At 38.7% G+C, this 72,089-nt stretch overlaps 1 protein-coding gene and 1 long non-coding RNA gene across 2 annotated transcripts; one reads left to right on the top strand and one right to left on the bottom strand.

Annotated features, from left to right (window-relative positions):
• Nucleotides 1–29,646: 29,646 nt before the first annotated feature.
• On the bottom strand, nucleotides 29,647–35,316 carry LOC132063229 (uncharacterized). Its single transcript, XR_009416353.1, has 2 exons — nucleotides 35,254–35,316; nucleotides 29,647–29,870 (listed from the first exon to the last, which is right to left on the bottom strand). It is a non-coding gene; the product is annotated as an uncharacterized LOC132063229 (long non-coding RNA).
• A 14,343-nt stretch (nucleotides 35,317–49,659) lies between these two features.
• On the top strand, nucleotides 49,660–53,090 carry LOC132063228 (cytokinin dehydrogenase 6-like). Its single transcript, XM_059455689.1, has 5 exons — nucleotides 49,660–51,073; nucleotides 51,459–51,586; nucleotides 51,683–51,943; nucleotides 52,022–52,284; nucleotides 52,381–53,090. Exons 1-5 carry the CDS (start codon nucleotides 50,455–50,457, stop codon nucleotides 52,700–52,702), a joined length of 1,593 nt encoding a protein of 530 aa, XP_059311672.1. The 5' UTR covers nucleotides 49,660–50,454; the 3' UTR covers nucleotides 52,703–53,090.
• The last annotated feature ends 18,999 nt before the right edge of the window (nucleotides 53,091–72,089 follow it).

Below are 72,089 nucleotides of genomic sequence, written 5' to 3'. Positions count from 1 at the left end.
GGTTACAAGCCTAGGTAAGAAGCCTCTCATTCATCAAGTCCGTCTAAGTAGATAAATAAGAAAGCGAATACAATTCAATCAGCAGGTCATCCAAACAAGGAACCAATGAGATGATATGATATGCAAATGCTGTGCAATGCAAGGCCTTTCCATCACCAGTACACACACATTAAAATACTATGAATTGTGACCCATAGGAGACTCGCGAGGTCCATATACCACCCGAAATCATTTTCCTTCGGGTTCCAAATCATCATACTCAGCCCGTCCATATAAAACATGAATATGACATGCACAACATAAGCAATCAAGCTAAGCAATAACGACCCAATCATTAGCTCTTTTCCACTTTTAAACGAGTATTTAGGAGTGATGAGAACCCATAATCATAAACAAAATAAATGGCATAGAAGCAACAAACAAGGGACCTCATGTCCCAATCGTAATCACAAATCAATCTATGCTACCAACTAGTGCCCAAACTATGGCATTCAGACCAGGCTATACAATAGAATTACACAAATACCCATATCATAGCACCGGTACCCAATACAAGTGCTCATCACCTCACAAGTATCGAGACCCTCTAGTTAGACTATTACTTCCTCTTTATTAGTCTATATTAAACCAACTACGACGCTTTAAATAAGGTTAAGTAAGGTCTCAACTTGCCTGATTTGATGTCCGAAGCTCAAGCAATCACCACACGGCCTTCCCCTTCTTCAAAGACACTGAAAAATCCCAAACTGTTCATGTTATATCCCGTATTTTTGTACATGGGCATATTTTAAGCTAATCGCGACAAGTTAAGGACAAAACTATTTTGGGATACGAGGTAGAGACTTTTAACCTCCGGTTTTGTTTTAATGCACAAGTTGCTTATAAATTTTAATTGGTATGGAAATATTAATGGAGATTAGGGATTAATTAACCATGATTAGATTATTAAGTGGGATTAAGATTTAATTACTTCACTAATTAGCCATTAGTGGCCGTGTGGCCCCCACCCGTGACATGGCCAAGTGTGATTGGCCCAAGCCATGAGTGGGACACATGTCCAGCCCATGGACATCCTATATATAGTAAATTGATGACTCATTCATCAACCATCCACTTCATTTATTCATTCACAACTTGAGAGATTAAGAGATAGAAAGAGAGAAGCTCTCGGCCATGGCTGGCCGAGTTTGAGCTTGTGAGCTTTGATCAAAAAAATAATTTTCTTAAAGAAATCAACCCTTTGGAAGGTGTATAACAATGTGGAATTGATCCTAGGTAGCAAGAACAAGTATTAATTCAAGGCACAAATTCTAGCCAAGTTGAGAAGTCAAGTGATTAAGGTAAGGTTTAATCTTCTCTTACATGTATTAAGGGTGGTTTGAGCATGTTGTAATGTGTAGATACGGATGAAATTTATGGAACTACGTATGTTGGTGTTGAAGCCGTGTAGGGACTGTTTTGTGTAGAAATGGTGGATAAATTTTACTTAGTATTTGGTTGTTGTTGTTATTCTTGTTGAACTTGAAAGATTATATGTTGTATTGCGTGTTGGTTGGGATATTTTGGAGTGTTGTACGGGCTGTCCGGAGTGTTCTCAAGTCATGTTTGAATAGTCTCGGGTTGATACTTGAATGTATGATTAGTGATGTTGGCTTGGTTGTATGTGGTTAGTTTGAATATAAGCGAAACATCGTCTAATTATCTAGAAAGGAATTATTAACGTTAGGATACGTTTTGAATCTCTCCGTAGTTTAATCGTAGTTCTTGACGTCTTAATATAGGTTGAGACACTATTCGCGCGTATACGTGTTGTGTCGCGAGTAAACGCTAAAGGTATGTAAAGCCTATCCCTTCTTTCTTTAGGCATGTCCTAGATGTAAGTATGAAACGATATGAGCTTTGGGGTAACTCTATTCATAAGTTCCGAGCATGTTTATGATTCTTATTCACTTCTTGATATTAGAATTCTTAATGTAGTCGAGCTACTGCCCTCGAGTCTTCTATATGATTGGATGGTAAGTGATATATAAAAGTTCCTGTTCTTAAAAGATTCTGTAACGAATAATGTCCTTAACTCTCATAAGCTATCTCGTATTAATTTGATACATGTGTATAATCCCTGAGGCTTTTATTTGATATAGTTCATAATGACATTCAAAGGGTACTGGGTATGACTGTCATCCTGATACTCGAGCGTTGATTTGTCTACTTATCTATTGAGTCCTAAAAGATGATTTATATGCATATGGTTGCTCACTACTCGCTCGTGCATACCGTTGTTACATCTTTCACCGAGTCCCGGCCGGGTATGTTATCGTGCACGCTCACTGCATTGTTCATCGTGTCCCTCATTAGAGGGTCGAGTACGATATATATATGTTATAGTGTTACGCTGTGTTATGGTGTTATGCTGTGTTATGGTGTTATGCTGTGATACGGAGTTATGCCGTGCTACGGAGTTATGCTGTGTTTTGGAGTATGCTGTGTTATGGTGCCAAAGACGGGGTGGTGACCATGTTCACCGAGTCCCATAATGGGCCAGATATGATATATGTGATATTGACATGCATGATTTGTGTTTCAAAAGCAAGCATTTTGGTATCCCGGTTATGTACTCGTTTCGTACTTCTTATTTCGGTTATAATCCCGTTTACCGTATTTCATGCTTTATATACTCGCACACATCTCGCATCGACCCCCTTTTTTGGGGGCTGCGTTTCATGCCCGCAGCGTACGCTCGCTTTGGTGATCCGCCACCTAGGATATTTATTCTCGCTATCTTGGAGTGCTCCCTTGTTCCGGAGCCTATATTTTTTGTACAGATCCTTTTTTTGTATATATGTGTTTATCCAGGGGTACGGCGGGGCCCTGTCCCGTCATATGATACTGTTGTTACTCTTAGAGGTCTGTAGACATATGTGTGGGTTGTATATAGTTACTGTTAAGTTGTGTCTGTATGACTTATGTTTTGGGGGCGTTCCCATTCGTAGTGGCAGCCTTGTCGGCTTGCGTATATATATACATGTTTTGGAAGTTGTGTGATATGGTAGCCTTGTCGGCTCATGTGTGGCTGGGACGTTCCCCTATATTATGATAGCCTTGCCGGCTTATGTGCGATGTTATCTGTTGAAAGTTGTAACTCCTCAGAGACAAAGTTGCTATGATACGTATGTATATGCTGCGACCGAGGCGACGTCTTGCCTTTTGTATATAAGTTCTTATCATGCTAGTTGTGTGGATCGATTATAGTAACGAGCGTATACAAGTGTCCTCGGCACTAGTCACGGCCTACGGGGTTGGGTCGTGACAGTTCAAATACGTAATCTACATAAGTATATGAGTCCGTAGACACCAATATTGCTAGGATAATAATTCATGTCCAAAAAGTCACTATAAAGCCAATTGTGATCCCGAAGGTCTAAACTGTAATTCTGTTGCAAAATCGGGTTCAATCTGGTCAAAATAGTAATCTACAAGGCGAAACGAGTACAATGATACCTATATTGCTATACTTTAGTTCAGAATCCAAAAACAAACCGATAAAGGTAACCCCGAGCCCCTAAGCACAAAACTGGAATTTTATTTGAAAATTGGTTTATCCATAACTTATATAGTATAGATCAAGAAAATCACCTAATTCCATCCATGAATCGATCCCCAAATCGAGATTTTTCATTCTTTTATCCTTAGCGCTCAACATCCCAACTTATACAACCCAAACCCGAATAAAAATGATAACCAATGGAAATAATCATAGGGAAACACAAAAATAAAGGTTGGACACTTACCCCCTCATTAAGACGAGAACAACACTGCAAAAAGGATATCGAACAGAGCTCTAGAACTCAAGATATGATGAAAATACCAAATGGACGAAGTCTGAATTTTAACACAGGGATCTTCGCATTTGCAACCGGATTTTCGCATTTTCGACCACCCCAAAAACTAGCAATTTCTCCGACACCAAAATGACCATAACTCCCTCATACGATGTCCAAATTCGATGATTTTTTTTCTATGGTTCCGTAATCACGATACAGATCTAATGGTTCAATTGAAACAAAAATCAAAGCAAATTTCTCAATATGGTACCCTTTATGGCTAAAGAAACGATGCCAAAACTTCAAACACGAGCGCGACAAAATCCAATTCCATTTGAAACTCATAGGAATCTAACCAAAACCTAGGGACAGGTCCAAAATCACCATACAAACTTGTTGCAACTTTCAAAAATTCACACAGGGTCGTATTGACCCGATATTAACCGTGGTCAACTCAAAATCATCTCAAAAGCTAATTTGTCAACCAACCACCTATGTCACACCCGAGCCTCTCGGGAACCAAACCAATGACTAAACTAAGTCATAATCAGATTCTGGACCTAATGGAATTGATGAAACTTCAAAGAAAATTGTAACAACCTGTTTGGTCATTAAAGTGCTTTTGAACCATTTAACCCTATTGACCTCTTCCCAAGCCCTGTTAGTACGATTTTGACTAGTGGGGATGGGTGGCACAATTCCTGAGGTAATCGAGCAAATTTTATGATGACTTATGAGAAAAGAAACCATAAAGTGAAAAATGGTTGACCGGTAGTTGACCATTGGGTAAACGAACACTTTTAAAAAATCCATCGATTTCGAGAGGTTCGGAGGGTCAACTATGAGTTGGTGGGATGCTCAATTTGGTTCCCAAGGCACTCGCGAGCATTTTGTTTTATTGGTTGGAAAGTTAGTTTTGGCCTTTGGGTGTTGACCCGGTCAAATAGATCTCCGATGGAAATTCCTAGACTATGTATATGTAATCATGTCTGGTTTACATCTAGGGGGGCGGGGGGTCCTCGGGTGATTGTCGATTTTGGAAAGAACTAGGTGAAAAATCAAAAAGTTTCTTGTGTCTGGTGTCTCCCCCCAACGAGACTAGGTGCGCCCCGGCGGACCCGCCTCGACGAGTCATGGTCCGCGGGCATGAAAAAAGAGGATTCCTTGGAAGTCCACTGGAGTGGATGCGCTATAGAGGACGCATACTACTGGAGCGGATGCGCGGCAGCGAACTTATTCCGCTGCAGCGGACATCATTGATTCAGAAAGTCATTAAATGCTAAGTTTAACCCTTTATTTCCCATTTCCCAAATTACTTCTCCTAAGAGTCTGGGAATTTGAAGTGTTTTGAGTGGATTTTTATTGGGTAAGTCTCTCTAACCTTGTTATCAATTTATTTACCTTTCCTACGATTGAATCAATGGAGGAAATCTAGAAAAACTAGTGGAAGAAAATGAGTCTTAACCTTTACTTTGTTATTTTAATTTTAGTATTCAAATATGAGATTCATTGATGGATTTGACTAATCTTAGTATGAAATTTGATTAATTAGCAACAAATAGGTTTGAATTTTTCATTCTAGTTGAGAATTTGAATATGGAAAAAGCTAGGGTTTACGCCTAGTTTGGGGGTTTTCCTTTGAATGATGAAATTGATCAATAATTCGGCTATATTAGCAATTGGAGAGTAGAATTGAACTTCTAGAATGCTGGGTTACTAATTTTATCTTTGAAATACCCTTTTCACCCTTATGGGCCAGTTTCCCTCTTTTACTTAGTTGATTTTGATTCAAATGGATGTATAGCAATATGGGCACCGTTGTTTCTTGTTTCTAACTTAGAATTCAATAATGCCTAGAATTTGAGTATTCAGAGGTTCTTCGAAAGGACAAGGCTGAAATCTGATTGTTCGTGACACCAGCTCGGCAGCGAGGTAGGTTTGGCATACCTTTCGGTTAGACTTCAGTTCACGAAGCATATTTAGAAGTTAGTTATTAATGGAGAAAGCATGTTAAGCCTTCAGGTATGAAGTTGGGATGAATATTCTTCGGTAGGTATTGTTGATGACTTGTGGGCTTGTAGCCTTGTTTATTGTGATTTGGCTTATTACCATGTGTGTGTGTTGGGCTTGTTGCTTAATTGCTATGTTGTGGTTGCTATACGTTCGTCTCTCACTTACCTGGTCTTTTATTATTGATAAAGAACGGGATTTAGTATTGAAATTGTGATATGTGCTAATGTAGATGCACGATTGAGATTGGATTATGATTTACACTTGAGATTGATATCATGCATATCATTCATACACATTCTACATGATTCATTGATATGAACTGTGATTTGATATTAATAATGATAAGAGGGAAAGTGAAACATCTGAGGCTTCATATTATGGTGTTTGCTACATACATATTTCATATGGCGTCTCCAACATATATATTTATTGGGGTTACCTATGTGGTCCGAAGGAAAATTGTTTTGCACGTGGCATTACACAGATTGAATAACCTTTTTATTGGTAGTTGATTTATGGATGTTGTTATGTTTATTCACCCTCATGATTATTGTTGAATTTGACATTCATGCATGCACTTCATCCTGAATTTCTCATGATACCATGATATGGTTCGACTGGAGAAATAAAGAAGGAAAGTCATCTCTGGGTTGTGTGAGGAGTGACTATGGAAATATTTGACATAGTAGCCATCTCTGGGCCGTGTGCGAAATGGCTAGTGATGTGGAAGCCACCTCTAGGTTATGTGCGGAGTAGCTGGTGCTGTAGAAGTCATCTCTAGGCTGTATGCGGAGTGACTGGTACATAGAATTCGTGGGTTCCCCATGGGTCATGACTATCGAGATATGGAGGTTTCCATCTATAGCTTGTGTGTACGGTATAAGACAGTTGGCCAATGCATTGCATTGCATTGCACGTGCATTCATATTACATCCACTCATATTTCTGATTCTAGTTGTTCAAATTATTATATTGCATGGTGCGTTTCAGTATTGATTCCTTGCTTGATGATTCATTTGAGATGCTACTTGCTTGTTAATCACTTACCTACATAATTGATGGATTCGAGGACTAGAGGTTTTTGTGTAAGCTATGACTGTAGACTACGGAGATCTAATGTGGTTCACATTACTGCAAGTCTTACGTGGATGTTCTTAGTGACTGTATTTGACTACTTATATGTGTATCTTTCAGTTTCTTTCTTTTACATATGTTATCTAATTATTTGTTGTTTATACTGATGCTACCTAGCTGCATTATTTGCTTAGTGCAACCTTTTTGCATTCTTTTGAGAGTGCCTTCATTGATTCGAGTTTCGAGGTAAGTTCGATCAATTAGAGTTTCTAGGGTGAGCCATATTCCGATCCGTTAACTGGAGATTCTCCTATCCCTCTGTCCTTATTTCCATTCTAAGGCAGATGTTTTATTTTCTAACTTGTATTTTCTAGACAGATGTACTTAGTTGCTCTTGTACTATTCAAACCAGATTCCTTGGGTAGTTTTTGTAATTTTCCATGATTATCTATTTATCATTTGATACTACTTACTTTAATATTTACTTATTATGTTGATTTGGATATTGAGTAAAGGACGGGTTCGCCTACCTGGTGGGAAAGGGTAGGTGCCCACGCAATTTGTGTTTTGGGTCGTGATAAGTTGGTATTAGAGCCACAGGTTACCTGGTCTATAAGTACAAGACCATGTCTAGTAGAGTCTTGCGGATTGCTACAATGAGCTCCGTACTTATCTGCGAAAGGCTATAGGATATTTAGGAAATTTCCAATTCTTTTATTCCTTTGTGCTACTTCATTCAAATTGGTATCTAGTCGATTCAAATTGGTATCTAAATTTCTTTGTCTTATTCTCTCACGGATGGTGGGAACTCATCCTTAAAATTCTTATGTGAATGGTTTGTCTATGACGTGTTGTGGTATGGTACGAGGTGTTTCATCCCAATTTGGATGCGTGACCAAGTTCAGTTTCTAGCTATGGCTTGAGGATTCAATTGTGTTAGATCGTGGTTAAGAATCATTTATTTTGGGATTTTCCTGAGAAATGGGAGAGATGGTATAGAGAGTCACCTGATCTCTATGTTTTTAGCATTGGGTTGGTCGAAAGTCGCAGAAGTGCATTTATGGCTTAACAAGAATGATTTGTTTGAAGTATGATTGGTTTGCGAAAAGTTTCAACAGCTTCAAAGTATTATGATGGTTTTCTTGGCACGGGTGTACCATTGGCAGGTCGATGATTCAGCAGTCACAGTGTATTAGATGTTGATATATGGGGATGAGAGTAAGCTTGGTAAGGATCATCGAATTTGCCAAGAGGATAGTAACCGCGTGTAATAAAGAAGAGAAGTTGAGAATAAGGACATGAAGGATGGCTTTTATGGAAAACATGTAGCGAAGTAAGATCTCTTAGGGTATAGTGGTAAGAGTACTTTTTTTGTTATGAAATAGAAGTTTAAGGAAAAGGATTTGGATAGATCAATCTCCGCTATTAGGAAGAGAACAATTGGAATCTAACGTGCTCGTTAGGATATGGTTGCAGTTTTTATGACAGCGGATTTTGTATTCGATCGTGAACAGTTAAGTTGGGCTTCAACATGGCAATATGATAGTAGTGGAGTAAGAACTAGTGGTTTGTGGGTTCTTTCAGGAAATTGGTTATCGGTTCTAGATCAAAAAGCAAGGTGACTTATGATGGGTGGAGACTTAAGATGTTGGGCAGCTGTGGTTCTGGTCCTTCAGTAAAAGGTGTGTTCGCCGGGTCTTCGTGCTTAGAGGAATGGTAAGGGGATCGTGAAATCAAGAGCTAGTTGATTTGAGAGTTATGTTGCGGTCATGCATGGTAGAATAGACATAAGGGTTCAGTATTGAATTGATATGTTGGGTTCTGGCCGTAGGACAATGGGAGCCAGTGTTTGATTAATAAAAATGACTCTATTGTTAGACAAGTGCGAAGTTATAGTACTCAAGGAGATATCGGGTGTTGCGTCTACTCTTAGAAAAGGGGTGTGAGTATTGTATCGATTGTGTCTGTTTCGACTAGTTCCTACTATTGCTAGTTTTATGACTCTATGGAATTGATCGAATGAGGGGGATAATCGCACGATTTGTTAGAGGTGTTCCATTTTGATAAGTAAGACAAGACGTAATTCTTCGCGGGCGTGTAGCGTTAAGGGAATTTGACTAAGGGCATCTGGTAGAGATAGATGTGGACATTAGTAGGACTGTGTATGTGATACGCTGGATTTAGAAATTAATCAGTTCTAGAGTTGAGTGAGGTAAGGGAACTATAGGGTGAAGAGTGTGTGGCATATTACTATGTCTAATATTGACTCAACTCATTGCAAGACTTAGGAGTATGCAGTATACTATTGAGTGGGTTCGAGTAATGGTCAGACGGTGGTGGTGAATATGAACTGATAGAAATTGAGGAATTGAAGGGTCAAGAAATGGTATAGTTGATCAAGAATAGGTAAGAATAAGGTACATCTTTAGGATTACTTGGGTCAGTATAGATTGTCGTGTTGTTGTCTTGCATATTCCAGATGAGGTGTGATTGTTGAGTACACTTAAAGAAGGAAGTCTACAGAAATATATGACAAAGTTCCAAGAGATTCCATGATCAGCGACTAGTGAGAAGCAAATTTCAGGTAACCGACATGTTATGGCTTATGGAAGTAGCTAGCGTGGCACACATTTGGGTAATTTCGTAGCACTCATCAATAGATGAGTTAGTGGGGTTTAAAGGAAAGAAATTCTGGAAATCCCTGTAATGTGAAGGCTAGAGTTGTATTTTTGATATGAGACCGTATTCGTGGTAGTGTATTATGTTGCAAGCAATATTAACTAGATAGCTTGGGTGAGCAATTTTGGATATTAAAGACTTGGAAGGAGTTGCGTGAGGGTTAGAGTGGTGGTTGTAAGATTTGATACTTTCAGAGTTGTTATGGGCATATCAAGGTGTCACAAATGAGGATTTGATGGTTAAAGGTGTATTAAATGAGGCCGCAGATTTTGCGTTCAAACGTTCGGAATCATGAGCAAGTTAAGGGGAAGCACAACAAGATTTTGAGGTATTTAGAGTTCATAGGGGTCTACCAGATTCGTGTATCGGGTGAAAGTTGAGAAACATGAAGATTGCGATCATAAGGTATAGTTCTTCGGTACTAAGTAGATGACTAGTTAGAATTCAGCATTCTGAGTTGAGAGGACAGACATGATTGACCATGCATGAGAAAAGGACTAGATTGGTCGCCACAGATGTGTGATAGGACTGTGATTGGTTTTGAAAAGTTTGGAATCAGCTCGGGTGACTATGGGTGGTATTTAGGGGTTTGTGCATTCATTTTGGGTCAGAATTGTTCGATTAGAGCCTTGTGGGCTATGTTTATAATTCCAGAAAGACTTATGGGTTTCAGTTCAAAATTGAGGTATGACAGGTTTATCGAGTTTATCGGGGTTCGCGAGTAGACTTGATAATATTTAACCAAGGGCAGCTATTCGGGCAGTTATAATGGTTTATGTAGGTGCTCGGTAATGATTTGAGGAGGTACTATAGTTGTGAAAAGTCTGTAGAGCGGTCAGATGGTTCTTTACAAGTTCGGACTCAACAAGGTAATCAGTGGGTATGCTTCCAGTATGATGATTCGAAGATTTAAGAAGGCTTAGGCATTGGATTTTGGCTAAAGTAGTTTCGACACCGAGTTATAGAATTAACAGACTTGGAACTAGCAAAATCGGCTTTGAGAAAGATCAGTTTTGATGGAATTGCACAGAGTTCTCAGATGGAGCAAGGATTCTACTCTTGCAAAAGTAAGTCATAGTTTCAGGCTTGTGGTGTGTGTTTATGTGTTTTAAGAAATCGTGATATGAATAAGGTGTGAAAGAAAACTTAGCAAAATCAAAATATCTTCCCGATTCAGAGTGGGCAATGGTTTGTGGCCATGTTTCAAAGGTTGTGAGTTTGGGGAATGTTTGTGGATCCATCGATTGCGTTCAGAGGTGTGTTTTATCGAATCAGAGAATTCAAGCCGAGGCAGTTCTTATATTCGGGGATTAGTTGTGAAAGAAATTTTGAGGATAGGAAATATGGAAATTGAGTTGCTGAGCTAAGTTAAAGAAAGTTTGACTGATAAGGTAAACGGGCAGTGATTTTGGCGTACTTCATGCCGTGAAGGCTCCCATATGGTTATATTAAAGATTCCTTGGTTACCGTCATCTTTCGTACTCTTTTTCTTTGTTCGAGGATGAACGATTGTTTAATTTGTATCTGATGTAATAACCTATTTGGTCGTTATAGTGCTATTGACCCATTTAACCCCGTTGACCTTTCCCAGAGCCCTGTTTGTATGATTTTGACCTGCAGGGATGGGTGGCAGGATTCCCGAGGCAATCAGACGAGTTTTATGATGACTTATGAGAAATAGAATCTTAAAGTGAAAAACGATTAATCGGTAGTTGAATTTTGAGTAAACAGATTTTTTTTGAAAATTCATCAATTCTGAGAGGTCTAGAGGGTCGATTGTGACTTGGTGGGATGTTTAGTTTGGTTCTCGTGGCACTCGGAAGCGTTTTGGTTTATTGGTTGGAGAGTTGATTTTGGCCATTGGGTGTTGACCCGGTCAAATAGACTTCTGATGGAAATTCCGAGACCGCGAGTGAGTTTGTTGCGTGTTTTTATGCGTGTAATCATGTCTGGTTTTCATCTAGGGGGTCTCGGGTGATTTTCGGGTTTTGGGAAGAACTTGGTGAAAAACCAGAAAGTTTTTTGTGTCAGATGTCTCGCCCCAGCGAGCTTGGGTGCGCCACAGCAGACCTGCCTCGGCGAGGCTTGGACCGCTAGTGTGGGTGTTATGGATCCTTGAGAGTTTACTCCAGTGGACAGTGCACGTTGGAGCAGATGCGCTATAACAAATTTATACCGTTGTAGCGGATCATTTCCGCTACAGCGAAAATCGCTGATTCAGAAGTCATTAAATGCTAAGTTTAACCCTTCCTTTCTCATTCCCGAAATTATTTCTCCTAAGTGTCTCAAGGGTAATTTGAAGTGTTTCTGAGTGGATTCTTCTTGGGTAAGTCTCTCTAACCTTGTCATCCATTATTTACCTTTCCTAAGTTTGAATCAATAGTGGAAATCTAGAAAACTAGTGGAAGAAGAAGAGTCTTAACCTTTACTTTGTTATTTGAATTTTAGTCTTCAAATATGAGATTTATTGACGGATTTGACTAATCTAAGCATGGAATTTCATTAATTAGCAACCAATAGGCTTGAATCTTCCATTCTAGTTGAGAATTTGAATATGGAAAAGCTAAGGCTTATGCCTAATTTGGGGGTTTTGCTTTGAATGATGAAATTGATCAATAATTGGGATAAATTGGCAATTGGAGAGTAGAATTGAACTTCTAAAACGTTGGGTTACTGATTCCATCTTTGAAATACTAGTTTTACCTTTGTGGGCCCGTTTTCCCTCTTTTACTTAGTTGATTTTGATTCAAACGGATGAATAGCGATATGGGTACTGTTGTTTCTCGTTTCTAACTTAGAATTTGATAATGTCTAGACTTTGAGTATTCGGAGGTTCTTCGGAGGGGCAAGATTCAGATCTGATTGTTTGTGGCACCAGTTCGGCAGCGAGGTAGGTTACAGCTTACCTTTCGGTTAGACTTCAGTTAGCGAAGTATATGTAAAAGTTAGTTATTGACGGAGAAAGCATGTTAAGGCTTGGGGTATGAAGTTTGGATGGACATTCTTAGGTTGGTATTCTTGATAATTTGTGGGTTGATAATTTGTGGGCTTTTCGCCTCGTATATTGTGTTTAGGCTTGTTGCAATATGTGAGTGTTGAGCTTCTTGCTTAACTGCTATGTTGTGGTTGTGATACATTCATCTCTCACTTACCTGGTCATTTGTTATTGATAAAGGAAGAACTAGATTCGGTATTGAAATTATGATATCTGGTCATGCAGAGGCACGAATGAGATTGGATTATGATTTACACTTGAGATTGATATCATGCATATCATTCATACACATTCTACATGATTCATTTATATGAAGTATGATTTGCTATTAATAATAATAAGAGGTAAAGTGAAATGTCTGAGGCTTCATATTATGGTGTTTGCTACATACATACATACATACATATATATATATATATATATATATATATATATTAATATATATATATTAATTGGTGTTACCTATGTGGCCGGAAGGGAAATTGTTCCGGACGTGGCGTTGAACAGATTTGGGAATAACCTTATGTTGGTAGTTGATTTACGGATGTTGTTATGTTTATTCACCCTCATGATTATTGTTGAATTTGAAATTCATGCATGCACTTCATCTTGCATTTCTCATTATACTGTGATGTGATTCCAATGGAGAAAGTGAAAAAGGAAAGTCATCTTTGGGCTGTGTGCGGAGTGACTATGGATAGATTTGATATAGTAACCATCTCTGGGCTGTGTGCGGAATGGCCAGTGATGTGGAAGACACCTTTGGGTTGTGTGTGGAGAGGCTGGTGTTGTGGAAGTCATCTCTAGGCTGTGTGCGAAGTGACTGGTACATGGACTTTGCGGGTCCCCCATGGGTCATAACTATCGAGACGTGGAGGTTTCCGTCAGTAGCATATGTGTACGGTATGAGACACTAGGCCAGTGCATTAAATTGCACTGCATTGCATTGCACATGCATTCGTATTACATCCACTCGTATCTCTGATTCTGGTTGCTCCATTTATTGTATTGCATGGTGCATTTCAGTATTGATTCCTTGGTTGATGATTCATTTGAGATGCTACTTGTTTGTTAATCACTTACCTAGACACTTGATGGATTCGAGGACTAGCGGTTTCTGCCAAGGCTATGACTGTAGACTACTAAGATCTAGTGTGGTTCACATTACTACAAGTCTTACATGGATGTGGTTAGTAACTATATTTGACTGCCTATATGCCTATCTTTCAATCTCTTTCTTTTATATATGTTATCTAATTGTTGTTGGCCTATGATGCCTACCAGTACTTATTATTTGTATTGATGCTACGTTCCTGCATTATTTTCTGAGTACTACAGGCCCTCATGGGTGAGCTCCCGAGGCAGTCAGTTGGAGTTTCTAGGGTGATCCATGTTCCTATCCGCTTTCGGGAGATTCTCCTCTCCATCTGTCCTTATTTCTATTATAAGACAGATGTTTTATTTTCAGACTTGTATTTTCTAGACATGTGTGCTTAGTTGCTCTTTTACTATTCAGACAAAATTCCTTGGTAGTTGTTGTAATTCCGCATGATTATCTGTCTATCATTTTAGACCACTTACCTTCTTATTTACTTATTATGTTGATTTGGATATTGAGTAAGGGATAGGTTCACCTACCAGGTGGGAAAGGGTAGGTGCCCGTGCGATCCGTGTTTTAGGTCATGACATGACATCCTTTGTGGTCTGATATTGCCATACCTTAACTGGCACTTGGAAATGCTCAAATATATCAGCCAACAAAAGTCCGTATGCAAGTACATATTCCTTATCTCCCTGTTCAGTAATTCTAGCCATGTGTTGAATCATAAGGCTAGGCAAATTTATCGGAGCACCAGTGTCTAACCGCTCCATCAATTCCATGTCCAGACACCTTGTTTCGCTCCTTTCTTGGCTCCTTAGAAGAATCATCTTACAAGACACCTTAACTGATGTAGTTTCATTTAAACTGAATGTATAAGGCTATTCAGTTTAAGTGAAACTACATTAGTTGGTTTGCAGAATGATTCTTCCAAGGAGCCACGGAAGAATCATCAATTTAAGTTAAACTATATGGCTATTCAGTTTAAGTGAAACTATATCAGTTTATGTATAACTGATGCAGTTTCTTTCACATGGACTACATCAAAAATGACTATATCTTTGATTGAAAGGGCTATTCAGTTCTTGACTTAAACTGAATAGCCCTTTCAATCAAAGATGCAGTTATTTCTGTTACCTCATCATCAGCCTAAATTGCATCATTTTCCTCATGCGTAGACGCCGAGTTTACTTCTTCCTCACTTTTATTCAGCTCATTTCCCAGCTTAGTCCGAGACTTTCTTTTTTAGGAGCTTTTTCTTGACCCCTGATGGTTTTGGTTTCGTGGTAGCAACAACTTTTTCCCTTTTCTTGCTATTTCTTCTTGAGCTTTCACCCAGTATCCTTCACTTATACTCATAGCATTGGTGCTTATGCGCTTTAACTTCCTATTGTCTTGCAGGGCCTCTTCAGGTTCAGCATCGACTTGCCTTTTCTTGCTTATAGTGTGAGGGGTCCTAGATAGGACTTGACTCCCTTCTTTCACATGTGTTTCCTCCACAGTTTTACTATATTCTTTCCAAATGCTTTTCTAAGTCTGGTTCTGAACTGAAGTAATGGAACCTCATCATCATCATCTATAGTGGAAGTACACGTTCTGAGAACAGGTTGTATAAATTGTTCCATAGAAATCACATTAGTCACATCTGGACCAGGTTGTTCCATAGTTTCCTCAGCCACAAGAGTGTCCAATCCTTTTTGTACCATAATTTTATCTCCTGTTTCCTCACTCTGTTCATTCCCTGGATTTTCACAAACATCAGATATCTCCCCTTCAAGCGTTTTTACTTTATCCTTTTCTTCTATATTCTACTTCTTTTTCTCTTCTCCATTAATTCCCTCTTTTTCACTTTCTGTTCTCTCAACCCTTTCCATGACCTAGATTCTTGTTCAATATTCTGCATTTGTTCCCCCTCACATTCTGCCCTAGTTGATTCCTTGATTTTCATATCTTCCTCTATTTGTTTCTCAAGGCTTACTCTGGGCAACTCAGGTGTTTAAGGGTTTTTTTTATCATTGACAGAGTCATGAATTTGATCAGTTTTTGGACCCTTGGGCTGAGTGGTACATTTTCACAAACTATTTTTGCGTTGCCTGTTTGTAACTGTTTAGATAGTACTGGGATTTTGATTGGATTTAGGGATGACAAAATGTCAATGAAGGAATTGGTTTGTGGTATGATTGTGGTGAGAGAATTGGCAGGGGTGGTAATTGGTTAAGGTGATGAAGGATTTGGCTGATTTGATCAGAGGTCTGAGATTGTTTAGGAGTGATAGAGTTGATACATGTAGTCCATTTTTGGGTCTAGAGATATGATTTGATAAATTTTGCATGAGAAAGTCTTAAGCAATTTTATATGACTAAAGGAAGATAAAGAGAGGAGTGACCTATTTTTGAATTAAGTAACTGGGGGAGAGAGAGAATCGAGTGAATCAATATGGTTGAACTGCTTGTTTCAATGAGTTTTAGTCCATATATAAATCTTGGGAAGAGTTTGACATGATGTTTGTATGGTTTCAAAATTGAATCATCATTACAAAAGGCTTCTTTTAATGTTTAATGACACTTACATGCCCATACTTCCTTTTCACTTAAGACAACTCTCAGAGTAGAAATTTGGGGTTTGAATTGAAGGAGGGGCAAGTATTTCAAGGTGTCTTACTGTCACGCCCCAAACCATAGCCTGGGCATAACATAACACTCGATGCCTTACTGCATGTGACCGAGCGAACTACATGGCTTGCTGAATCAACATGGGGCATGTACTGATGTGGAATATACTATAACAAGCATGGTGAAAATGAAGCATAGGTTAAGTAATCATAAGTCTGAAATTAAATGATAAATGCTGAGCCAATACTGGCTATACGACTTTGAATATCTGACATGACATAACTAAACTAGTCCAGTCTATGAAACCTCTGACATGAGACTGACTGCTAAACTGTTTATCGGAACAAGGCCCCAGGCATACCTTAACAACATAATTAACATGAAATAAATAAAGATAACACCCCGAATGAGATGGGGCTCACCAATAGCTAGTATGTGCGACGTTCTAATGAGCTGATCTGTCGTCCTGTAAATATTTATTGCGAAATGCATGCCCCCAGGAAAATAAAAGGGGACGTTAGTACATTTGAATTATACTGGTATGTAAAGCAACTGAATGAAATAAGCATGGCACATGAAATAACAGAACTAAAACTGAAACTGCAAGCTGAGCATGAACATGAGTATATCTAACATGAATATATCTATAACATGAGTAAAACATTTTACGTGGGAAAGCCTTAGTATAACTGACATGTAACCACCACTTGAGCACATAGCATCTGATCTTTGCCCGATCAGCCAAGCCATCTCATACCTTGCCGGGGTACAAAACATGTACATGACATGAATGGATCCAATAACCCGCAATGGCTAAACATGAAGGAATTGTCCTAACTGGGCGGAGCGATCCTTATCCTAAGCTGGCATACGTAGTTTCAGGTATTAAACCTTCTCGGTACGCTGTGCAACTCCCAAAACATGAACATGGACTAATTGGCTTAGTAGCCCTTGAATTATATAAACATGGTTTGTGATTGTATTGTAACATGAAGATAGATATATAGTATAACTTGTATGAAAACATGGAATCATGTAAAAGTTCATGAAAATAAACATAAAAGTTCACATCTTGCATTTAAGAACCCATGGAATGCAAATTAGGAGTTTTCATGGATTACGGACAGATTCTCAATAACCAAAAGGGAAGATTGTTGACAACCAATTTTTGCCCTCCAAAAATTCAAATTAATTAGCCAAGCTTCTTGAATAGCAAACTGAGTAAAAGATTTATTCAGAAAATCAAAAGTATTTTCTAAAACAGTTGTTGGTGATATTTTGCAATTTCATTGGAAAAATACCCTTATATATATATATATATATATATATATATATATATATATATATATATTACCAATTTGAAAATCAAGTTGCATAAAAACAAGTATTTTAATTAAGTACGTATTTTAAATTAAAGTAATTACTATAATTAGTCCATTATTGGAAAAATAAGTATTTTTACTTTGTTAAAGTCAAGAAGCTTAATAATTAATTGGATAATAATTTCATCTCAATTTTATTTCAAAACTGGTTCTAAGGAATGATTTTGATTGAAGGGGCATGGGTTTAATTTGGCTATCTCGCTAACATCTTGGCTACAATTGCAATGAAAAAGGCCACATTTAAATGCATTCTTACCCATTCTTAATCCTTAAATCAACCCCTTTAATTTGATTTTTCAGAGCCCAATTCTCTTAAACAATCCAGCCCAATAAACTGGATGACCCGGCCCATCATCCCATTAAACCATCAAAACCCCAATACCCATTTTTTGTTCTTGATTTTTCCCAAAAAAGACAAAAAACAGCGAACCAAACAATCCCTAAATCACTACATAGCTAATCCGCCTCGTCTTCACTCGCAAACCAGCGAAAACCAGCTGTCTTCCTCTTTTTTTTTGGCAAAAATGCATAAGTGTTTTTTCATTCCAGTCTTTGCCTGTGCATTTGGAGCAAAAGCATTCAATGCAATTTGTTTTCTTCTTCAATCTGAGCTTTTCTTCCTTTTTCAATTTTCTTTTTCCATTTTAGTCCTATTTTCCAGTAAGGAGTCAGATTTCAAATGAAAATACAAACCAATTTCAGTTTCAATTCAAGTCCCACAACGTTTTGAAACCAAAATTTGAACATTTTGGGGTTCTATAAATAGAATCCCATATCTCTAACATCAGACGGGTTTTCACACCTCAGGAGAGGTTTTTGACACCAACAGTTGGCTTTTTCATAGCCACAAAGTGTGTTTACACCCACAAGAGCTTGAAACCGTTCTCGATCAAGTTCAATTTTTAGGTCTCTTCTCCGATTCGTCGGAATAGTTTGGTCATCGTTGGTAAAGAAGAAAGGTGCTTGTTAAGCTCTCGTCGCCCCGTCACTGCTCGGCAAAAAGATTTGAGGCAAAAATATTCTGCCCTTAAGGCAAGCAGCTGCTGCATTTCCGAGACCGAATCTGTCATGATTCAACTGGAGAGCCATGACGGACACCCGGGGCTAACCCACCTGGCACCTCTCATCATACTTTCCCAATCATATCTAGGTGGGCCACATGGCCTATTCATAATCTCTATGCATTAATAACACAATTTCCATCGAGCTAAAGCACTTTTATACCAACATCAACAACTATGCCCATATATACAAAAGCCGGCAAGCTATCAAAATGATATACAAAAATATGAGCTGACAAAGCTAAAAGACATCTAGCTCTATACAACTGTCTGCGAGCCTCTAGAAAGAGTAGGCAACTCTTCGAGCCTCTAGAAAGAGTAGATAACATCATAACGATGGGACAGGGACCCACCATGCCCATAGGTATATACACAAAATAATAGTACCAACAGCTGCAGTTCCGAATCAAATAGAGCTCCTCTAAGTAGTCTCTGGATAAGCAGCCTAAGGATCAAGTCTATCTCCCTGTCCACCTGCAGGCATGACGCAGCGTCCACAAACTACAGGACGTCGTACGAAAAATATACTGAGTGTGTAAAGCATAAGCAATAACACAATACAAGAATAAAGGGTAACATGAGATAGAAAAGCCATGAGATAGGAAATCATTTATACCTCTTGAGATGCTCATCATATTTACTTATACTTTTTCTAAGGGAAACCTTCCATACATGCACATACATATATAGTAGAACCATACCCCACCATAGAGGTTTGGTGTCACACATACCTAGCCAAATCAAGGCTCGGTGTTGTCCATACCCAACTACAGTGGTGTGCCCGCAGTGAATATCATACCCGGCCATATAAGCTCGGTGTTACATAATGGCCAAGCATATATATACATGCATATACACATAGGATTACATAAGTAGTTTAAATATCATCATCATCATCAATATATCCTTCTTTAAAGTATCAAATATAGTAGGATGAGTTCAACGATATCATGAGAGTATCAAGACTTGTGAGCTTTAGCACTTCTAGAAATAGAGTCATCATGAAGGACATTATGGATTTCACGTGAAGGTATATAACAATGGAATCATGCCTTAAGAAAGAAGGGTTAGCCTTACATACCTTTATGTCTTCTTAACTACTTAACGTTCACCTCCAAATCTTGAGAAATCTAGATTTAAAAGGATTCATACCAAGGTTAAGCCTTAAAGACATTCTTAAGTTCAAACTAGAATAATTCATCAGCTAGTGAAAATTGGGCAGCATTTCCCCGGTCTTATCTACTTCTACCAAATTCCAAAACAACTCCCCAACAACAATGACATTATTAGCAATACCATAATCAAGAGACTTTACTCAAATTAGGCATCATTCAATCCCCAAAACTCCTTCTCAAGGTCATTCATAACAATATCTACAACACAACACCATACATACTTACATATAATACTTCATCAACATCATTAATATCATCCACAAAAAGATTATACTCCTAGCATGCCAAGAATCACAATTCAAGTTAACCTATAGCTCACAATATCCTTAAATTCATACTTGAACCCTATTTTCACTTTTTCTCCCTTCAACCGAATAGAACAACAATCAAACAACCTTAACCATATACAAGAGATGTAAAAACATACCTTAATCACTCAAGAACAAGTCTTGGATCAACTTACTCCTCTAAAGTGAAGTCTCCAATATCAACACCATAAGAAATCTTGAGTTCTACAAACCCTAGCAAGCTTCTTAGCACTTGAATCTCTTGATTCTCTTGGATTTTGGCTTGGATTAGTTTATGGACTTGTAGAGAGGGTTTTGGAGAGCTCTAAAATATGATTTGGGGAAATAATGAGTCCAAATGATATGAAATGAAATATATAAAGCGTAACTTAAAATCCAGTTGGGCAATCCTACGCCCACTTTGATGGACCGTCAAAATTCCTAAGGTCCGTCAAAGTCCACCGTCAAACTTCCCAACCCAACATGGTTCACTGTGACTGTTATACAGTGGTGCACCACCATTTGACGGGCCGTCAAATGTTCTACGGTCCGTCAAAGTGCCCCCATCCGATAAGTTACTCGTTTCGATTCGTTTGACTTCCAGTCCTTATAAAACCTTCTTGGCACTTGTGTAACACTTCATTAGCCATCTAAGGGGCCCTATAGCTTCTCCTCAAGTCATTACTAAATAAAGTATAACTCAATTATTGCAAAATCGTCCCAAACATGACTTACATTCTACTTCCTTTGACGAACATAGTTACACCGATTCATATGACTTCAAAATCTTATGGTGCATGCTTAATGTTATATCCTGCATTTTTGAACATTATGATAGGTTGGAGGCAAAACCATTCCGGGATACAATGTCGAGACTTTCGACCTTCGATTTCGTTTTGAGACAAAAGTTGTTCATGAATTTGTTGGCATGAAATATTTAGGACAATTTGGGACCAAAAGTGAAATATTTGGAAGTTAGTAATTCATGAAAATTGGCCATGTTGGCCATGTGGCTTGAATTGGTCCCACACACTTTGTGGACAATTTTAATTGGTCCAACACATGTGTGGGCCATGGACACTTTGTATGACTTATATTAGTATAAAAAATATGACTAATAAGTCATCTTCTTATCACTTTACACTTAGAAAAAAAATAGAAGTTGAAGAACCCCATTAAGGAGCTCTCGGCCAAGGAGAAAAAGAGAAAAAAAAAACCAACTTCAATTCTAGCCACTCCAAAAATATTTTGTTGATGCAAATCCACTATTTTGAGGTCCCTAAGTAGCGTGGAAGTGTTGTTCGGGTCATCCAACAAGTCGTTGTGCCAATTGCAAACCCTAGCCTATTGTGAAGTTGAAGGAAGAAAGGTAAAATTTGATCTTGTTTATGTGTTATGAAGGTTGTATGCATGTTGTAGTATGTTAAAATGGATGAAAATCATGAAATATAGTATGTTGGAGTTGAGGCCATGTGTGTGAGATTTAGTCGTGTAAGTGTGTGTGTGTTGTGTTGTGTTGAAGCAATGAATTAATGTCTAGTTAGTATGTTGTGATTGTTGTAGAGTGAAGGAATGAATGAGAATCATCAATATGTATATATGTTGTGTGTTGGCCGAAAATGGTCATGGTGTATGACAAAGAACGCACTAATGTCGCTTAGTGTTTTGGTGGTTGTCGTAATGAATTCTATGTTGGAAATGAGCTTTTAATGACTCAAGATTGATGTTGTAAGTGTATGGGCTGAATTGAAGGTTATTATGCGTTTAATGTAATTTGTGTATTTATGATAATGATATCGTTATAGTATGGATTATTGATGCAAATCATGATTCGGAAGTTAGGAATGGATTGTAGTTGTGCTCTCGGGTTGGAGGATTTTTGGGTAAATTGGAGCCATTGTTGGATTGTTGAAAATATTGTATAAATTGTTTAAGATGTCCTTGAATGTTGTTGATATGGATTCGGATTAGTATTTGAATGTATAAGCGTTGATGTTGGCTTGAATGTAAGCCGTTGAATGAAAAAGAGCTATTAATGTTGTATTGCCTTTCGGATTGATTATTAATGTTGCTAGGTTGGTTTTTATTGTTGTTGTTGTTGATTTGGCCGAGTTAAATTCTCGGGGTTGGTGTATTTACAGGGGAAATGCTGCCCAAATTTCTGTAGAATTAAGGGCTAATTTGGAATTAAATGCCTAAATGGCTATAGCTAATAATTGATATCCGTTGATATACTTGTAGACCTTGGAAAGCTTGAGGCGTAGGTTGACGTTAGCTTGAGTTTGGAGTAGCTTGGAGAGCGTTTGAGGTATGTAAAGCCCAATCCTTTCTTCTTTTGGCATGCCTTAGTTACAAATAGGCTATGACACGAGCCTCGAGGAAATTCTATTCTCGCAATCCGAGCATGTTTATGACTTTTATTCGTTCTTGGAAATTCGTATGTTGATAAGATGAAATATTGGCCTTTATGCCTTTGAAATAATTGATTTTCAACTTTTGCATAAAAAGTTTGGCTTTTAAAAGTTCCGTAACTACGAACGCCGTATCTTTCACAGAAAGGCTCGGATTGCCTCGATATGCTCGTAGGTGATAGTATGGTGTATAATGAGTATGTTTTCCATAGGCGGGCCCGACTCGGGTCGACACCCATCCGTGGGTCCCGCGACTCTTTCTTTTATAATCCTGACGACTTTTGAAAGAATTCAATTTGGTTTTTATTCCGATTTCAAGTACGATCGTGTTACTTATCTTTCGAGTTTGTAATAATGGTTCGATAACTCGGTGATGACTATGGTTTTCGTAGGCGGGCCGGATTGGGTTGATGCTCGTCCGTGGATCCCGCAATCTTCTTCGTATGATTCGATGGCTCTTTGAAAAGAACTTAATATGACTACCTTTCGACCCCGAGTATGATTATATATTTGTACGTTGAGTCCGAAATAATGATTCGTATACCTATGGTTCCTAAGACGTGACTATGGATTCTGAAGATTGGTCTGAAATGTTCTCGAGTGATATTCAGAGGAAATTTGATTTGGCTATTGTCTTGGTTTGGATATAATAGTTCGCTTTGGTTATTCTATTGGGTTTGTAATAATGATTTGTATGCCGTTATGTGATATTGCCGCTGGGTATTTGGCCGCGGTATGTTATGTTATGTGATATAGCCGCTGGGTATTTGGCCGCGGTATGTTTGGATATTGCCACTATCGGGTATTTGGCGCGGTATGTTCCGTATATATATATATATATATATATTTATATATATATGTTATGTGATGTGATAGTGCCGCCGGATTTTGACCGCGGTATGTGGTGTGATGCGAGTCCTATACACAATTTGTTTTCTTGAGAAAAATATTATAATAAGTAAACATTTTGGTATTTTTGGATATGTACTTACTTTCTGTACTTCCGCTTCGATTATGACTCAGATTTGATTATTGTATATCTCTGCTTTGCATACTCAGTACATATTCCGTACTGACCCCCTTTCTTCGGGGGCTGCGTTTCATGCCCGCAGGTAAAGACGTACAGTTCGACGATCCGCCGGTCTAGGACACCCATTTGGCAGTTGGAGTGCTCCCTTTATTTCGGAGCCCATATCTTGGTATAAACTCGTCCGTTGTATATGTATGAGTTTGTTCAGGGGTACGGCGGGGCCCTGTCCCGTCATATGATTCTGTTGGTCATGCAGAGGTCCGTAGACGTATATGTGGGTTAGGCCTATCTGTACGATGTGTGTGTTGGTATGTTATATGTTCCGGGCGATCCTATTCGCCGTGATAGCCTTGATATATATATATATATATATATATATATATATATATATATATATATATATATATATATATATATATATATATATATATATATATATATATATATATGTTTGTGTTTGAGATGTGTTTGAGACAGCGCCTGATATTTGTATACGCGTAAGCTATCTGTTTGTGATTCAGATTTGATGAATATGTCTGGGTGCCCAGCTCGGGCACTAGTCACGGCCTACGGGGTTGGGTCGTGACAGAAGTGGTATCAGAGCAGTTCGTCCTCGGAATGTCTACAGACCGTGTCTAGTAGAGTCTTGTTTATCGGTGTGTTGTGCACCACATCTATAAACAGGAGGCTACAGGACATTTAGGATGTCATCTTTCCTTCTGATCTTAGATCGTGCGATAGAGCTGTGTTATCAGGATGACTCTTTCGATGAAATGTTATGTTTTCGGCGATGCCTCCGAGGAAGGCCACACCGCCGAAGGGCAAGTCTACAGCTTGGCGAGACCGGCGGGCCCCGGATAGCTACTAGGGCCCGTGCCCGGCTTGGAGCCGGATATTGTGCCCCGACAGCCCGGTTCGGCCACACCATCGGTATCGAGAGGGCTTGGAGCGGCGACACCGCAGTGCGGGTGCGGGCGGTTCCACCGCCAGCTCCCGAGGTTCGAGTACCTGCACCCCCAGCTCCCCAGCCAGGGGCGGAGGATGGGACCCTGCGGGAGGCAGTCCAGTTATTGACTCGATTGGTAGCGGGGCAGGTCCACAGACAGGGAGTAGGGGATGATCGCGTAGACAGGCGCGATAGTCAGAGGGCCCGTGATTTTCTGCTTTGTGGCCCACCAGAGTTTTTCGGGTCAAAGCCCGCAGAGGACCCTCATGAGTTCATCCGGCAGATGCAGCGCACACTGCGATTGATTAGTGCTTCCGAGACAGAGTCGGTTGAGATGGCATCCTATCGGTTACACGATGTAGCGGCTAATTGGTATGAGTCTTGGATGCTGTCTCGGGGCGAGGGAGCCCCTCCAGCCATATGGAGCGAGTTTACAGAGGCCTTCCTGGCCCATTTTCTACCTCCAGAGATGAGGCGGGCCAGGGTAGACAGATTCCTGCTGTTGAAGCAGAGGGCGAGAGTGTCGGGGAGTATAGTCCCCGGAGTTTGATTCGGCGGCCGGATATGCGCCCGCTTATGTCGTCGATATGACCGACCGGATGCACCGGTATGTGATAGGGGCCGGATGATTACTTGATTGATAGTTGTACGGTGATGGCGGCCCGGACGGGGATGGACATCGCACGGATTCGGCACGTATGCCCGGGGTATGGAGGAGCGACACGAGGCGTCGGCCGATAGGGATTATGATGGGGGCCGTCCCAAGAGGGCCGGATCCGCGGGATGCGGGGAGTCTCGGCGGGCCCTCGGCGGTAGCGGAGCGAGATATCCTCCCCGGCCCGTAGCGAGTACACCCCCGCGGCTCCCGGCTGGAGACCGGATGGTGCGGGGTACTTAGAGGAGGGCGAGTTCCGGGGCTCGGGCTCCGGATGGACGGAGATTCCCGGCCGGTGGAGGCCACCCCTACCCCGATGTCCTCGGCGTAGGGGACGCCACTCGGGGAGTGTTGTCGTGCCACGGGCGCTTGCTTTACGGTGGCCGGCGGGGCCACTTCAGAGAGATTGCCCACTCGGGGGCGGTGCGGGGGAGAAGCTCGGCCTACCGGGTCGGCTTCGGTTCGTCTTCACCTTCCGCGCCTATGCGCCCAATGGGGCGGGCATCACCGCGCACCGGCACCCAGGCCGTGGCGTGGCGGGAGCCCCCGATTCGGCAGTCCATCGAACCGCCTATATGCATTGACCCGTGGACAGGATCAGGAGGCGCCACCCGATGCGGGAACAGGTACTTTAGACTCTTTAATTGGTTATGCTGATTGATGTATGAACTGTTTGTGATAATTGTAAAAGAAACTCCCCCAAATGCTTATAAGATCCTGTAAGGCTAATTTAACATTCGAGGACGAATCTTCAAAAGGGGGGGAGGATGTTATATCCCGCAATTTTGCACATTATGATAGGTTGGAGGCAAAACCATTCCGGGATACAATGTCGAGACTTTCGACCTTCGATTTTGTTTTGAGACAAAAGTTGTTCATGAATTTGTTGGCATGGAATATTTAGGAAAATTTGGGACCAAAGTTGGAATATTTGGAAGTTAGTAATTCATGAAAATTGGCCATGTTGGCCATGTGGCTTGAATTGGTCCCACACACTTTGTGGACAATTTTAATTGGTCCAACACATGTGTGTGGGCCATGGACACTTGTATGACTTATATTAGTATACAAAATATGACTAATAAGTCATCTTCTTATCACATTACACTTAGAAAAAAAATAGAAGTTGAAGAACCCCATTAAGGAGCTCTCGGCCAAGGAGAAAAAGAGAAAAAAAAAAAACCAACTTCAATTCTAGCCACCCAAAAATATTTTGTTGATGCAAATCCACTATTTTGAGGTCCCTAAGTAGCGTGGAAGTGTTGTTCGGGTCATCCAACAAGTCGTTGTGCCAATTGCAAACCCTAGCCTATTGTGAAGTTGAAGGAAGAAAGGTAAAATTTGATCTTGTTTATGTGTTATGAAGGTTGTATGCATGTTGTAGTATGTTAAAATGGATGAAAATCATGAAATATAGTATGTTGGAGTTGAGGCCATGTGTGTGAGATTTAGCCGTGTAAGTGTGTGTGTATTGTGTTGTGTTGAAGCAATGAATTAATGTCTAGTTAGTATGTTGTGATTGTTGTAGAGTGAAGGAATGAATGAGAATCATCAATATGTATATATGTTGTGTGTTGGCCGAAAATGGTCATGGTGTATGACAAAGAACGCACTAATGTCGCTTAGTGTTTTGGTGGTTGTCGTAATGAATTCTATGTTAGAAATGAGCTTTTAATGACTCAAGATTGATGTTGTAAGTGTATGGGCTGAATTGAAGGTTATTATGCGTTTAATGTAATTTGTGTATTTATGATAATGATATCGTTATAGTATGGATTATTGATGCAAATCATGATTCGGAAGTTAGGAATGGATTGTAGTTGTGCTCTCGGGTTGGAGGCATTGTTTTCGGGTAAATTGGAGCCATTGTTGGATTGTTGGAAATATTGTATAAATTGTTTAAGATGTCCTTGAATGTTGTTGATATGGATTCGGATTAGTATTTGAATGTATAAGCGTTGATGTTGGCTTGAATGTAAGCCGTTGAATTGAGAGCTATTAATGTTGTATTGCCTTTCGGATTGATTATTAATGTTGCTAGGTTGGTTGTTATTGTTGTTGTTGTTGATTTGGCTGAGTTAAATTCTCGGGGTTGGCGTATTTACAGGGGAAATGCTGCCCAAATTTCTGTAGAATTAAGGCCTAATTTGGAATTAAATGCCTAAATGGCTATAGCTAATAATTGATATCCGTTGATATACTTGTAGACCTTGGAGAGCCCGAGGCGTAGGTTGACGTTAGCTTGAGTTTGGAGTAGCTTGGAGAGCGTTTGAGGTATGTAAAGCCCAATCCTTTCTTCTTTTGGCATGCCTTAGTTACAAATAGGCTATGACACGAGCCTCGAGGAAATTCTATTCTCGCAATCCGAGCATGTTTATGACTTTTATTCGTTCCTGGAAATTCGTATGTTGATAAGATGAAATATTGGCCTTTACGCCTTTGAAATAATTGATTTTCAACTTTTGCATAAAAAGTTTGGCTTTTAAAAGTTCCGTAACTACGAACGCCCGTATCTTTCACAGAAAGGCTCGGATTGCCTCGATATGCTCGTAGGTGATAGTATGGTGTATAATGAGTATGTTTTCCATAGGCGGGCCCGACTCGGGTCGACACCCATCCGTGGGTCCCGCGACTCTTTCTTTTATAATCCTGACGACTTTTGAAAGAATTCAATTTGGTTTTTATTCCGATTTCAAGTACGATCAGGTCACTTATCTTTCGAGTTTGTAATAATGGTTCGATAACTGGTGATGACTATGGTTTTCGTAGGCGGGCCCGGATTGGGTTGACGCTCGTCCGTGGATCCCGCAATCTTCTTCTGTATGATTCTGATGGCTCTTTGAAAAGAACTTAATATGACTACCTTTCTGACCCCCGAGTATGATTATATAATTGTCTGTTGAGTCTGAAATAATGATTCGTATACCTATGGTTCCGGTACGTGACTATGGATTCTGAAGATTGGTCTGAAATGTTCCCGAGTGATATTCGGTGAGGAAATTTGATTTGGCTATTGTCTTGGTTTGGATATAATAGTTCGCTTTGGTTATTCTATTGGGTTTGTAATAATGATTTGTATGCCGTTATGTGATATTGCCATTTGGGTATTTGGCCGCGGTATGGTATGCTATGTGATATTTGCCGCTGGGTATTTGGCCGCGGTATGTTCTGTGATATTGCCGCTGGGTATTTGACCGCGGTATGTTCTGTGATATTGCCGCTGGGTATTTGGCCGCGGTATGTTATGTGATGTGATAGTGCCGCTGGATTTTGACCGCGGTATGTGGTGTGATACTGAGTCCTATACACAATTTGTTTTCTTGAGAAAAATATTATAATAAGTAAACATTTTGGTATTTTTGGATATGTACTTACTTTCTGTACTTCCGCTTCGATTATGACTCAGATTTGATTATTGTATATCTCTCATGCCCGGGCTTTGCATACTCGACGATTACATATTCCGTACCGACCCTTTTCTCGGGTATATGCGCGTTTCATGGGCCCGTCCCGTCATATGACGTTGGTGTACGTAGGTGTGTGTGTGTGTTTGTGTTTGAGATGTGTTTGAGGCAACGGCGCTTCTCGATATATATATATATATATATATATATATATAGCTATGTGTTTGTGATTGTTTGATGAATATGTCGCGGGTGCCTATTGGATTCGGATTTGATGGGCGGTGCTAGTCACGGCCTACGCGGTTGGGTCGTGACACTTAAAGTTATCAAATACTCTCTTTAATATCATAAGGATTTCATGCCCACCTTAGGCTTATGTTAGTATACTCATAACACAAACAACTTGAACTTCCGAGATGTAACAGAATCATGTTGTTACTTTGAGGTAAACTAGAAGCATACTCAGTGTGGCTTGTTGCTGCACTTTGAGAATGCATGCTGCTGGATTTTCGAAGCTCAAATACTGCTAAATGGTTGTTGTTATATTTTTGAGAAATAAATACTACAGTTTGAAAGGAAACCAATGCTACACTTGATATGCTACGAGAATTGTTGCCTCAAAAGAGAACAGATTCACTGATCCGAACATGATACTACACTTTGGGCCAATGAAAATATGATTTTTTGAGGCCATTCCATGTCCGAAAAAGTTATCCCTCAGTCTAGGCAAGGATGATCTCACATTGATATCACGAGGTAGGAACCAACATGCGCTCAGCAAGGCAACTAGAATGGCCACTAGTTTGCAGCCGCGACATGATTCGGATTCCTTTACCATATTCGGAACTGTGAGTCTGAGCCTCCGTAATCAAAGCTCTCAAAGTTTTATACAAGTCTGAGGGACATTATTATTTATGTTCCTAAACGTTACCCTACGGGGTGGCGTATCATTTTGACTAACTATTTTTCTTTTCATTGTGCGGGGTACCAATAAAACAAGCATGGAAAGCAAAAGCTCGAGGACAAAGTAAAAGGATTGGACGCTTGGAGATTCGGATAAAGATTAGAGGAGTATAGAAGAACGAGAAAAAGACTGCTGAATGATTGGGGCCCAAGGCCGTAAAAGCTAAACTTTTTTTCCCTTCCTTTAGTATAGGTTTTACATTATTTTCTGTATGATATGCAAATACATTTGTATAGATATTGAAACCCCTACAGGTTAGAACCTAGGATTTAGGTAGACGATGTTTCAAAACTGTATCAAACAATAAAAAGTTTGTATTCCTTTTGATTAAAATAAATAAAAGTGAAAGTATATTTTTCTTGCAAAAAAGTTGATTATTTCTTAATACCTCCTTAAAAGTGTATTTTAATTTAAGAAATCTGAGAAAAAAAGTAAAATAAACATTTGGGCTAGACCAGAATTAATAAATTCAAATAAGTAAAATTTCTTTCAAAGCCCGAGTTTGAGAAAGCAATTTTGAGGATATGGTTGACTGGAGAGATAAAATGCAGATAATGTACAAATTAAATAAAGGCTATGCATATACATATATATATTTTTTTTCTTATATACGAACACATGGCATCAGTTTTAGATGGGATATATATTGTCCTTATGAGTAAAAAGGACAATATTATTTTTATCCCGGATATTTTAAATCCGAACTTAAGCTACCCTTATTTAAAGGGAAATTCTTTAATTCTTTTTTTTTTTTAAACCAAAATGATATGTCACGACAGTATTTTTATATGGGAAACTAAACAAAGCATAAGCAGTTCATACAAAATCACACATTGAAGCTCGAAGGTCAATCGTATGCTACGGATCCTTAATACTAGGGTGCCTAACACCTTCCCTAGGGGATCACGTAACCCTTACCTAGAGCTTTGCATTACAAAGGATTTTTCACTGTATTTGAATAAATCCTTCACCATTGGTTTTTCTGATTTCCTAAAAATTAGGTGGCAACTCTTTTTCAAAACAAGTCCGAAAGCATACCAACGAGTTCGAAGTAGCTTTCCGAGCGCTAACCCTGCCCGCAAAATGCGAACCATCACAAATGGCGACTCTGCTGGGGACTTTAGGTTCTAACCATAAGGGTTTCAATATAATATGATTGTTTGTGTAAATTGCTTATGTGTTTCCTTTCCTGTATATATAAACTGTCATTGCATGTATATCATATGTTCCGCTTTAACCCAACTAAGGGTCAGCTTGTAAGTTAAGTAAAAATCTGAATAGGATGCGTCTTGTGCCTATGAGAGTTTTTTTTTTAGGACTGCTTAATAGAGCTTAAAAGTCAAATAATCAATGTTTTAGTCTAAGAGGATACATTATTAAGTGAAGACTTAGGCAACAGAATAGTATAGTTTACAGGTAATGTTAAAATCATCTTAGTTTTAGAGGCCTTTAGTGGTTGTCATTTGATTGCAGGATGAGATAAAGTGTTGAGAATGCTTCAGGGGAGTAAAAGGAAGGTCAAGGCGCAGACCAGGGTGACGACCCGTCTTCTTTAGGACTTTGAAGTCATTTTCCCTGAGTTTTGTTTTTATGACCATGGGACCCACAAAAGACCTTAGTTGATTAGAAAGAGGTTAATAAGACCTTGGATGGATTTTGTTAAAACTTTGACATTAGAATCAACCCAGATTAATCAGAAAGGATCCTCTTAGGTTATGTTTGGCTAAAGAGAGGTCAAAATAGTCTAATTGAAGACCCTAAGTTAATTTGGGTCTAAAAATTAAGCTGTTTCACCTTTAAGGATAGTAGGATTAGTTTAATGACAGGATGAGAGGGTCATGAGTGTAGGTATGCAAGTTATGAACCATTTGGCAAAGGGAAATCTTTTTAAAGACACCTTGGAGAGGAGATTGGCAAAGAACCAAGACTAACTTGGTTCATGGTATCATTCTCCCAAATAAAAGGTTGTCACGACATGCCCTAGAAGCCTATAAGGTAATACTTGTCATATGTATGCATTTGATCTTCATTTCCCATCATTGAATCGTTAAAATGAATTTATTCTAGCATAAAATAGTTTCTTTAGTCTGAAAATGGACATGTTATTACAATTTAGCTAGTTCACTTACTTGGGAAAGGGAACAGGATGAAGCGAAGACCTTAAATGAGTTTGTCCTTAGTCTCAAAAAGCCTTAAATAGGTCCAGGACCTTTTTGTTCATGGCAAATCTTGTAAACAACTTCAGTTTAGTAAATTTGCTTCAAGTTACCTTTACTTGACTTTCAAATGAAATACTTGTATTGATTAGGAATGTTTATACTCCATTTGAGACCTGTTTGGATTATATGAAACTGAATATTCCTTCTTCTATGGTTTGATAAATCTTTGAACGACTGCCTTGCTAAGTTTGAGTTCATATTTGCCTTAGAATTAGCGGAATTAGTTTGAGAACCACATTACCCAAAAGGAAATTAATTAGGTGGTTAATAGAGTCAAAGACTTAAGAGAAGCTTGGAAAGACTTGGAGTTTCTTGCAACCCAGTTCAGTATAGTCAACTTAAGCTGATGACTGATAATCCTAGTTGAATCATAAGATTAAGGCGGCACTTGGAGGGATTAAGAGTTTCTTGCAACTAGGTCCAGTACGGTGTCACCAATAGATAAGAAGGGGGGTTAAAAGATTAAGCTTGGAAAAATCGAAGCTATTTCAACACAGCCCAGTACCGCTTAATCATAATAATAAAAGGAACTAGAATTTAGATGGCAGAAAAAGGGCATTAGTACAAACTGCTTAAGTTAAAAAGAAGTGTATACATAGGTCTTGATAAGAGGTGATCCTGTTACATGTATACAAGTTATATACACTTGATATACGTGTCAAAGTGTATATCAGGTGGCATACCATGTCTGTATAGAAGTACATCATACAAAATGTAAGTATATATCAAGTAAAAATGGGATAGAAATCGCCTTAGGCTTAAATACTTAGTGTTTAAATGGTTTGCGGTACGAATCTAAGTGTTCCGGTCCATCAGAATAAATATAAGAAGACCCATTTCATCTTTAAGCTAATATAAGAAATAAGTCTGGACTTGGGTAGGAATTGTTAAGGCTTTATGTGATTGGGCTTGCCAGTCCCATTTCCTTACCAGTCTTCATTGCTAGAGTCAGACGATGTACATCCGGTCATGAGGCCGCAGTATTCGTCGTTAGAGTCAAAGATGATGTAAAACCGGCCAAGAAGGTCGCAACCTTCATCTTCAGATTCAAATGATGTAAAACCAGTCGAGAAGCCGCAGTCTTTGTTGTTAGGCTCAAAGGATGTAAAACCGATCGAGAGACCGCAGTTTTCGTTATTAGACTCAGACAATATACATCCAGTCGCGAGACCACAGTATTCGTCGTTAGAGTCAAAGAAGATGTAAAACCGGCCAAGAAGGTCGCAGTCTTCATCCTCAAAGTCAAACGATGTAAAACCGGTCGAGAGGCCACAATCTTCGTTTTTAGACTCAAACGATGTAAATCGGTCAAGAGACCGCAGTCTTCGTTGCTAGACTCAGACGATATAGATCAAGTTGCGAGGCCGCAGTATTCGTCGTTAGAGTCAAAGATGATGTAAAATCGGCCAAGAAGGTCGCAGTCTTCATCTTCGAAGTCAAACGATGTAAAACTGATCGAGAGGCCGTAGTCTTCATTGTTAGACTCAAACGATGTAAAAGCGATCGAGAGAACGCAGTCTTTGTTGCTAGACTCGGATGATGTACATCCCATCACGAGGCGGCAGCATTCGCCGTTAGGGTCAAAGATGATATAAAATAGGCCAAAAAGGTCGCAGCCTTCATCTTCGGAGTGAAACGATGTAAAACCGATAAAGAGACAACAGTCTTCGTTGCTAGACTCAGACGATATAAATCCGATCGCGAGGCCGCAGTATTCATTGTCAGAGTCAAAGATGATGTAAAACCGGCCAAGAAAGCCAAAGTATTCATCTTCAGAGTCAAATGATTTAAATCCGATCGAGAGGCCGTTGTTCTCGTTGTTAGACTCAGGCAATATAAACCGGGTTGTCCACCCTAAAATTGCGACACTTAACTTTATTTCAAATCGGGTTGTCCAGCCTAAAATCGTGACACTTTACTTTATTTCAAATCGGGTCGTCCTCTCTAAAATTGTAACACATTGGACTGGCCACGTCGAAGTAGAACACCACTTAATTGCTGAAGTGGATTGTCCTGGGACAAGACACTTAGATTCGAGATGACATCATAAAGACGTCGCTCCCGATTATGTTTATAGTGCATTTTCTACTAACGGTGTTACCATAGATTTTGCAATATAAGCAACTGATGATGTGGACTACGCAAAAGAGGACATGCCACAATGTGGAACTTTTTCTTAGCAGCGAACCGGGGTACATTGCAGAAGAGAGGAACAGACTCTTCGGGTGAGAGTTGATGGACACCTTTCACCAACATCAAACTACACTCCTGTAGGAGGCATGTAGGTAACCATGTAAAAACTACTCTACCAAAAGCACAAGAGTCATCACCTTTGAGTTTCGCACTCTGTGTAATCTCCAAAACCTACACTGGGCACCACTAGTCTTATTTTCAAATCTAGATGACAACACACTTAAAATACATGAAATTATGTCCGTACAAAGACTTAACTATGAGTGTGAAGCATGCCACGACCATAGCTTAGAAGTTGCAAGCCTCTTTTCCGTACTCAGAAGTTCATAGTCATTTATCCCAAACTAAAGGTTACTTCGGCATAAGGAATATCCTTTTCTTCCGATCGAGTCGAACTACATATGACCTGATCCCCGAGGCTAGGGATATGTAGGCGAAATCACTGTCCCAAGTTCGAGTCTGATAAATTCAACACTAGGGCAAACCTTGAAAGTTTTCACAAATTCGAGTCGAACTACAAGTGTCCTGAATTCCCATACAGCCTGAGATATGTAGGGAACCCAGAGTCCGGCCATAATTTCCAAAATCACGTACACTTTCCACTTAAGAAATAAGTTGAGTTGGTCGGACAAAAATCAGGTTTGTCAAATTTCGTTGCCCAAGGACGGCTCCGTCCTTGCACAATGAAGGGGCAGCTGTTGACACCCAATTTTTTCCCTCCAAAAAGTTATCCCTCGATCTAGGAAAGGATGATCTCATATTGATATCACGAGATAGGAACCAACATGCGCTCGGCAAGGCAACTAGAATGGCCACTAGTTTGCAGCCGCGACATGATTCGGGTTCCTCTGCCATATTCGGAACCGTGAGTCTGAGACTCCGTAATCAAAGCTCTCAAAGTTTGATACGAGTCCGAGGGACATTATTATTTATGATCCTAAAAGTCACCCTACCGGGTGGCATATCATTTTGACTAACTATTTTTCTTTTCATTGTGCGAGGTACCAATAAAACAAGCATGAAAAGCAAAAGCTCGAGTACAAAGTGAAAGGATTGGACGCTTGGAGCTTTGGATGAATATTAGAGGAGTATAGAAGAACGAGAACAAGATTGCTGAATGATTTGGGCCCAAGGCCGTAAAAGCTAAACTTTTTTTCCCTTCCTTTAGTATAGGTTTTACATTATTTCTATATGATATGCAAATACATTATTGAAACCCCTACAGGTTAGAACCTAGGATTTGGGTAGACGATATTTCAAAATTGTATCCAAACAATAAAAAATTTGTATTCCTTTTGATTAAAATAAATAAAAGTGAAAGTATATTTTTTTCTTGCAAAAAAGTTGATTATTTCTGAATACCTCTTTAAAAGTGTATTTTAATTTGAGAAATCTGAGAAAAGAAAGTAAAATAAACATTTGGGCTAGACCCGACTTAATAAATTCAAATAAGTAAAATTTCCTTTAAAGCCCAAGTTTGAGAAAGCGGTTTTGAGGATATGATTGACTAAAGAGATAAAATACGGATAATGTACAAATTAAATAAAGGCTATGCATACATACATATATATTTTTTCTTATATACGAACACATGGCATCAGTTTTAGATGGGATATACCCAGTATACTATCCTTATAAGTAAAAAGGACAATATTATTTTTATCCCGGATATTTTAAATCCGAACTTGAGCTACCCTTATTTAAAGGGAAATTCTTTAATTTTTTTTTAAACCAAAATGATATGTCACGACAGTATTTTTATAGGGGAAACTAAACAAAGCCTAAGCAGTTCATACAAAATCACCCATTGAAGCTCGAAGGTCAACCGTATGCTATGGATCCTTAATACTAGGGTGCCTAACACCTTCCTTAGGGGATCACCAGAACCCTTACCTAGAACTCTGGATTACGAAGGATTTTCACTGTATTTGAATAAACCCTTCACCACCGATTTTCCTAATTTTCTAAAAATTAGGTGGCGACTCTTTTCCAAAACATGTCTGAAACGGCACCAACGTTCGAAGTAGCTTTTTGAGCGCTAAACCCATCCGCGAAATGCGAATCGTCACAAAGATTAAGAACACAATAACGAAGTATTAAAGCAAATATGGTATATCATGGTACATGTACTTAGGGTTATCATGAACATGTCTAGAACCCTAGTTTTGAGTAAAACTTCGTATAATCATGGAAGAATGTGGCGTGGGAAAGAAAAATGATGTTCCCACATGCGGATAGAAACCCTACATACCTGTTAATTCTCCAAAACTTGTATCTAATGGTCTAAACTTGAGAAGAATCCCAAAAGCTTTAATCTTGAACTCGTATGATGGGTTTTCTTGAAAACCCTAGCTTTAGAACAATGAATTCGTATTTAATACTCAAGAATATATTTTGGAATTCACTCGAGATGCTTAGAATAGACTTACCTTGACGTATTCTAATAGTGGGAGGAGAAGAACTTCCTGCTAGGGCTTGGGAATATGAAAAATAAGAAAAAGAACTCAAGTCTCGTATTTATACTTTTGCTGAAGCGGGAAGAAGTACAGGCATAATGTACGGCCCGTACATTATGGACGTACCTCATGTGTCAATTTCCAGAAGCTAAAATTTTGTCTGTGAGGTACGTAATGAAAAAAGTACGGCCCGTACTTTGAAGTACGTCCCGTATAAATTGTACGGCCAAGAAGTACAACCCGTACATTCAGGCCATACCTGGAATGCCAAATTCTAGTGGTTCTGTTTTCTCCTATGTGAGGTACGTCCAAGAAGTATAGCCCGTGCATAAGCATGTACATTTTGACATAAAATGTACTTTAACCGTTCCAAGGGAAATTTTAATCCAACTACTTCCCGTCTTAGCTTCTAAGTCCCGAATCACGAACGTAACTTAGTTAAGAGGTACGAGGTGTTACACTTATGGACCTGATTGTGCATTTAAACATATGGATAGATGTACATACCTGTGACTTGATGAACCATTTACTGACTCATGATCAAGCTAGTCCTGTGCCATCAAATATCTATTAGAAGTTATGAGATCATGATCATTCATGGTATAGGACATACAACTAATATTACAAGACTGAGTAAAACATTCTTTTACTTATGCATTAACTTAATTTAAAACAGTTGTTCTAAATATTTAGGGAAACACGTGCAATCCTTAGTCATTCCCAAATTGACTTCTTTTTTAGGGAATCCTTTCTAAGATCCTTTTAATTTTTTTTTTAATCTATATTCCCCCTATCGATATGCAATGCTTCTCTCTTTCTATCATTAAGAGTGAACAGAAGTAGTGATTCATTCCTGTTATGTCCTGTTGAGCAAGCATGTTCATATCCGATATTTGCTTGCTTTCTGTCACTCTTTCCTGCAAGACAATCAGAGCTTAGTATTTAGAGCACAACCTGCCTTGGGTCCCTTTTCTTTACTTGTTCCATCCTTCTTTTGGTTTGCAATTTTTAGTCTCCTTACCTTGTAGCCAATGTTTGCTAGGTGCTTAGCCTTTCCATGATCAGATTCTCTATATGTGGTCCTCAAATCTTCTTCCGCAGGTTCTGGCTTTGTTCTTTTCAGAATGCATTTGACGTTTTTCGTTAGCTTTAGAGCTTCAGCCTAAAGTCTAAGATGAGTGAACCAAGTTGATCTACTTGTTCCTTGAGGAGGCAGCTTTCCTTCTCGGTGTTGTTTTTGTTGATCTCGATATTCATTGGCCCATTCGTTAGGCTGGCAATGGTACTAAGCAACTCAAGTCTTTCACTACTTATGTCCCGACATTCATTACTCAAATTTACTATCATAGTCATGAGACTTTTCTTAGGGATGAATTCTAGCTTTTTAAGATCAAGGATACAATCCTAGGTGTCTCCCTTGAAGTCAGGATCTGAGTCTTCGATGGTCATGAGAGTAGAGTGGACAGCTTCCTTCATAGAATCATTCTTGGAACCTGAATTTCATGCAACTGTCATAGCCTTTTTCCATGCAGGTCCCCATAGCGGGCGATTCTTAACCATGGAATTTGATTTTCCACGGACATGTCACCCTTTGTCTTTGATCATTTTGAGCAAAATTTTCTTACTCAATCTTCTCCATCTTGTAATTCTTGTCTTTTCTGTAAGCACGTGTTCCTAGTTCTCTTTATCAGTTTCCAAATCAATCCTTCCGACTTTTGGATCTGAAGGTTCTTCTTTAATTTCTAATGTTAGCAGATTGAGATACAACTCATCCATTTGCATCGTGCTTATCTCACACAGTTCTTTAATGACCATGAATCGTATATTCCATGAGAGAGGTAGACTTCTCAGAATTTTTATGACTACGTCTTCAGTGGGAAAAACCTTGCTCAGTGCCATGAGATTACTGGTGATGTTGATGAATCTGTTGAACATGTCCCTGATTGACTCCTTTTCATTCATTGCAAACAGTTCATACCTCCTCATGATCATATTCAGTCTGAGTTGTCTTTCTTGAGTCATAAATTCATGAGTTTGTGCCAGAAGGTCCCAAATTTCCTTGGCACTGGAGCATCTTGAGACTCTGTTGTACCATCTCTTCCCAAACTACAATGTAGAATTTTGACTGCCTTAGCATTTAGTTCCATCATTGTGAAGAACTCACCAACAAATTATTTTTCAGTTTTGGGTTTTCTTGATCCATCATGCATTGTCTTCATTGGGATTAGTGGTCCTCTTGACGTGATTATTCACAGGTTATAGTCGACACCCATTAGGCAGGTCTGCATTCGATTTTTCCGTAGATAATAGTGCTCACTTTTGAACAATGGTGGCCTGTAGATTGCTTCCCCTTTGCTTTGTCCAATTTCTGGTACTCTGTTTGTCATGATCTTCTCTTAGGGTGTTAGCCTCTTAAAGTGAACCTGCTCCGATACCACTTGTTGGGTTGCACGATCTATTTTCTATCCTAATCAATACCTGATTTTCGCCTGTGGGATAGAACACATTATTCTACCTGTTCCAAGCTTAGCGTATGCGAAATAGTAAAGAACAGTAACACAAAGGACACAACAATTTTACATGGAAACCACCCCGCTCACAACAATTTAATCTATTTTGCTTTCTAAGCTAAAGTTCATAGTCTTGAAAATGTGTAACTACAGTCACAATTGATTGTAGGGGTTGAGGTACTAGAGTTAGTCTGTTTGGTTTTTGAGTTGTAAAACCGCTCTTGTTGTTTAGTGAAGTGTTGAGACAATTCCTACACAATGTAAGCCGTAATTTTTATTCCCTTAACTTGAGCAAGTAGATTTTCATGTAAAATCGTTTGTGTTCATTACTTATCGCATTTTGCATGTAGTTGTGTTCCCAGATACTGAAAGTTGAAGAACCAAGTTCTTTGACAAGGCGAAATCGAAAAAACACTATTCACCTCGTGATATGTACAGGTGCACTCTAAAATTACAACATGGATACTTGAGATTGTTCGTGTTAGGGATCTAATCGTTTAGGGTACCCGTTATGGCCCTAATATAAGTCGGGACAGCTCTAATAGACAAAAATTAAAGGATACCCGTTATGGCCCTAATATAAGTCGGGACAGCTCTAATAGACAAAAATTAAAGGATAAACCTAAAAGCATGTCTAAGACGAATATATGACTACGTACAGAATATGTTATTTTCTTATGGTACCTTTGATGGCCGAGAATCAACAAGTGCCCACCATTTAAAGCCTTCATTGTTGACTAATAGTTTAGTGAATTATCAAATGGTTTTCAGTCGTCCTTTTCATGCATGTACTAATAAGTTTTTATCCTCCCGTACATTTATTAGCTAGTTTTCTCCAGACATATGAACTGCTGAAATATCAAGCAAAAGGGTAGCTTTGCATTGGACATAATTATAAGGACATTTAATTATTATTACCTCGACAATAATGCTAATGTTCAGGCTTTTTGGTAGTTGTTTAGTGCCTAATGTTAAACAGTTTCAAATTTGTCAATATGCAAAATATATTTCGTATTATATTACAACACTCGTTAATATTTGTATACTACTTTATATAATATTACCGTTATCACTTTTTTTATGAAATCTATAAGTTTCTATGCCTAGCAGAATTGGCTAGACTGAAGGCTTCTATGTACTTCTCAACGTAGGTTTGGATTTTGGAATACTGTTTAATTATTTTCCTTCTACAGTTTATCTTATAGCTATAATTTTGTTACTTGCTTTTTCAATAAGTACTTATTATCGTGATTTGGACTATTACAGAAAACTAAAAAGAATATAACCAAATAACTTAATGCACTAGTACAAAATTTAATTATATAAGTTATCCTTAATTTTTATTTATGCTCCAAATTAAACATTAGATTGATGTTACATTTCTCCAGAAACATGTGCGGTAATTCGGTCCCATGGTTTCATGGTGGTTGACTGCTGACTATGAGTCAACTATCAAAAGAAACAGCACTACACAGACAGGATGGAGGCTTGATAGTGCCACCTTATTGTCTCTAATTAGCTTGCTTAGTCAAATGGAAGGTTCGTATGCACCAAGTTTACACTAATAAGTCTATTTTCAAAAAAAAATTAAGAAGTTTAAACAACGTGATTTTCATGCTTAGCAAAGTAACGTCATCGCCAAGATATTACTTGGGTTCTCTATTGTTTTTCTATAAGCATACAAGTATACATGAGTGCAGTACCAAAATTAACTCATAGTAGATACATCTTTTTTTTTTAATTATTTTTTTTTTATTTTTTATTTTTTATAGAAGCATCTGTATATATCTGGAATGATCTACAACCACAACAACATACCCAGTATAATCAACTAATGAGTAATTCAGATTCGCAAGATATAATAGATATATCATTAATTTAACGAGAGAATGCATTAAAGTACCTCGCTAGCTAGGGTAAAGACAATTCCAATCAAAGTGCGACCGAATTGATGTGTTGAATTGAAAAATTAAGAACAACGATCAGATAATCCCTCGATGTATTATATTTATAAGTTTACGCTATGTTAAACCATAACAGATTCGTATTATATGTGATTTCTAGTGAGGACTAATTGAGGTCTTTTACATTACAGTAAAAGACGATATGGTGATCTTTTTTGGCTTTATAATGCATGCAATTCCACGCATATACAAAGGCATGACCACAAGATCATATATGTATATGAGCATAAGTAAAAGGGATTATTACACAAATTGACAGCTTTAATGTTAAATTCATTTTCTATTACTTATAGTAAAACACTTTGCAGACAAGGCGTGTGAAGAAAATTATTATATGTATGTATTTTTTTATATTTTAAAAAAGCAGTACCCAACATTCATAATCATTTCCTACAAATCTTTAACATACAAGTAATAATATAAAAAATAAGTAAAGAAATTCGGCCACACTAATACAATGAAAGGGGGTTCATTCGGCTAAAATAGTTGTTTTTCCAAAATTTAATAATGACGGGGTAAGATGCCTGCATTAATGCATAAACAATTGGAGCCATTTGAACATGGTTTGAAACCATGAGATGAAATCATGTTTGGCCATGCAATTTGGATTTCTTAAGTTGTATTTTTTCTTATAGACATATAAACCCTACAAGTTGTGAAAACTATCAAAATATTCTCAATTCTTATACAATCTTACCAAATGAGCAAGTCATAGTTCATAAAAAAATTAATACGCTACTAGAAGACCTTTCTAAAAATATAACATCAATTGATCAAACTTTAGTTCAATAAAAAAGAAAATTTAACATGAATAGTAATGTAACTACTCTTTAATATAATCCTCTCACATGGGAGACATAAATAAAGGTTGGTAAATGGTTGGTGGGAGTAATTGTTAAAAATATCTACCAGCTTATGGGTCTTTTTTTACAAAATATAAACCTATGGATCAAGTTTTATATTTAAAAATTTGAAATCATGGTTTGAAACCCCAAATCATGCCTTTTCGGATGATTTGAGATTTTAAACAATGGTTTAAAACCATGAGATGAAATGCATATTCAAACACTGATTTCATCTCATGATTTCAAACTATGATTTCAAATCGCATGTCCAAACGCCCACAAAAGACACCCTAACTTGAATACACAAACGAAAAAACATATAATGGTGTTGTACCTAAAAGTAATAGTCGAAAAGGAGTGACCAATGCATAACTTGTCTAGCGAGCACCATGAAAGGAGAGACAATACATATATATATATATATATATATATATATATATATATATATATATATATATATATATATATATATAACATTTGTATTTTTTCTTTCCAGAGATTTCATTTAATTATTTAAGAGCAACAACTAATTAAGAATAACAATAACGCGCACAAGTGATCGACCACTTAGGATGTTTCATACTCATTATACACCACTTATAACGTTTGGATTTGAATTATTATGGATATGAGAGGAGATTTACTTACTTTTATGCGACGGGCAATGAATTTTCTTTTAATGAAAACAACCTTGAACAGGGGATGGAGGGGTTCCTTTGGCCCCTTCACTGGAAATCCTACCATAGCCAATGACGTTGATGGACGTGTAGCGGGTCCTTATCAATTTATTAACTATAAAAATAATTACACAGACTCGAATTATCCAAAGAGGTAGCTAGAAAATTTTGAATTACTTTCAAAATTTAAAGCAAAATCATATAGTTTGATGAACACTTTAATTAGTGTTGGTAGTGTCAGATTGTCTTATAGATCGAGAGAATGAGTTGTTATCTCTTTAGATAATGTTAGACAATCACGTTGTCCCGTTGCTTGAACAAGGAATATGTTATTATCTGGCCTTGTATAATTTTGAACAATTCTCATCTGATTAGTTAGTTTTTAAAGTTAAATTAGGCTCAAAGTTTATTTTTCTAACGTATTAATTATCAGAGCTAGACCCTTTCCTATATTATTGATTTATCCAATGCTAGCCCCTATATGATGTGATCAACACTCCAGTTTCCATATATGGCAGAACGCGCGGGAGAGAGTGTTAAATTGTCTAAACATGACTGGTTGAGAGAATGAATTGATACCTCGATCTTACATTGATGTTAAATAATTCTCATCCACAATAGTGATCTATCCCGTTAATGCAAACTATCCTCTGACTTGTTTTTGCTTAGCAAGATACCTTTTGAATTTTTCCTCTGCTAGCTTGCTTTCGGGGTTGGATTAGACCCATTGTACATTATACATTATTCTTAACATGATAGAATATTTTTTTTGAAGTCCAAGAGATTTGAATTCTAAAATTATCTGACCCTGCTAGGTATGTGGGTCCACTTGCTGAAATTAAATTAATGAAATAGTGGACAGTACTAAGCGAAGCCTCTAGTTAAAGGTTGTGATGCTGATACATGCTTAAGAATTGGAGTAGTACTGGTTCAATTGTTCCCAACAAAAATTGTAATTTCTATAGATTTGGAAACTCTTTGCTAAGCAATGACGCCTACTTATTCTTTATTTAAAGATTTAAACAAAAATGAATTTTTAATTATTCAATAGAAATTTTTCGAGGACAATTGTAATTCTATGTAGGTGGGACTTTTTACTTTCATTATTGCACTATGTGAAACAGATATATAGTTGACTAGTGCTCTTCTGTTTCCCCTTTTCGTTTCTGATAATGAAAAATTGTGCTACAGTTTTGAGGCAGAGAATCACTAACCCTTCTTTTCCCAATCCTCTTTTTATCTATACTAACCGGCCATGTGAGTTTTCTATATATTATTATTGCAAAGATAATACAACTGACAACTCCAAGAATCCTAATATAATTCAAGAACGCTTCAACACGTAGTTGCCACCCAACATTTATTTCTAGGATCCCCTTCGTTAAGAGACAGATAGAAAAGAAAGATTTGAGAGATAGAGAAATTAAAAGATAAAAAGTAATGATAATTAACCCTTGGACCTTTGGTCAGTAATAAGCGCGCAACTTGTGCTGCGTATAGATTAGATGTACATTATGCATTCAAATTCTACCACAAATAGAAAAAAGACGAAATTCATCATGGATCGAGTTTTCAATCGTTCATTCTTGCACCCGAATTCTTTTTATTATATACAAAAAAGAAGTAATGACAATTTGGGAAAATATACCTAAAACAAAGGGGATAAAATTAGCAAGAAGACAAAGGAACATCGATTAAAGTGGAATGAAAGTGGGCTAGGGAACATCATGATAAGAAAAGATTGATTACTTCTAATCACATAGGTTTTGGGACATCTTAAAAATAAAAAAGATGTAAAAATTATGTAGGTGTCATACCAATACATGGACAAGCATATCTTTATATCTTGTCATGGGGCTATGATGATGACCAGTAATCGGAAAGAAAATTGTCTGTTGACGGCCCTAACGTGGCTATTGACGAAAACACAGCCAGTTTAGTGGTGGACTGCCTACTAGTTGCGCTATCATTCGTCAATTTCTCAATTTTAAAATTCACCAATAGGAACCTCATCATGACGCTGATATGGCAACCCTTCTCCGCGTGTCACCTTTGCTACTCCATTCATTTTCTTGTGTTAACTAGTTTTCCGACGCATGTGGATACGTGTATGCCCGAATCATGTAGTTTGAGAAATAATCTTGAATGAAAGAATAAGATATAAATTTCATTCGTGTTGTGCAGAGATTGGTGGAGCAGTACATGGAGAGAAATAAGGACCTTCACATAGTGTTCATCGACCTAGAAAAGGCTTACGACAAAATCCCTAGGGAGGTTCTATGGAGGTGCTTCGAGGCTAGAGGGGTACCTGTGACGTATACTAGGGCAATCAAGGACATGTACTATGGGTACGGACAGTAGTAGGTGATTCGAAACACTTCTGCATCAGGGATCAGCTTTTAGCTCGTTTTTATTTTCCTTAGTGATGGATGTATTGACGCGGCATAACCAATGAGAGGTACCATTGTGTATATTATTCATGGATAACAAAGTACTGATTGATGAGACTCGCAAGGGAGTTAACGCTAAGCTAGAGGTTTGATGACAGACCCCGAAGTCTAAAGGGTACAGGTTGAGCATGACTATGACAAAATACTTGGAGTGTAAGTTTAATGACGTGACACACGAGGCTGACGTGGAAGTGGGACGCTTGATACTCATGTCATCCCAAAATAAAAAAATAAAAAGAGTAAGTTTCTAGTATCTTGGGTCTATTATCCGAGGAAATAGAGAAATTAAAGATGATGTCACACATCGTATTGGTGCGGGGTGGATAAAATGAAGGCTTGCATCCTGAGTCTTGTGTTATAAGAAGGTGCTACCAATAATCAAAGGTAATTTCTATAGAGCGGTGGTTAGACCAACTATCTATGTTGTATGGGGCGGAGTGCTGGCTAGTCAAGAACTTTCACGTTCATAAGATGAAAGTTACGGACATGAGGATGTTGCGGTGGATGTGTGGGCATACTGGGAGAGATAGGATTAACTAGAAAGGAAGATATCTGGGACAAGGTGGGAATGGCCTCAATGGAGTACAAGATGCAGGAAGAAGAGGTGCGCAGATACCCAATGCGGAGGGGTGAGAGGCCGGCTGTGGATGGCTTCCGGAGAGGTTGAGGTAGAGCGAAGAAGTATTGGTGAGAGATGATTAGACAGGACATGACACAATTATAGCTTACCTAGCACATGACCTTAGATGGAAGTCGTGGAGAACACATATCAACGGGTAGAAATTTCTTAATAAAAGTCGTAGTATTTCTCATGTAGTTTCTTATCCTTTGATCTTTGTTACTATATATCTACTGTCTTTTATTATTTGCTTAGAGTATTGATTGTTGTAGTTACCGTTTCTTTTTCCTTTTTGATCTGCTTTATTTTTGCTTTATCGTGAGCCGAGGGTCTATCAAACAACCTCTTTATCTCCCAAGATAGGGGTAAGGTCTGCTATATATTACCCTCCCCACACTTTCAAAAAGGATTATATTGGGTATGTTGTCGTTGTTGTTATAATGATATAATATAAATTTCAAAATTATATATATATATATATATATATATATATATATATATATATATATATATATATATATATATATATATATTTCTATAGATGACCTGGATTGTCGTGACTTATTTGTGAAGTCAAGGGAGATCTCAATGTTACTATTATCACTAAATATCTATTTTCAAAGCTTATTATAGTAGTAGCCAAATTTAAATTTTTAAAGTATAATTTATATGGATAACTTAGTGATAAAAATACTAGTAAGAAAAGTGCAAAATAAATACTGGACTGAGAGAATTGAGGAGTATTTTTTTTTTTTTTATGACAAGGGAACCCGCAGCCGCTACCCTTTGGGTGCGCACAAGGTAAACCCTGCATCTATACAATAGCTCGCAAACCACATAGAAGAGATAACCCGCACTAGGCAAGTCCGTGCGACGAGCTCGATCTAGAAGGCAAATCCCCTGTTTTTTGTAGGCATAGAGTTTCGAACCTGAAACCTCCATTATGGAAGCCCCATGCTCAACCAACTGAGCCACAACGGAGGAGTATTTCTCTATTACAAAGTTTCTCTATAGCAGGGTAAGTTTCATAAATGATTACATAGTTATATATTTTTTTAGCCAAAATTATATAACTTTGTTTTATGACATAAAAATCACAAGATTGTTATAGAGTAACAAAAAAAAAAGGTCATAATGGCCAAAAATATTATTCTCTGATGTACTAAAATATATTTTGCATATTTAAATTGGCATATATCAGCACATCCTGCATTTTAATTTCGTTTTTTAATCTAATGAAGACCCGAGTCCCAACCATGGGGGTGGATTTGATAAGAAGACATTTCTTTCGCTTTGAAGAATTTTCAAATGTACCAAGGAGCTGCCAAGAAGTAAGAAATGTACATTGAAATAATACTTAACGGGTTTACAATAATGCCATACAAATCATAGAATTAATGTAACAATTTTATTATGTATGAATTAGTGATATATATAGCCGTATAGAAATTACTTATGTTGTAGCTATAATGAAGGAATTTTAATGCGGTAATGAATTATGAAAGTATTGTTATGCTGTGAATAGTAACGAAGAGAATGTTATACATAAATTAATTACTCTAAAATGATAGTTTATCCTTTAAATAGCTTAATCCCTGCATTATTAATACATATTTTTCTATTCGATCATATTTTATTTTGTTTAAAATAATATTATGGATTCTTGCACGATCTAACACATATAGTAAGATATTATTTAATACCGTCGATCAAACGTTAGTTATCTTATACTATACATTTTGCTGAGATTAATAATTGGCAATAATTTCTATACCAAACCAAACGATCCTGGGTGGGACTCGAGCAATACGTGTTATAAAGATTGCTCTCATGCAATTAAACACTTTTTGAAATCCTATTCGTTCTTTTGCCCTAAATAGCTGGCCTTTTAATAGCTTTACGATTTCTTTACTAATGGTCGATCGGTTCTCTTCTTCTAGAAAGCAAAAAATGCACTAAGGATTAGGTTAATTTCTACTCATAAGTATTGAGTAGGACTATGTTATTTATCTATACTAGCGCCTTCTCTTCCATCTCACAATCAATAGAGATCTTACTATTCCCATAATCTGACGAAATTGAGTGCAATCTATTTTAGATTATAACAATCTTATACTTTTCTTATTATTAAATGCAATCTGGATTTTAATGGAGATTTACATTGATGAGGTCTCTTTTTAGGTTACCATGCTTTTTATTCTATTGCAAATTAAAATCATTTTGGCGTTGTTTTTCACTTTAGTGGTCCCACATGAACAATTGGCTAGGTAACTAATTGGAAAATGGTGAAAAGCAATAGCAGTTTTTACTTTTGATATTGTTTTTTGCGTTATTTTGTTGGTGAAAGATTTATTATGGATTTTTGCAATGATATTTGCGAGTTATTTTTTTTCTTTCTTTTTTTCCAGGTGCAAAATAAGAATTTGAAACCTAATTATACTCAATATCGAAACTATGGAACTTCCTGATTGGAACTGACATGCAATACAAGTTTCATCTCCTAATAAAAAAGAAATTCTCATTAAATTTAGAGGTTAAGTTATATACCCCCGTCTGCCCCAATTTATGTGGCACAGTTTGGATTTTGAGAGTCAAACCTTTTATTTTTTATTGTGTATCCAGACAAAGTACCTTTAAATTTTTTGACATAAAATTTACATATTTGAAAACTACGTGAAAAATACTATAAGTCACAATAATTGACTATGCAAAATATTTAAAAGACATGATAAAAATTATGGTCAAAGCACATCTTGTATGAATCTCGAAATTTAAAAGGTGTTACATAAATTGGGACGGAAAAAATACACAGTTAGTATAAAAAAAAAAAAAAGAATACACCATCGGATGAACAAAAAAATTATCAACGGGTAAGCCTCCATTTGATTTTGGGAGGCTAGAGTACGAAAACACACTTACGCATATAAAATGCAAAATAAAAGGTTCATCCCAGTCACTCCCAGCTCTAAGACCACTCCTCTATTTAGTATTGTAGAATTTATGAGAAGCAGCTATTGACTCTTAACTATTAAATTACACTGATCGGGTCAATCACTCTTCCACCCTCCTTGTTTTAAAAGACTCACACTCTCAATTACCTTAATTCCTAGTAGTAGTTAAGGATCTGATGGTAGTGTGCGTCCACGACTATTTCATGAATAATTATTATTTCCTACCAGTATAAGAGCCCGTTTGGATTGGCTTATAAGTTGGTCAAACCAACTTATAAATCATTTTTAACTTATTTGAGTGTTTGGCAAAAATAGAAAATAGCTTAAATTAAGTTAAAAAGTGCTTAAAATAAGCCAAGATGAAGAAGTTGCTCAACCCCAACTTATTTTCTTTTAGCTTAAAAGTCATTTTGGTTTGACCAACAACTTTACCCTTTTATCCTTTATATTTTCTATTAATTTTAATACTACTCGTACTTCTAAAAACAATTTAAATACTTTTATCCAAACACGTAACTGCTTATTTATAAAATAACTTTCAGCACTTAAAAACACTTTAAGCGCTTATCCGTAAAAGCTACTTTTTTTCAGCTAATCCAAACAGGTTCTAAATACCGAATAACTCTCGGCTTCGAAACTCAGTAGATCAAGGTGGAATGTTTCCACTCGCCTTTCCAAATTTATATATTTTCCAAAAAAAAATAAAAAGCAATTAAAAACTAGCCCTCCATCAATATAGTTCTGCTAGCATTATTCAAGATTCAAATGATTATACCTTCACGGATCTTCCATCCACACGGATCTTCCATCCATTCATTCATTGGCCTACAATGCAAAGACAGCATAATCCCCCAAAGTAAACAATGTAAGAAATGCATATCTCTGAATCTAACCCTGCTACTGGCCTGAGTTCATAAAAGCAAAAATGTCTGTTTAAAGCAAGAAAAGAATCCATGTTCTTATTGCAATCATCTGATTTTGATTCTCTGCCATATTAAAGGATAGAGAGAATTTCTTCCTAGTCATCCATTAAAAAGTAGAGATTAGCATAAAAACCAATGTGTCATAAAAAATTCACTGAAACAGAAAGCGGATTGAGTTTATCAGATATCATCATAGTACAAAATTTACTTTATTTGGGCAAATCTACAAACATAAACAAAAGAATGATTCTCTGTTTGTCCATTTGTTGGGAACTAAGGCATCAATATTATATGCATTTGCAGCAAAATCACTGGCCACTTTAAGAGGTCCCAAACACTTAAAAAGAATCATACTGAACTTTTTTGACCCTTTCATATACAAAAAGCATACATTTTCTTGGAAATTAACATATCACGTGGACCCCTTAGATTCCATCCATCCTTGTGCAGTGTCCCTTTCGTTCAATCTGAATACAGATACGCTATGTTTGCCTTTCAACAACAAACGGGTATTCAATGCCACTAGTAAATAAGGACTTTGCATTGACCAAGTAAGATAGAAATTAACCTTGGAACTATTTACTTTCCCTATAAATGGAAAACTTATCCTTAATCATAACATTTGAAAAAAGTTTTAAGAGACATAACTTGTCTTTGATGGAAAAGGTAAAAAGTAAAATTGTGGAAAGAACTGTTAAGGAAAAGTTCAAAGATTGAGGAAATCTTTCTTTAGTGATGACCTTTTCTATTCAACTTGGCATATGCGATGGCTGGCGTTATAGTCTTATATAAACTAAAGACACCCAAACAAAAGGGAACTTAAGAAGAAAAATCCTCAAATTCTCCCACCTAAAGTAGACGGTCTTCATACGGATTCTTACCACTCAATATAAGTTGACTCTCCCACTCATATAATCTTAAATCTCCCCCTTTAAATTTCCTCCTCAACTCTTCATCCTTTACTCTTCTATACTACAATAATATCTTTTACTTTGAGAAAGAATATTCTTTCTTTCTTTTTTTCCTTTTAATCAAAGAGATGACGTGCCAGTGCTTTGTATTCACCCGAAAAAAGAACGTTCTGTTCCTAAGAAGCTTCAGTATTTTGGTGCTAATCTGGGTAATTACCAAACCAAACCTTTGTTTCTCCAGTGTCCTATCCTCATTGAAAGCCCTCAATCTACAAGGCCGTATCACATTCGAAAACAACGATTTTGCATCCCGAGATTTCGGGAACCAAATTCATTCCCACCCTTTAGCAGTAGTCCATCCGAAATCCGTTGCTGATATTTCAGAAATAGTAAGACATGTCTGGCAAATGGGCCGGGGCTCGGAACTGACCGTGGCAGCACGAGGCCACGGTCACTCCCTTCAAGGCCAGGCGCAAGCGCGAGGAGGAGTTATAATCAACATGGAGTCATTACAGGGTCAAGAAATGCAGGTCTATAGGGGACAATTCCCTTATGTAGATGTATCAGCTGGAGAATTGTGGATAAACATCTTGCATGAGACATTGAAATATGGATTAGCACCAAAATCTTGGACTGATTACCTCCATCTTACTGTTGGAGGTACTTTGTCTAATGCTGGCATCAGTGGACAGGCATTTCGTCATGGCCCTCAAATCAGTAATGTCCGCCAGCTGGAGGTTGTTACAGGTTTGAAAATTTTCCTAACTCCCGTTTCAGTCTGATGAGAATAATATTCTGCGGCTAGCAATTATGAATATTTTTATTAAAAAATAAAAAATTAAAGTTATGGTCCTGATTTTGTAAAAGGCGGTATGATAGAATACGAGAAAAACGGTCATAAGGCAACTTACACAAGTTATAGGCTTTTTTTGTTTTTGTCTGATATGATATGTTAGTTATTGAAGACTAAAATAACAAGCTACAAACATTTCTCATTGTACAAGTGAGAATCTAACCATTACTTTCAACAAATATGCCAAGACCACTCATTTTCATTCAACAAATATCAAGTAATTTAAACAAAATTCAGCATGTGACCTTATAGACATATCTTGCATTGGATTTGTTGCAGGAAAAGGAGAAGTCATAATTTGTTCACAAGAACAGAATGCTGACCTCTTCTATGGTGTTCTGGGAGGACTTGGTCAGTTTGGCATAATAACTAGAGCAAGAATCTCTCTGGAACGAGCCCCGAAAATGGTAAAAAAAAAGGACCCCACAGAGTTCAAGAATATCCAATTTAAGCCTTTCAACCTTCAAATTTTATTGAACATGTGTTTTTTCTTTAATCAACAGGTGAAATGGATAAGAGTGCTGTACTCTGATTTCTCCACATTTGCTAGAGACCAAGAGCATTTGATATCTGCAGCTAAAACATTTGATTACGTGGAAGGGCTGGTGATTAAGAACAAAACAGGTCTAGTGAATAATTGGAGAGCATCTTTTGACCCTCAAGACCCTGTTCAAGCCAGCCACTTTGTATCAGATGGAAGAACACTCTATTGCCTTGAACTAACCATAAATTTATACCCCGAGAAAGCCGATACAATAAACCAGGTAAGGCATGTTCATAACTTGAAAGTCTAGTAGAAAGATGGTTTTTGATGAAACACTAATGCTATTTGTTTCATGCAGGAAATTGAGGATTTGTTATCCCAACTAAGTTATATCCCATCAACACTATTTATGTCAGAAGTTCCATACATAGAATTTTTGGACAGGGTTCATTCATCAGAGCTAAAACTTCGATCGAAAGGACTTTGGGATCTTCCACATCCATGGCTCAACCTTCTAGTTCCAAAAAGCAAAATACAACACTTTGCTAATGAAGTTTTTGGCAACATTCTAAGTGATACCAACAATGGCCCTGTTCTTGTCTACCCAATTCATAAATCAGCGTAATTTCCTTTTACATAAGTTTTGCATATACAAAAAACAAAAATACTTCTTCTTGGACAATCAATTAACATGTTTACTTTTGTTTTATTTTCCAGGGTGGACAACAGAACATCGTTTGTTTGTCCAGATGAAGATATTATCTATCTGGTGGCCTTTTTATCCCATGCAAATCCCTCATCCAATGGAACTGACAGTTTAGAACATGTGTTAACTCAGAACAAAAGAATTTTAGACTTCTGTGAGGTGTCACACCTAGGGGTCAAGCAATATCTGCCACATTACACAAAACAGGAACAATGGAGGACCCATTTTGGTCCACAATGGGAAGTTTTTGTACAGAGGAAATCTGCTTATGACCCTTTAGCTATGCTTGCTCCTGGCCAAGGAATTTTTCAAAAAGCAGTATCAGTTTCATAACACATGCTATTATTTGAATGACCAAGAAACTTGAGCGGAAACTGATTAGCAACGGCGTCAGATAAAGAGTCAGAGATGGGTAAATATGTCGAATGAATAGAAAATGAATACTTGGTTGTAGCCAATGTAAATGTGAATAGCTATTAACTTCATATATATCTTATGCCTTCTCTGCACATGTAAGTTTAAGAGAAGGCTAGCTCCATTACCTCTTGAAGAATATAGATTATTAGGCCAACAGAAGTAATGTATCAAGATGCAAAGGCTAGGAATTCTTTAATTAATGCTCATGATATTGTATCTTCTGTCTTGATTTTCAAGTTCTCTGACTCTATAAGAATAATGTAATTTCTACAGCAAAATGAAAAACAAAAGAAAAGAAGATATAGATCAGGGATTCATTAGTCAACCTTGGAGAAGATATAGATCAGGATTCATTAGTCAACCTTGGACCACAGTACTATAACACCACACTGCTTAACTCTGTCGCGGTCATTTCAATAAATTTCAAAAGGGACTTTAACCTTCATGAATTCATTATGTATCAATAACTTGAGAAGCATAACCACAAGAAGACAGATAGAAGTTTATGATATGTTATGAATTAACAAGAAGAGAGAGTTATCATGCTAACACTAAATCTATTGTAGAGCAATAACATCATATGGATTATTCATTGAACCAATTAGCATAATTTATTTGTTCTTGATCTTTAGTTAATTTGTTGGCTGATTTCAAGTCAAAGATAATAACATTCCGGGAAGGGGGAAGCCGGGAAGATGCAACTTCATGTGATATAAGCTATGATTTAAAATTCAAAATGCACTCTGTATGACATTAAAGTCTAATAGTAATTGGTACCCTACTCATCATATGGACAACACAAGTTGAATAAAACGAATCATATCCGGAAACAATAGCTTAGGAGGATGGAAGAAACTTCAATATCCTTTCGATAATTGAGAGGAACAATATCGAGAAACATTTGTTTTTGTTTACCCTAAAAATGATAACAATTAAATTTGTACGCGGTGCAAAGGATATGCGGTTTGATTAACACGATTGAGTATTATGTGATAAACAATGAAGTAAATACAGATGTAAAAGATCTAACCATATTAGGTAGTGGTCATCCTCGGGTTTTGGTAACCGAGATCGAGCTACAATGGCTGTGTAGTGAACAATGAACAGTAGTGAAACACTTAGACAGATGAATGAACACTTTGCTAACAATTGTATTGCTTTTGGATTTGTGCGTGTGAAAAAAGAACAGCCCAAACTAAAGGGGGGCCTCCTCTTTATATAGTAGAGGAGTCCTAACCCTAGCACAAGTCTAAATAAGGCACATAATCATTTGTTAACTGACGGACGAGATCGGTGTCGGAATATCCGGCTAGTAGCGGATATTTCGGTCTTCCCATTATGGTGATGAACGGCCTTCTCATCGTACCTCGGTGTCTGACTCCATTGAACTCAACTTCCATGTCGGAAACCGAGGATATCCTTGTCCTCGGTTTTACCCGTATATAGATAGTCCCCCCATTTTCCGAGGGGAAGTATTGACTACGGGAAATGGATCTGAATAGAACCGAGTAGGCCGTACTTTTCTACCCAGGATAAGTTGTTCCCATCAAATCTGTTACACCTCCCGATTTCGTCACAAGAAAGTTGATGGCTTATTACTAGTATATGCCCTTAGTATGGAAATCTGCACCCGAGTTTTGAGATATTAAGTGCTTCACCTCGCGTGTACCAAAGTATGGGTAACTGTCCTTCGCAATATTATAGGATTAGGAGTTAAACAGATCAAATCATCGCAAGCTGGGGGGCTCAGGGAACTGGCAGGAACCAGTCCCTTTCGACGGAACGTCGACTTGTCGATGGTGGCCTCAACCCATGCCGTCGACATGCCACCATCTCTGAATCTTAGGTGGACCAGAGACAGTGCAAGTGGACGGATCGTCGACGTGTCGACGTGACCGTCAACCTGTTCGTCGACCCGCAACCCCTAGGGCTATCTTGCCCCACCTATAAATATGGAGCCCTCACGTTTTATTTCATTATTTCCACTCCCAAATCAGAGAAAGCCCTAGAATATATTCTCTCTACAATTTCCATTATATTAGTGGAGATTTGGTAAGATCCGAGCCCCGTAAACCTGAGCTTGTGAAGAAGAAGGTTGTTCCTAGGGTTTCATTAAAGTTGTGAAGCTGGGAAAGTTGGAGTTGAAGTTGATCCTTAGAACCTTAAACCCCTCAAGGTATGTAAATGATTCCTACCTTTGTACTTAAGTTAATTACTAAGAGTTTTAGTGGTTTTAAGTAGAAAGAATATAGTTATGAAAGTGGTGAGTTGATGGAGGGTAAGATGGTGATTAGGGGATGCTTTAAGAGATGAATTGGAATGGATTTGATTATGTCTTAATATGTAAGTGTTGAAATTGTTGTTGTTGATATTGTGGTTGATGTTGGATTGAATTGGAATTTGAAAGATGGTTAAGTTTACAAGGGAAATGTTCGCAATTCGTTAAGCTCTTTTTGTATTTAAGATGGTTAGTAAGTGAGGAAAATAGTCTAATTAAAGCCTATATTATCTTGATTGTAGACTTACGAGTTCGAGAAGTAGAAGTTGGACGATTAGATACACTTCAAGCTATGTTAAGGCTAACCTTTCCTACATTTTGGCATGATCTTATGATACGACCCAACAAGTGAGTAAACGAGCTTCCATATTACTCTACTCTTAGAAGCATTAGGAGTACTTCAATCATTGATGTTCCTATACCCCATTTTTTATTGTTCCTTCTGTTTATGGGTCTTGAGATTTATTATGTTGATGATGTTAGCTCAAAAGATGTTCATCGGAGATAGTACGACCTCGTGTCACTCCGAGAGTTTTATGTATTCAGTTTATACATGCATTGCATTCATTAATTCATATGTATATTGACCCGTGACCAGAAGGCGTTATATACACGGATGTTATATGTATATAAGGTATGGGGAAAGGGATAGGAGTTATATACACATTACCACCTAATCAGCTGGTGCACCATGATGATGATATATGGATCGGACTGCACGTTCTGCAGTAATATATATGATGATGATGATGATGGCCGCGGAGAGGCTGATGGGATATGAGATAATAGATCGGGCTGAACGTTCCTCAACACTATGACCTATATATATATACATGGGCATGATTATCATTGAGAGCATGCATATTATACGCCCACAGAGGTATTGTCAACTATATAGACTTATGCAGATACTTTCAGATTCTCAGTCATACAGATGCATTCAGATAATCAGTTTGGCTTTTGAGTTTTGGACTCCGTTCATGATTCTTATGTTCATGTTACTCTTATGCTTTACATACTCAGTACATTATCTGTACTGACTCCCTACTGGCCCGGGCCTCGTTCATGCCCGCTCGGGGTAGCGGTTAGGCGGTCCGCTTGGCAGAGTCGGTGTGTGTGCTCCACTTAGTCTGGAGTTGCAGTCTATTTTGGTATGCTATTCTTTTGAGATGTACATGTATATGGGTATGACGGGGCCCTGTCCCTTCCTTTCTACAGCTTTTATTCCAGTAGAGGTCTGTAGACAGTTGTATGTATCTGACAGATGATGTAGCCTCGTCGGCTTCTATTCTTTTGTGTACAGTGTATGTAGCGTCCTAGTCGGCTCGTACCGTTCTTTTAGCATATATTTATATATCCAGATTGTACAGAGTTCAAGATGTCCTGCTTTTATGGGTCAGTATAAGTTCAATTTGAGTTAGGTATGGGCCCTTGTTATCCAGATTCGAGTATAAAGGTGTGTGGTCACTAGCAATAAGGCACTCGTCACGGCTCATCAGTTTGGGTCGTGACAGAAGTGGTATCTGAGCAGTTCTGTCCTAGGGTGTCTACAGACCGTGTCTAGTAGAGTCTTGTTTATGGGTGTGTTGTGCACCACGCTTATAAACTGAAGGCTACAGGACATTTAGGAAAGTGTCATTCTTTCTCTCTTAGATCATGCGATAGATCTATGTGTTAAGAGTTTTCTTTCTATGATTTGTTTTGATTTCAGCGATGCCTCACAAGAAAGCTACAGCTGCCCAGAAGGGCAAGAGAGCGGCAATTGAGGCCACTAGCCGTACTCGGCAGACTACTAGGGTTCGGATGAGACTCAGAGTGAGAGCCCATCTCAGACTTCACATATCTCGCCTCCAGCACCTGCCCTAGTGCCCCCAGTTCCTCAGCCAGATGCACCCGGCCAGGATGTGCGGGATGTTGTATAGTTGTTGACCAGACTAGTAGCTGCTCAGGCTCAGCAGCAGGGAGCTGGTGTTGATCAAGTAGACCGGGCTGGTAGTACGAGGATTAAGACTTTTCTAGGGTTAGATCCTCTAGAGTTTTCTATCTTGAAGCAAACTATGGACCCCAGGATTTCATTGATGGTATGCAAAGGACCTTGAAGGTTATGCACACGGATGAGGTCGAGTCAGTGGAGTTAGCTTCATATTGGCTTCGTGATATTGCGGTACAGTGGTATCTGACAGGGGAGCTATCTAGGGGAGAGAATGCCCCTCCAGCTGTCTGGCGAGAGTTTTTAGATGCTTTTTTTCGCTATTATTTATCATCGGAAGTCCGACGGGCCCGAGCAGATAGGTTTTTACGTATTGAGCAGGGCAGTATGAGTGTTCAGGAGTATTGTGTGTACTTCGATTCTCTAGCTAGATATGCCCCAGCCATGGTGGCTGAGATGGAGGACAGAGTTCATCGTTTCGTGGCTGGTCTAGGGCCACATTTGATAGATGATTGTACGACTGCTGCATTACAGCCGAGCATGGATATCTCCCGTATACAAGCATATGCACAGAATTTGGAGGACCGTAAGCTCAGCGGAGGACAGAGCATGAGCGTGATCGGGGCCATGGTAAGAGGGCTACATTTTTAGATATCGGGGGTGAGTTCAGGGAAGGATAGAGACAGCAGTATTCCCGGTATCCATTCCATTCGGCAGGGAGTACACCTCTGCGGTTTTTAGGTCCAAGATTCGATCGGTCTTTTTATTCCTGAGTGGGTCAGAGTTCTAGAGCTTCGGGTTCTCAACATAGACCGGAGTCAGGCCAGATGAGACCCCATTTGCCGCGGTGTGCCCAGTGTGGCAAGTTACATGCAGGTCAGTGTCGACTAGGCTCAGATGGTTGTTATGCTTGTGCCCAACCAGGTCATAGGATGCGGCAGTGTCCGATGAGAGAGAGTGGGAGTATGGTTCAGCCCACAGGGTCTATAGCTGGTTCTTCCTCTGCAGTACGCCCTTCAAGGCAAGGTTCTCAGGCACCAGCAGTACCTGGTAGAGGGAGGAGTGGAGCGTCTAGATCGAGTGGGCCTCAGCACCACGTCTATGCAGGTAGACAGGATCGTGAGTCATTTTCTGATGTTGTCACAGGTATATTATCAGTTTCCTCTCATGATGTGTACGCACTGATTGATCCAGGTTCTACTTTATCATACGTTACTCCCTTTGTTGCTGGCAAGCTTAAGATAGAGCTTGACTTGATTGAACCGTTTGAGGTGTATATGCCAGTTGGTGATCTAGTTATAGCTAGGCGAGTATATCGAGGTTGTATTATGATAGTTTGTGACTGCCATACCCTAGCAGATTTAATTGAGTTAGACATGATTGATTTCGATGTTATTATGGGCATGGATTGGTTGGCTTCCTGTTATGCTAATGTTGATTGCAGAACAAAGGTAGTTCGATTTCAGTTTCCCGGCGAGCTAGTCCTAGAGTGGAAGGGTAATGCTGCTTCGCCGAGAGGTAGGTTTATTTATTACCTTAAGGCAAGGAAGATGATCAGAAAGGGGTATATTTACCACCTAGTTTGGGTCCAGAATGTGCAAGCAGAATCACTGACCCTTCAGTCTGTCCCTGTGGTCAATGAGTTTCCTGATGTGTTTCCAGATGAGCTTACAGGCATTCCGCGGAATGGGAGATTGATTTTACTATTGATCTATTTCTAGATACTCAGCCAATATCTATTCCTCCTTATAGAATGGCACCTGCGGAGTTGAAAGAATTAAAGGAGCAGTTGAAGGATTTACTTGAGAAGGGCTTTATTCGACCTAGTACATCGCCGTGGGGAGCGCTGATATTATTTGTAAGAAAGAAGGATGACTCTTTGTGAATGTGTATTGATTATAGGCAATTAAATAAAGTGACAGTAAAGAATAAGTATTCGCTCCCAAGGATTGATGATTTATTTGACTAGTTGCAAGGCGTTAAATATTTCTCGAAGATAGACTTGAGGTCAGGATATCATCAGGTTAGGGTGAAGGAGGAAGATATTCTGAAGACGGCATTCAGGACCAGATATGGGCACTATGATTTTCGTGTCATGTCATTCGAGTTAACTAATGCTCCAGCTGTATTCATGGACTTGATGAATCATATATTCAGACCCTTTCTAGATTTGTTCATTATTATGTTTATAGATGATATTTTGGTTTATTCACCATCGGAGGCTGAGCATGCATAACATCTCCGTATAGTGCTTAGAGTTCTTCGAGATAGAGAGCTGTATGCCAAGTTCTCCAAATCTGAGTTCTGGTTGAACTCTGTGGCTTTTCTGGGTCACAATATTTTAGATGAAGGCATTAGAGTGGAACTCAAAAGATTGAAGCTGTGGAGAATTGGCCAAGGCCTACGACACTGACGGAAATACATAGTTTCTTGGGCCTAGCAGGATATTACGGAAAGGTTTGTGGAAGGATTTTCTTCTCTTTCGGTCCATTGACCAAGCCGACTCGTAAATCGCTAAGTTCCGGTGGACGAGTTTGCATGTGAGCGGAGTTTTCAGATATTGAAGGATAAGTTGACTTCAACACCTATTTTGACTCTTGTAGAGGGAACAAACGGCTATGTGATATATTGTGATGCTTTGGGTATTGGGTTGGGCTGTGTATTAATGCACCACGACAAGGTTGTCGCTTATGCTTCAAGATAGCTGAAGCAGCACGAGAAGAATTATCCAACCCATGATCTTGAGTTAGCTACGGTGATTCATGCTTTGAAAATGTGGAGACATTATTTATACGGTGTCCATGTTGACATCTATATCGACCATAAGAGCCTTCAATACATATTTAAGCAGAAGGACTTGAACTTACGCCAAAGGCGATGGCTAGAGTTGCTAAAGGATAATTACGTTGATATTCTGTACCATCCTAGGAAGGCCAATTGTTACACCTTGGAAAATTCCCCGTTAGTGTGCAGTGAATAAACGAGCGAGGGGTATGATGTATACGAGGTTTGGACAAGTAAGAAATAGTATTTGATGGTCCCAATTAAGATTTCCAAAGACATTCGAGTAAAGGAAAGAAAGTTGTTAAGGAAAGCGAGTTATAAGTTGAGCGTATCGGATAAGAACTTCGAGTATTGAGTTAACAACGTGCTAATGATACCTTGAGGAAGAGTTATGACGTCCCTTAGATTGGTATTGAAGTGATAAACAAGTGTTAAGAAGGTTCCATAAGGATCGAAGATCAAACGAGTCGACGAGAACAATTCTCGGAAAGCTGGGCAACCTACAGCCAGACATACTGGCCGTATAAAAAGTATGGACCGTATGTCCAATCGTAGATTCAGCCCAGTAGAGCATACGTCACTAGACCAGATCTACGGCCAGACATACGGCCCGTAGAAAACATGTTTGACCGTATGTTGGTCCGTATATCTTGGTCGGGAAATTTGAACTTGATTTTATATAAGGGACCTCTTCTTATTTCATTTTCATTTCATACTTCACCTCCACACTTCAAGAGACCTCTAGAACATTCCAAACACTTCATCCATGAGAAATCAATAGAAATCAAGGATCAACAACAAGAATTGGGTAGAATCAAGTGTATGAAACCCATTAAAAGTCATTCAAATCAAAGAAAACCCAAGAGAGAGGGAATAGGGTTTTGGTGAAAGAAGTGTAATATCATCCAAGGCTTGTTTCCCCACCCTCTAAGGTAAGTTTCATGATCTTTACATGTTGTTTGAAGTATTTATAAGTTGAAACACTTGGATTGTAGAAGAGTATAGAAAATGGGTCTTAGATGGGTGAAAAATATCATTGTGGAATAGTAGTTGGAATGAATCATGAAAATGGTTGTGTTGATGTTACGAATGCGTTATAAATGACGTTTAAAACATGAAATGAGTATTGTATGAGAAGGAACGTGATAATGGACTTTGGTCATGATTATGGAGAATTGTAATGAAATTGTGAATTGTGGGCAATGTAGCCAACTAGTGCTTATTGTTTGCGATATTGTGATTGTCGTTATGAATGTTGGGAGTTGATATGGAATATGGAGGAAAGTAGTATAAACAAAGGAAATGCTGCCTAAATTTCTCTAGCTTTAGTAAGTACGTTTTCATGATTGCCTAGCTAATGACAATACGAACTCTCTTGAAGGTAAAGACGCAAGCATTTAAGGAGAACGAGCAAGCAATAGAATAGTTAAGCGACAAAGGTATGTGAGGTTTAACCCTTCTTTCTAAGGCATGAATCTTATGTATGATTTTCTTTCCTCTTCATGAATTTCCGCATTCCAAAAGACTAAAGGCCTATGTTCATGAATGGTCATATGAGACAAGAAATGCGCTACGAACACGAAGATGATAACGCTAAGCTTAAGTCTAAAGATTCTAGAGATTACGATATGATGTACCTATGAAGTTAATGATGTCGAGTATGATCCGTTAATGTCTTCCTCACGTACACTCACCTTAAGATGTAGTCCCTCCAAGGTGAGACATAATGGCTACGATTATTCCATAACGTAGTCGGGGGTCCACGACCTTACGTCACCCCGACACAACTATACTTGCTTTCAAGTTCTAAGGTATAAATTGATGACATATGTATAATGATATTGAATTATGATAGATGCCATGACGCGTTCATAAAACGGATGATAGTGATGAATCTATGATGATGTATGAAGTATGATGACAAATGCATGATGTGTATAATAATGTGATTCCACCGCGCCTAATTGGCCGGGCATGTCACCGCTAAGGCGGGCTGCATACGATTCCACCGTGCCTAGATGGCTGGGCATGTCACCGCTAAGGCGGGCTGCATACGATTCCATCGTGCCTAGATGGCCACACCGCTAAGGCGGGCGCTATGATTTCACCGAGCCTAGAGGGCCGGGCATGACACCATTAGTGGGCGGCATATGATGGTTACCGGACGCGGGTTAACGACATGATGATGTATGATTGATGTGACGATGCATGTATGGCATGATGATGTATATGTGATATGATAAGACATACGCTATGATAATACATATGATATACTTAGGTATGATGCATGTATATGAAATGTATCTACGTACACAGGTTGTATCCTCATCTCATGACTTATGATATTTTTATTATGCTTATTTCATTCCTGCCTTACATACTCAGTACAATGTTCGTACTGACGTCCGTTTTCTTTGGACACTGTGTTCATGCCCATAGGTAGGCAAGGAGACAGTGCCGATCCATAGGAGCTAGTAGCTGACTTGTGAGCACTCCATTGTCCGGAGGTGCCATTGATTATTCTTTTCGTACATATATGTATATATTCATGATTGGGCACGACGGGGTCCCGTCCCGTCCATATATCTAATATTCCAGTAGAGGCTCGTAGATACGCATGTGTGGGTAGTATGGTCCCATGGTCTTCGTGTATATGCATGTATATATATATTATTTTGATAGCTGAAGGGCTTACGTTTATAAAAGCAAATGTGTTGCAAATGATGATAGTTTTATATGATTATGAGCATATAGTATGAATGAGAGTAGATAAGTAACAGAATGAGCGGTGTTCGGTGGTTAGCCCCGGATACCCGTCATAGCCCGTAGTTCGGGTCGTGATACCAATGTAGTAGTCGATGCTCTTAGTCATAAGTCTATGGGTAGCTTGTCATATTTACAGCCAGAGAAGAGGGAGCTAGCCCGTGACGTTTGTCAGTTAGCCAGTTTAGGAGTCCGATTGATAGACTCAGGTGATACAAGAGTTACAGTTCAGGATACCGTGATGTCATCTTTGGTAGCGGAGATAAAGGAGCGTCAGTACGAGGATCCTATTTTAGTTCACTACTGGGATACATCTCCAAAGAAAGAAAAGACACCCTTCTTGATCACAGGGGATGGAGTACTCAGATATCGAGGTAAATTATGCGTTCTAAATATTGCAGGCCTCCGTCAGCAGGTTATGGGAGAAGGCCATCATTTTCGGTATTCTATCCATCCGGGCGCAACAAAGATGTATCATGATCTCAAGGAAGTGCATTGGTGGGATGGCATGAAGAAAGATATTGCAGAGTTTGTCGCTCAGTGTCCAAATTATCAATAAGTTAAGATAGAGCATCAAAAGCCTGGAGGTTTATTGTAGGCTATGGAGATTCCGACATGAAAATGGAAGATAATTAATATGGATTTCATTACAAGTTTGCCCCGTACTCAGTGGAAGTATGATTCAATTTGGGTCATAGTTGATAGGCTTACAAAGTCTGCCCACTTTCTGCCTGCTAGAACTACTTATGCAGCTGAGGATTATGCGAAGCTTTACCTTAAGGATATTGTACGACTTTATGGTGTTCCTACAGCCATTATTTCAGATATAGGAGCGCAATTTACAGCTAACTTCTAGAAATCTTTTCAGAATGGATTGGGGACTCAGGTGAGCCTTAGTACTCCATTTCACCTGCATACGGATGGGCAAGCGGAGCGTACTACACAAACACATGAAGACATGTTGAGAGCTTGTGTGATTGACTTTCGAGGTAGCTGGGATGATCATTTGCCTTTTATTGAGTTTGCATATAATAACAGTTAGCATTCTAGTATTCAGATGGCTCCTTATGAAGCTTTATATAGGCGGAGATATAGATCGCCCATAGGATGGTTTGATGTTGGAGAGAATCAGTTATTAGGTCCAGAATTAATACAACAAGTGGTCGACAAAGTGAAAGTGATTAAAGAAAGATTACCAGCGGTGCAGAGTCGACAAAAATCCTATGCAGATAATCAGCGGCGCAAGTTAGAGTTTGAGGTAGGCGACTGAGTTTTCCTGAAAGTTTCACCTATGAAGGAAGTGATGAGATTTTGTAAAAAGGGTAAGTTGAGCCCTCAATACATTGGTCCATATAAAATTATTCGTACAGTGGGTATGGTGGCATATGAGTTAGAGTTACCTTCTGATTTAGAGTCTGTGCATCCAGTATTCCATGTGTCCATGCTCTGCAAGTGTATAGGAGATCTTTTGAGGGTTGTACCGATAGATGATATCCAGGTGAATAAGCAGTTCATATGAGGAAACCCAGTGGCTATATTGGATAGACAGGTTCGTCGATTGCGAACTAAAGATGTGGCCTCTATTAAAGTATTCTGGAGAAATGATAATGTTAAGGAAATAACTTGGGAAGCGGAAGAGAAAATGAAGTCTAAATATCCCTACTTATTCCGGTCATTGCAGGAGGCTCAGTCTGAGGCATCATCTCCCCCAGGTATTGGTTTTATTTATAGTTATTGTGATTGGTCGTGTGAGGCCATGGTGTTGTATATTTTAGCATGAGGCCCTACGTGGCATTATTTTGGTTTTCTGTGAACAAGTTGGATTGGTATATTTACAGGGGAGCCTCTGCCGAAATTTTTATAGCCCATGACTTGTATGAACATTTGAGGACAAGTGTTTCTAAGGAGGGAAGAATGTTACACCTCTCAATTTCGTCACAAGAAAGTTTATGGCTTATTGCTAGCATATGCCCTTAGTATGGAAATCCGCACCCAATTTTTGAGATATTAAGTGCTTCACCTCGCGTGTACCAAAGTATGGGTAAGTGTCCTTCGCAATATTATTGGATTGGGAGTTAAACAGATCTAATCGTCACAAGCTGGGGAACTCAAGGAACTAGCAGGAACCAGTCCCCTTCGACAGACCATCGACGTGTCAACGGTGGCATCAACCTATGCCGTGGAGATGCCGCCTTCTCTGAATCTCAAGTGGAGCAAGGACGGTGAAAGTCAACGGACCGTCAACCTGTCGACGTGGCCGTCGACCTGCTCGTCGACCCCCTGGGGCTGTTTTGCCCCACCTATAAATATGAAGCCCTCACGTTTTATTTCATTATTTTCGCTCCCAAATCAGAGAAAGCCCTAGAATATTTTCTCTCTACAATTTCTATTATATTAGTGGAGATTTGGTAAGATCCGAGCCCCGTAAACCCGATCTTATGAAGAAGAAGGTTGTTCCTTGGGTTTCATTAATGTTGTGAAGCTTGGGAAGTTGGAGTTGAAGTTAACCCTTGGAATCTTAGACCCCTCAAGGTATGTAAATGATTTCTACCTTTGTACTTAAGTTAATTACTAAGAGTTTTAGTAGTTTTAAGTAAAGAGAAGATAGTTATGAAAGTGGTGAGTTGATGAAGGGTAAGATGGTGATTAAGGGGTGTTTTAAGATATGAATTGGAATGGATTTGATTATATCTTGATATGTAAGTGTTGACATTGTTGTTGTTGATATTGTGGTTGATGTTGGATTGAATTGGAATTTGAAGGATTGTTAAGTTTATAAGAGAAATGTTGTCCGCAATTTGTTAAGCTCTTTTTGTATTTAAAATGGTCAGTAAGTGAGGGAAATAGTCTAATTAAAGCCTATATTATCTTGATTGTAGACTTACAAGTTCGAGAAGTAGAAGTTGGACGATTAGATACACTTCAAGGTACGTTAAGGCTAACCTTTCCTTCATTTTGGCATGATCTTATGATACGACCCAATAAATGAGTAAACGAGCTTCCATATTACTCTACTCTTAGAAGCATTAGGAGTACTTCAGTCATTGATGTTCCTATACCCCATTTATGATTGTTCGTTCTGTACATGGGTCTTGAGATTTATTATGTTGATGATGTTAGCTCAAAAGATGTTCATCGGAGATAGTACGACCTCGTGTCACTCCGAGAGTTTTATGTATTCAGTTTATACATGCATTGTATTCATATATTCATATGTATATTAACCCGTGAGCAGAAGGCATTATATACGCGAATGTTATATGTATATGAGGTATGGAGAAAGGGATAGGTGATATATACGCATTACCACCTAATCAGCTGGTGCACCATGATGATGATATATGGATCGGGCTGCACGTTCTGTAGCAATATATATGATGATGATGATGATGATGGCCGCGGAGAGGCTAATGGGATATGAGATAATATATCGGGCTGAATGTTTCTCAACACTATGACCTATATATATACATGAGCATGATTATCATTGAGAGAATACATATTATACGCCCACAGAGGCATTGTCAACTATACAGATTTATGTAGATAGTTTCAAATTCTCAGTCATAGAGATGCATTCAGATAGTCAGTTTGGCTTTTGAGTTTTGGACTCCGTTCATGATTCTTATGTTCATGTTACTCTTATGCTTTACATACTCAGTACATTATCTGTACTGACTCCCCTCTTGCTCGGGGGGCTGCGTTCATGCCCGCAGGTTCAGGTAGACGGACAGGCGGTCCAGCTTGGTAGGACTTCTACCCAGCGGTAGTCAGTGCGCTCCATTTAGTCTGGAGTTGCAGTCTATTTTGGTATGCTATTCTTTTGAGATGTACATGTATATGGGTATGACGGGGCCCTGTCCCTTCCTTTCTACAGCTTTTATTCCAAAGAGAAGTGTCCGACAACGCTTGTATGTATCTGACAGATGATGTAGCCTTGTCGGCTTCTGTTCTTTTGTGTACAGTGTATGTAGCGGCCTAGTCGGCTTGCGCCGTTCTTTCAGCATATATTTATATATATAGATTGTACGAGAGTTCATGATGTCCTGCTTTCATAGGTCAGTATAAGTTCAATTTGAGTTAGGTATGGGCCCTTGTTATCCAGATCCGAGTATAGGGGTGTGTGGTCACTAGCGATCAGGCACTCGTTACGGCTCATCGTTTTGGGTCGTGACAAAATCATTGCATTCTGCCCGATGTCAGCTTCATCATTGTTTTAGCCGCCTAATCTTTCTTGGGAATCCGCTTCATCATTATTTCAGCCGCCTAATCATTCTTGGGAATCCGCCCATCGTTGGAATTCTTGAATCCCTTTACAACTTTTGCATTCTCCCCTTATATAAAGCCCGTAAGTCTCCCTCTTGCCATGCACTTTTGACTTTAAGCCCTAAACCTTATTTTTTCTTAAAAATCTTTTGTTTGCTTTTGCCAAGTTCCGTATCCTTTTAGTTCTGAATCCTTTTCCTTAAAGCATTATCTTCCTTCACTCGATATTGCGCGTTAATCTTAGCCATGGCTTCTCTACCGCTGTTAACCCAAGGTGAGGATCATTCTGCGTCTCCACCACATTCACCACCTTTGTCCACGACGGGGGCCACCGGTCCTGAAGAGGAAATAAAATTCCTTGCAGCGGATATCCTTCTAGCCGGTTTTAGATATGAGAATGACTGCAAAGCATCTTTTCACCTCAACTCTGTGGACAAATTCGAATCCTTCATCGACGAGGCTACCATCCCCGTGATTAGGAAAAATTACAACCTTGGTGCGGATGTCGATGTCCGCCCTATTGAAAGAGGGATGAGGATCAATCATCGTGTGGCCGGCTATTCGATGATCTATACCTATCCTTTCGCCATCGGGTTTTCTCTTCCCATTCCTCAAGTGATCACGGATTTTTGTTGCCGATATTGTGTTTGCATTGGCCAAATCATACCACAAATTTGGAGGCTTGTGTACTGCTTCGAAATATTTTCTAACCTAGCCGGGGTTCCCTTCACCCTCAATCATTTGTTACATATATACATGCCCCGGGCAATCCGATGGGGGATAGTTCATCTGTTTCCTCGAGGGACTCGAGGCCTCATAGACTCGGAAGATGATTATGACCGAGGATGGCTACATCGATTCGTAATGATTCGCACGGCCCAACTTCACCGCTCTTTATCCGCAGATTTCCCGGAGATGTGGAACCCTACCCTGAATCCGATCGAATCTGAGCTTGTCATCACTATCGTTGAATGGGTAATTGCGCTTTTGGGTGCTTCTCGTAACTCTGGCCGTTCTTGGAGGAAATGGCACCCGAAAGGTGGAAGGGCAAAAGCCATGGTAATTTTCAATCTGTTTGTGGAATTTTTTATCCTTCCATATCGTATTCTAACCCCGATTCTTAGATTTTCAGGACTCCTGACAAAAAGGTCTTCAAAAGGAAAAACCATTGTTGAAGAGGGCGTCGAGGATGCCATTTGGGGAAGAACGGCATCACCTGCGTCGGTGTAGACGCCTAGCCAATGAATCACTACAAGCACCTCGGCCATCCCTTCAAGGATTGGTTCTCGGCTCAGAACGCGCCATATCATGGAGACTCGGCGGGAGATAGCCCATGATGGACCACTCTCGATGATAGTTCTCGATGAGGAAGACATGCCGGACCTAAATATCCCCTGTTCGACTTCTCCTGAGGACAGTCCCGGAGTCGTCTAGCCGATGCTTCATACTATTTTAGCGCCCTAAGGTATAGGCCGAAGTTCTCAACCTTTGGCCCATTATACCGGCTTGGGATTCCCTTTTGTTCTAGTTTAAGGCCGTAAGTTTGGACCCATTTTTTCTTTTCTTTTGTTGGGAGAAAATCGGGAACTCGTTATATGAAGCAAATTAATAGAACTTCGTTGACCGATCCTATACTAGGCTTTAATGAATGCATTCGACTTCTATCTTTCGTTTGAACTTTTACCCTCGTTTATGCTTTTGCAATGTTGGATCCATGGTTATTTTGACTTGTAAGTTTTGGAGTAACGCGGGAAAAAATCAAAACGTCTTGCTAACGAGCCCCATGTTCAGCTGCTTCTCATTCCATCTCGGTGTTCCTAGTTCGTTCATGCCATAATAGGCTATGGTCGATACTTGATCACCCTCGATCATGACTGAATCAATATCGACGTGGCTAGATAGCACGAGGCGATGGGAAGCCAAAGCATGTTCGGTTCCTTTCTCTGTAAGTTCCATATAAATGGATAAGACTAGAGTCCCATCTGTCACGTCGCTCTGATACTAGCTACGCGTCATGACCCAGTTGGGTGAGAAGTCGGTTACGGAATGTCTACCATCTCGGCTTCTCTCTATAAAAGCCAAACTTTTCCTTTCACTTTTTACTTTCAGAAATTTCACTCTCGAAATTTTACCATCGTGTCTTTGCATATGTCTACCTGCATACATTCATAAGCTCATAAATTCATATTCCCAACAGATCTTCCTATACCTTCAAACCCTCATACCAAACCTTTAAATCTTGTTATTTTCCAGAACAACGACCAAGTCTTCAAAAGCAAAAATTGGCGAGACTTCTTCAGCCCCAGAACCGGAACCGAAGTTGTCAGATTTTGTCCCATCTGACTATGTAACGACCAGAAATTTTTAGGTTGAGAGGCCTTCTTAGCAAGGTGATCGGGGTGCTGATATATCAGACTACATATGCACGATTCTCGGAATGAACTCAAGCAGGTCAAGAAGGACTGTGGTTGGAAAGATATGGAGGTCGTTATTCCCGAGCACGCTGAAGCCATAATGACCCACGTGGAGGGGTATCTGAGTGTTTATACATACCCCTTCACATTTAATCCACTCGACCCGATGATCTTGGACTTTTGCAAGAGGTACGAAATCTGCCTCGATCAGATCCACCCCTCATTTTGGAGGATCGTTGTACTTCTTCATTATTTTACAAATAACGTGAATGAGCCTTTCACGGTCAACCACCTTCTCCGGTTGTATCAACCTCATGAAACGAGCAAGGAAAGCCTCTTTTCTAGCCTTGATAAGGACGCGGACCGATGCTAGCAGGGAAGATTTGTCTGGGTTAGGATCGAGGATCTGATCCTTACCGACAAGATTCCATTCTCTGAGAGTGAAACCCGACTCGTAAGCTGCTTATATTTTCAAACAGCCCGGTGGTATTTCTGATACTTTATTTGCGATAATTTTTAACTATGTTCATGTGTTTGCGCACAATTTCCCGAACCCTCAACGTAGTTTCTAACTTGGAGGAATAGATCAAGAGAATTTGTTCTCAACTTACTTACGCCAATCGCAACTGGAGTTCGTTATCCAGGGGCAGATGGGAGGCTGAGAATCATGGTGAGTTTCTGACTGAGGTTCTGTCCTACCTTCTCTCTTGCATTATACCATAATTTATTTACTTATTTTGTTCTTCCTTCTTTGCAAGCCTTTCAAAGGCCACCAAGATCCGAGGGCAAGATGAAGAGGAGGCCTCGGATGATGAAGCCGACACCAAGGCTCCCGGCCACGGTGTTACATTCCGTGTTTTCGTGCGGTGGAAAGCGTGCGAGTTAAATGACATTAGTAACCGAAACGAGGTTATTCCCCAAGCTTATAGGTGGTTAGAGTGATGGTACAGATGGGTTGTAAATATTAGAAGTTAAACAAATCGAAGAAAATAAAATTTCGTCGAGGTTTGAAATTTATTTGAATGGGATACGGTCCAAGCTATAATACCCCGTATTTTTGGACTAGGAAATTAAACCGGCTAGCATGAGCAAATTTACCCAAGCCTAGAGAATTTAGTCATATTGAAGCATGAAAATCAAGAACTTGGTATATATGAGGAATGAAGTCCAAAAAAATTATTTAGGGCCTAAAAGTTGGATGGCGGTGATTGGAGATAATATTTGGTGTTGCGAAAGAGGTTATGGACTAGTGCTATATCACATAAGCATGATAATGAGGATATGGCGGGTATTAAAGATGATTACTATTTAAGGGAATTGAGATCATGAAATTAAATATGTGGATGATTGGTTAATATTGGGATAAAGTGGGAGAGTAAGAAATTAATTATGGTATTAATTCAATTACATGGATAAGTGGCAACGTGGAAAAAGGGGGACGCTTCCACGTGAATAGTGGAAGTGTGGAAACAAGATGATATTTAGTATCATTTTAGTGAGCAACACTAAGATAGGTGTAAAGGGCCACACGTGTAAAGGGCCAAAGATTCTTTTCATATATATTCAATTGTCACTATTCACTTGAGAATAATAAGGTTGTTGCAAATATTTCATGGAGGCAGCAACGAGACCTATTCACCATAGGTAACGTGGATTATAGTTTAAGAGAACAAGGTATAATTCTTCACAAGCACAATTTACGAGTTTTGCTCACCGCTTCAATCTCGTTGTTGTATTTTATCGCGTTGTTGGATTCGGGCTTTCTTTGAAGTGAAGTTAGGTGGAAGAAGATTAATTCTTGGCATATGAGGTAAGAATTATCCTCTACTAGATATATTTAAATTCATCCAGGTCATAGTTAAATTGTGAGACGGGAACTACGAAATTAATTGCGGAAAATCGGATAAATTGTTATTGTTATCGTATGGACTATTTGGTGATTATTATGAGCTACTTTGTGGGCTGGAATATCATGGGAATTGGTTGTAGTTTTAGTTGTTGTTATTTTTGTTGCCGTTATACTATGTATATACGAAAATAAGGAAGTGTATACAAGCATCGGTATAGGAATGTAAATTAGGATGTTTTGGAAGTGATGTAAGAATGGATTTAATTCTAGTTTGATATGAAATTTTTGATATTATTGTTGTTGGTATTTTGAATGTTGTTTTGGCTAAATTGGAATCTCGAGGATTGTTAAGTTTTCAGAGGAAATGCTTCCCGATTTCCGCTAAGTTTTTAACTAATCAAAATACTAGTTAAAATGGAAATATGGAAGTATGAACTAAGAAGTGATTCCCATAAGTGATTGGTTGTAGACTTATAAGTTTGGGAAGTCATAGTGTATTGACAATAGTGTTACTCCCATATTAAATAGGCTAAAGGAAGCGACGAAGCAAGCTTGGTTACGGTTGATCTATGACGGGTATGTAAAGCCTATCCTTTCTTTCTTTTGGTATGTCCTAGATGTAAGTAAGATACATATGAGCTCTGGGGTAATTCTATTCATAAGTTCCGAGCATGTTTATGATTCTTATTCACTTCTTGATATTAGAATTCTTAATGTAGTCGAGTTACTGCCCTCGAGTTTTTATATGATTGGATAGTAAACGATACATAAAAGTTCCTATTCTTGAAAGACTTCAAAATGACTAATGACCATAACTTTTATAAGGCTCGTCTCGTATTAATATGATACATGTCTATGATCTCTCGAGGCATTATTGATATAGTTCGTAATGATATTCAAAGTACCGAGTGTGACTATTATCCCGTTGCTCGAGCGTTGATTATCCTACTTTATCTATTGAGTCTCAAAAGATGATTTATATGCATATGGTTACTCACTACTCGCTTCGTGCATACCGT

The sequence above is a fragment of the Lycium ferocissimum genome, chromosome 7 (assembly GCF_029784015.1).
Source record: "Lycium ferocissimum isolate CSIRO_LF1 chromosome 7, AGI_CSIRO_Lferr_CH_V1, whole genome shotgun sequence".
NCBI classification, from domain to species: Eukaryota; Viridiplantae; Streptophyta; class Magnoliopsida; order Solanales; family Solanaceae; genus Lycium; species Lycium ferocissimum.
This window is presented reverse-complemented; position numbering and strand designations above follow the sequence as displayed.

What these genes read in the sequence shown, in the direction of transcription:
- LOC132063228 (XM_059455689.1), top strand. Translation starts at nt 50,455, where the DNA reads ATGACGTGCCAGTGCTTTGTATTCACCCGAAAAAAGAACGTTCTGTTC. An exon ending in CCAGCTGGAGGTTGTTACAG is followed by an intron (nt 51,074 to 51,458) that starts GTTTGAAAATTT and finishes GATTTGTTGCAG; the next exon opens with GAAAAGGAGAAGTCATAATT. An exon ending in AAGCCGATACAATAAACCAG is followed by an intron (nt 51,944 to 52,021) that starts GTAAGGCATGTT and finishes TGTTTCATGCAG; the next exon opens with GAAATTGAGGATTTGTTATC.